Source organism: Macrosteles quadrilineatus, unplaced genomic scaffold, assembly GCF_028750875.1.
Source record: "Macrosteles quadrilineatus isolate MER2022 unplaced genomic scaffold, UCM_ALF_1.0 Scaffold_6__1_contigs__length_79288215, whole genome shotgun sequence".
NCBI classification, from domain to species: Eukaryota; Metazoa; Arthropoda; class Insecta; order Hemiptera; family Cicadellidae; genus Macrosteles; species Macrosteles quadrilineatus.
In genome coordinates, this window is record NW_026542599.1 from 40,691,809 (window position 1) to 40,763,897 (window position 72,089).

Consider the following 72,089-nt stretch of genomic DNA (forward strand, 5'->3'; position numbering starts at 1 on the left):
ATACGGCCACATATTATCACGTATTAATGTCTGAATTAAATTCTTTTGAAATAGTTCTTAAGAACTTTTGAACTTAAACTTCTTATTTACAATTTTAATAATTTGTTTTAAATATTTGAAAAAAAAGTAAACGAAAGTAGTCAGAACAAATGACATATAGATATAGTCCTCATTCTAGAGCATAATATGAATAGGTACTTTTATCATTCTCAAAAGTTAATAGACTTAAACCGTACCAATGTATTACAACTAATAGTGTTGTACAATTTTTAAATAATGTATCGATACAAGATGACGTGTCATTTGTATATTAAAAATGTTTAGAAACTTATTTGTAAAATTTCTTTGCTGTCTTATATTTTACGCTAATGTGGCTCTACGAAACAGATAAAATTTAAATCAAAACAAAAATATTGTTATCAAATGCTCCGATATCTGTCAACAACACCAGATTTACTGATAAGGCCTATTACAATTCCATCAACGATGAAACTGTCAACGCTGCTTCCATTTTATTATTTTCAAAACATTGAACCACATTATTTGAAGTTGATTTAGCTAATAATTGTGGATCGTTATAAGAAAGCTTTATGCAAATTGTATAGTGCATTATTTTCATTGACGTTTTCTAGTGTAATGCTTTACTTTGAAATCTATTTTAGCTAGTGTTATCCTAATGCAAACATCATAAGAAGAAACGTTGACTATATTAATTTTCTACAAATGTTTATAAATATTTATTTTTTAGGACAATATCAAATTTTTCGTGGTATATTTCTCATATCAGTTTTATTCAAACCCACCTTTTTAAGTTTTAATTTTACGATTAAGTACACAAACGCTAAACTTTCAAAATTCACAAATTGTTGAATGAATTTTATATAGTATGAAGTTGTAAATCCACAAATGCTAGACAAGAGTAAAAATATGTATATTTAGTAAAAAGATAAAGTGAACAATAATAATTGAATGAATTAGTAAACAAATAAATATCATCTGTTAAATAAAGATTTATATACAGGTAAGTAGTTAGGCACTACAGTACCCCCTTGCCAGTGGTTGAGCTGTGTAGCTTACTTTATACTTTTATACTTTTTTATGAAATGGCGACCATACTATGTAGGTATTTTAAGCCAAGTATGAATGGAGATGAGTGTAGGATGAGTGGCGCGATCTTGTAGTCTTGTTAGTGACTAAGGCCGACATTCCTTAGACACAGCTGTTAAGCTGATGTATCCAAACCAATAATAGGGGTAGACTTTCTACACCATTATGATCTGCTTGTTGATGTACTACGTCAATGTTTAGTTGACCAGTCAACTTCATTTTTTTCCAAAGGTCAGACTCCTTCAGTTCATTTAGTGAGTAGTGTTAAAACTATTAAGTCTTGTCAACAAACAGTTTTCTCTCAATTACTTCATGAATACCCAAACCTCACAAGACCTTCAGGTAAACCTGATTGTACTTCCAAACATGACACAGAACATCATATCGAGACAACACCAGGACCTCCGGTGTTCAGTAAACCCCGCCGCCTGGCACCGGATAAGTTTAAACTCGCCAAAAAAGAATTTGAATCCATGGTACAACTAGGTATAGCTAGACCCTCTTCTAGTAGCTGGTCTTCTCCCCTTCACATGGTTCCCAAAAAAGGCAATGAGTGGAGGCCATGTGGAGATTACAGGGCTTTGAATGCTAGAACTATCCCTGATCGGTACCCTGTTCCCCATATTCAAGATTTCTCTCACCAACTTCATGGTAAGACAATATTCACCACCTTAGATCTTGTTAAGGCTTATCACCAGATCCCGGTTGCTGCTGAGGACGTCCACAAGACAGCAATTACTACACCTTTTGGCCTGTTCGAATTCCCTTACATGTCATTTGGACTATGCAATGCTGCTCAAACGTTTCAACGCTTTATAGATGGCGTGCTTAGGGGCTTAGACTTCTGCTATGCTTACATCGACGATATCCTAGTAGCTTCAGAGTCAGAAGAACAACACGTATTACACTTAAAACAGCTCTTTGACCGTTTTTCTACTTACGGGATTCTCATTAACCCAAGTAAAGTGTGTTCTAGGAACATCAGTCGTTAGCTTTCTAGGGTATGAAGTGTCTGGAGAAGGTATCAAACCTTTGCCTGAAAAGGTTAAAGTCATCAACACATATCCTAAACCTAAAACAGTTAAGGAACTAAGGAGGTTTATTGGTATGATCAATTTTTATCTAAGGTTTTTGCCTAACACGGCGGAGCATCAAAGCTTACTAAACGAACTACTGAAGGCTAATGTGAAGGGAAATTCCCCTGTCAACTGGACCACAGCAATTAATGAAGCATTTGAGGCTTGCAAGCAAAGCCTTAGTAAAGCTGTGATGCTGTCTCACCCTGTACCAGATGCTCAATTGGCCTTTTTCTCAAAAAAATTAACCCCGGCTGAAAAAAATTACAGCGCCTACGACAGGGAGTTGACAGCAATATATTTATCGGTAAAGTACTTCAAACATATGTTAGAAGGTAGGCAGTTTAACATTTTCACAGATCACAAACCACTCACTTTTGCATTTAATCAAAAACCTGACAAATGCTCTCCCCGCCAATTTCGTCGCTTGGAATACATTGGGCAGTACTCAACAGACATCCGTCACATCTCTGGACTAGGTAATGTGGTAGCTGACACCCTCTCCAGAATTGAGACGATTACCGTTCCATTGGACTATCAGGCATTAGCAGACTCACAGAGCAAAGATGAAGAGTTAATACGTCACATACAGTCTGATTCCAGCCTGAAACTTCTACAGGTACCAATACCAGGAACACAGGTTTTGCTTTACTGTGACATATCTACTCCCATCCCTCGTCCCTTCATCACAAGACCATTTCGACAAACCGTTTTTAACAGTTTACATAATCTCTCCCACCCAGGTATTAAAGCTTCATTGAAACTTGTCAGTCAACGTTTTGTCTGGCCTTCAATGAACTCTGACTGTCGTCGATGGGCCCGTTCTTGTATGGCATACCAAAAGTCCAAGATATCACGTCGGGGTCACCAAATGAAGTTGTAAATCCACAAATGCTAGACAAGAGTAAAAATATGTATATTTAGTAAAAAGATAAAGTGAAAAATAATAATTGAATGAATTAGTAAACAAATAAATATCATCTGTTAAATAAAGATTTATATACAGGTAAGTAGTTAGGCACTACATAGTACTTGGTTAAAATATTTCATGAAATAAGTCACATTAACCAAGAATAACCGATATTAAATGCTACCTCGTGATAGCAATAGTTATAGAGGGAAACATACCTGGTTACATCATGCAGTATAAATCATGCACAAGATTTAGGATCGAGAAATTTATGTTTCAACAGAAATACGGACCTTAAAATTAGTAAATTTCGACAACATATCTTTTACGCTTATTTTCGTGCCGTTAGCAAAGCGAAAGTTTCTAGTCTTTCATTATGAATAAATCTAGACTCAACAATGTACGTAATACCTCAGAGTAATAAAACAAAATTTTGTTTTATCACTCTGAAGTAATACATTTAAAAATTGTTTCAAATCCAAGGCTGTATCCTACACAAGTCTTACTCTTTCCCTAATTCAAAGTTAAAAGATGGCGCAGTTATAATTTCGGAAGTTATAGTTGCGTAATGAATAGACTTATCAACCTTGAGGTTTGATATTGTATGTTGCGTTTTCATTGTTTCTATCCATATATCTGTATCGCATTGTAAAATCCAGAGCTTAAAACCTAGTATATACCTCTTATAAACCTCGTATATGCGCATCCTAATATTTCAAGTTAGAAAATGGTTGAGCATTGTAGACTTATCCGTAATTTACATTAGCTATAAACGTGTTTAAAAAAAGCTAAGCAAAAAGCGCAGGAGTTATAGTCACGTGATTAATGGACTTGTCATGTTTTGGTCTCAACGTTCCGGAACAGGTGGTCACTTAGCCGTGAAACTTGGCGCTGACTTGTCTGAAACACTTACTAACAATTTTCTTTGTTGTAAGTTTATGATAAATAAATATCAGACAAATTGTTAGATCATGGAAAAAGGTATAAATAAATAACAGCATGTGTATACAATAATATTTTGCAAATTGTAGTTATAAGTAATATAAAATTATTTTAAAATACAACTAGTGCGATATCCATTGATGTATACTACCCTGGTATTATACATCAAAAGTGGTCTCAGATATACCAATTGAGCGGAAGGAACACAAAAGTAAAAAGAATTCCAAAATAAACTGTAATATAAATAGTGTATAACATAACAACTTATTACCACTTTTAAGTATCAATACAATACTTTATCATACGAGAACCTAACGTCCGTTTACTGTTTTCTTGTAACTCCCCTATAAAACATTTCTCAATTAGCAAGCCCTTGATAGTTCTTGATCTTACACCCAACAACGCTTGAGAGAAAATTTTGATTTTTCTAGGTCCACTACAGGCTGATCTATAGTAAATACCATCCAGCAACTAGAGGAAGGGTCAACCGTGGGCCCTGAGGCCCAACAGACTCTGCTATCAAAGTGGCCTCCCTTATAAGCGTGGATTTTATCCCCCAAAGGGTGGTCAAAAGTACTCAATACCGGGCCCTGGTACTGAGCTCCTTCCCCAGCACATTATTCTGAGAGAATTCACCTGGGTGTAAAAAAACTTAATCACTTAATTATTTACAACAACAACACAAAATAAATTACAAACAAATAAGAAAAATATGTAGATAGGTCTAATGAATATGTATATTATATTGATCCCTTAATCATGTTTTATGACTAACTGACTTAAATTAACCCTAACAATATATCCACTACATGTTGTTTAGTGAACAACATTGTATTACGGTGAAACATTTTGATGTGTATCCTATAAAAATAAATTTAAGAAGTTTAATACGAGAATGTTTTGACCCAACAACATTCAGCCACAAAACTTCAATGTCCAAAACAGGAATGTAATAAAATGTTTAATATCTGAGAACCACAGAGTCTGGCGTCGTGAATATGTAGAGGTTGGTTAGGTTGTGATGTTTGGATAAACGGATTGTTCAGGATTTGTTTGAGAGAGGGATTGTATTGTATAGATTGTGTTCAGTAGGGGACTATAATGATACCTACACGTACATTTTGTACTGTGAATAAGCGAGAAGATAATAGGATACTAATAGTGACGAAAGAATAATTATAGTGTTGATCGTGAGAAGAAGAAATTGAATTTGATAAGATCGTGTATAGTGATGAGAGGGTATACAATTAATGAAGGATATATTTTATATTTATGTTAGTTTGGACCAATGACTTTGCATACTGAAGTATGCAAAGTTACCCATTGTATGCGGATCTGTAGCTTGTATCTATTTGAACACAATGACCTAGATACACAAACCTCTCATAGTGTTACTATTAGTATATATTTTAGATTTTGTCCGTACAGTTTAAAAGATGTTAAAGATTGTTATGGAAGAAACAGTTTGAAACGGTTTGAAATTGTTTGTGCATGTGGGTGCTAACTATATTTCATAGCAGCATACGTAGTAGCATAGTAGGTCTTTTGGTTTATTCCATCAATATTTTACTCCCAAATATACTTTTAAATCCATATATTACTGTTTAATCTGCTTCTACATAGTTAACATTTACAAATTTAAAGTTACCATTGAGGGCCGAACGAAAGAATAGAGTTGAAACCAAACAACTGTTAGTTTGGCTACCAAAGTTGCAAGTTTTGCAACATTTTGTATCAAAACTCGTCGGATCATTTCAATGCGGTCTACTAGAGTGTCCTTTACACAACAAGCAGTTGAAGGGTTTTACTTATACAGAACAATTTAGTCCAATCGTCAGTAGAGAGTCAATTACAGAGGATTATGAGGATCTAGAGCTCTTACAAATGTGAGGCAACGCTAAATATGTTTTGTTGCGGGATTGAAGCGATCAAGTGGCAACTAAAAAAAAAATTATTTGCTCAAATTTTGAAAGTTTTTTCCATTGCAATGTTTACTGGTAAATAGTACCAGGATTTACTATTCTTAACCTAATGACTGTCGGAAATTTTATTACATATAGACATAATTTTTACATAGTAAAATATTGAATGTCACCATACATTTTACGGTGCAAGAATTTAAATATAGAGAAAGTTTTCATCGCCTTAGAAACTCGTATTTAACAAAAATAAGCTACAGCTTGAAGTGGGCTAATAAACCATAAATTCATCACCTAGATAAATATAGTATAATATTATAGGTGTGTTATAGACCCCACTTTAGAACCGTACATAGGCTCACCACTACTTCAGTAATTACTAGATACAAAGACAAACAACACATTATTCTCTAAAATATAATACTTTAGCGTTTTTATACCAACATTATTTTTGCTTCAATCCGCATTTAATACAACATATTTACAATAAATCGCCCAATATCTCCCTCTGGCTGTAATTGATGCCAGGACTAACAAGAGTGTCCAGTGACCAGCTGTTATTGCAGCGGTCATTTCTCACACGGGCAAATGACCAGTCATGTGACTTATGAGACATATGACCATCAACCATCCTTTTCTGGCTTTTGTGAGCTACTTGCAGCTTGTATGAAGTTTATTAAAGTACTCTTTGCAAATAGATATACATATATTGTAAAATAAACACCAGTTCTTTGACTTGAAAACACAAAATTTTTTACTGGACCAAGAAAATGATATTCGTATATTTTTACTGTATTTAATGTGAATATTATTACTCCTTATAAAGAAATAATTTATCTCATACTTTTTCAAGCTAAAACACCTTATGGTCTTTATATCTTTACTTTTGATAAAAACCTGACTAAATAAGAACGCACATAAATCACAATGCACTCTTTACTTCCAACACAGTCAAATACTTCCACCGTTGTCAGTAACCGCAAACAGGTTGACCAGCACAACTTGGACCTAGTTTACGCTAAGTAAAACTTGTTTCATTAAAGTTAATATTTATTTGATAAAGTAAGAAGCGAATACATTATTGAACCTAAATTAACAGCTACGTAGTGCGTTCCAACGTACGGTTAGTTGTCTAAATCTTCCATCGGACTTCCTGTTTCCTTGCATATAAAAGACTGTAAATGTAGTACATACTAAGATTAAAATTGTTTTGATCAAATCAAAAGTAATGAAATGAAAGATTATTTATTTTACCAGGCAAAGTTAGGGCTACATGGCCCTTTCTTACACTTAACCTGTGAAAATAAATACAAATGCAATTAAATTTCTTAATCTAATAGGTGCTGTATTAAAATAAGGGAGTAAGATATGTACAGGTGATTAAGATATGTATAAGAGACACAGAATAAAATTAACTATCCATGGCAGTAAACGATATTATAATATGATTACTAACCAAGACGTTTAACCCTTTTCATGTTACTTAATGATAGGCGTAGAGGATCGTGACATTATTTATATAGTAATTGGTAGGATGTGATAATCCGGGTATTATCGGCAACCAAAGTCCCGCTTCCTAAAATTAGACCAGCTCTCTGTCCCGATAATAAGACAGATGACAATTAGTGACATATCGATTTCAAGCAAGTGTACCTCAAAAGTCAGCTCCAAGTTTCACGGCTAAGTGACCACCTGTTCGGGAACGTCAAGGCCAAAACATGACAAGTCCATTAATCACGTGACTACAACTCCCACCATTAACTGTGTCATCAATTTAACTTTGACTTAGAGAACAAGTAAAAATCAAGAAAGTTGTAGCCATGTTTTCCACCTTTTTAGTCAAAAAAATTTCAGTGTAGTTATTAAAGACCATGCAAATATAATAATAATGTTTAAATATTATATTATACAAATTTTTGTAATATATAATATTATATAATTTTCACAAGTTAGTATAATTATAACCAATACACCTTACCTTTAGTATAGGTATTTACTTTGAAACCCAGTTGTTCTTTTTTAATGGTGACAATGCTTTAGAACAGCCTCAGGTGTACCTGAGCATTGTTAAAATCAACATTATCATTTTAATTTATGTATCATATTTTATATTTTAGGGTACAATTTAAAATCTTATATTTGTCTTTGTATAAAATCTTTGTGTTTGTGTTACAACATTCACTATTTACTATTTTACACGGTTATTTTGGCAACACCTACATTTTTATACGTTGAGTTAACAGTTCGTTGCCCTCCTACCATTTACAGTTAATATTATTTGAATAAATAATAATGCTAATGGCCAATCGGTTCACTCCACTTCCCCAGCCCAACAGTCCAAGCCAAACCTCCTCCACAGTCTATAGTCCTAGCCCTCGCCTCGTACCTTAGTTATAGTCCAGCTTCCATCCTGAGTTTGGTCGTTAGCCGTTTGTAGTCAACTATTTTAATTATTTAACTTCCTAATACCCGTACAGTGTAAGACCATCATGTGTAAGACCATCGAAGTAAGTGATGCAACAATTGGAGTTGTATTATTTATTTTTATGTGTAATACATGGTTAAAAACTATGGCTTGATGAGATCCATCAAGAAAGTATAGGCTTGTTTCAATAGCAAAGAGAATTACTGACAATCAAACAGATGTGGCCATATTATAATTTTGACTCAAAGTAAAATATTTATTTTATTTTGCCATTGTCCGTTGTGATTTTTTAACAAGGCTAAGAGAAAGTCATATGGATGTAAAAGGGACTACAGTATTGATAATTAAGCTGAAAGGGGTTGCATCTTTTTAGAATTTAATATTTAAACCCCTAACAACTTATCGAAAATTACATTCTTCTGTATAACGTTGTAGATCTATTTAAATTATAGAAAAATTCAATATAATAATTTTGATAAGGATGATTGGTTTTAAGCATCATACAATATCACATGGAGTTAATAGTTTTAAAAATAGTTTCTAAGAACTCTCAAGACAAGTTCGAATATAGAGTCATCGCACGAGTAACATTAAGTCTTTCCTAAAGTTTTATTCAAAATGATATATCTTACATTCAATTCACTAAAACAGTATAAAATATAGACACACATTTACACTTCGAAACGCATTTAATTAAAGTTAACCTTACAATAGGTTTATTATTTTAGTAAAATACAAACAAACAATATTTTCATCGTTTTGTTTTTAATGATTCATTAGGCAATCCATTCAAAATGAAGACACATAAATGTAATTTAGTGTATAAAAATGTGAAGGAGGTGAAATGTTTTCCACGACATGTCTCGTTTCGATATCTCAAGGGAATGTTTGGCGCTGATACAAACTGGATCTTGTTGTATCCTGGGTGTTATGATCCAATAACTATGTCGTGCAGTGGGATTCTTCCATCTACTTTTAATCAACTGTCATTAATTTATGTAATTGTTTATTTACAAAATATGTTAGTAACTTATACGTAAAACTTGAAATACATCGTAATAGAAATACACTTAAATAATTATAAAATAACGTACAGGTGTCAAAAATACCAATTCAACATTATTTAGGAACAAAACATACAATAGGGTTGTATGGCTCAATTTTTTAAGTTTTTTGATTAATTAATTTTATAAAATTTCAAAACACATTTAATCGACTAATGTTTTGAAATAACTTCAGACTATAATTCTGAAGACAGTATTAAGGTGATGAATAATCAACATTGAAAATTGTAAGTAACTAGTATTTTATTGTAGGTTTAAAACCACCAATCAAAAATTGTATTAATCAAAACCTCTTGAAAATTTCAAAAATGCTTTATATAATTTGTTAAAAAGTTAAAAAAATATTGGATTAGCTGGAGTCGTGAACTATATATCAGGACTTTAAAGCACTGCTATCAACAGTACATAGTTGTTGCTTATAAATTACAATGTCAAATCAAACTACTTAATATCTCTAAAATATTAACCTATAATGAACTTTTCGATTTAATTTTTAATAACTTTCCATTTCAAGGCTCACTTCCTATTGTAGATCCAAACAAAAGCAGGTCCGTAGCTGGAACCTATTATTAGCAATAATATTAGCCTGTCGCATGAACGAGACAAAAGCTGGTCCAAACACGGAACGGAACCTGTTATCAGTGACATGCAGCAACAGTTTCTGACACAGCATATGACAGGCTTATATCATTCCAGGGTATAAACCTTTATTCTGATATACGAAAGGGTGAAAAGCAAAAAAAATATCTCCTCATTTAATTTGTCCACATTTTAATTCTCACTAACTAAATTACTTCACCTAGCTTTTTACGACTTAGCTATTAAAAAATGCATTATAAATATAAAATAAAGTCATGTGATATTTTTTCGTCTGGATCTTCATAATTCAATCTAAATACGATTTGTATAAATGACTTAACGGTTAGATATACAAGTAGATCAGTTGGTTAATAACAGGAGTACTTGTGAAGACAGGTTCAATCGTACCACTAATATACAACTAGTTTGCCGAAATGTTATTTTGTTCTGATCTGATGATTTTACCAGGTTCTTTACTACAGTATAACTATCATATGCAGTTGACTTACAATAATATTTGGCTAGAATCAAATTAAGCAATTATTATTAAAGCATTGTTATTTAAGCCCATGTTTTTACAACTAGTGGTAACTACGTAAAACTTCCAAAGACTGAATGAAGGAAGTTTAACCTTACAGAAAAATTTCTTTTTGCATCTCCTGTATCTTATAGAAAACGTTTTTATTACATCTTCTGTATTTTAAAAAATTTCAAAAACAGGTCACTGTATCAATCCAGCTTATATTAATTATATATAATATATACTTACTACGTAGTCTGCAAATAAAATATTAATTCAGGTTTCGTTTTCTAATGTATGGATATAATTTCACAACAACTGAGATAAGTCATAAGTTCAACCATTGGCTTTTGAAATATCGTTAATTTTTAGTTTTTCTAAGGATTGCAATCATTCATCCAACTTTAGATATCATAAAAGGTTATTAATTCGTATTGGCTTTTATAAACAAGCCAATACGAATTAATAACCTTTTATGGTTGTAAACCCAGTTAGGAATCAGTTTGGCTTCTAGGATTTTGTAATAAATGTAGACTATTTAGTTAAAGTTGCTTTAGTATTTTCAACGTCCATTGAATGTTTTCAATGAATCATTGAGAAGGGCTTTGCCTATAAAATGGAATTTAACATTTCTAATATTTACTGAGTGGTTATATTTACGTTACCTTATTGTGTGTATTTCTACTATAAACCTTTATAAACTGCTGGAAAATGCCTTGTAACAATACTCATAACGAATAATTGGGTTAACAAATACCCTTTATTAATGAGTAAAAATAGAATCTTACCCTGTTGTTAATTTAATGGTAAACTACGATTTCTAAGGGTTTGTTAAATTCCTATAAATAGTGAAGAGTGCGTCCCTCCAACGGTTAAACACCATATAGCATGATTGAATTGTATCTGACTTTAAATTAAAATGTTGGCAACACATATGAGAAAAGCTGCTGTCATCCAGAATGATTAAAATTGTTCCTGCATTTTACATACAAAGGAATCTGTGCGTTAGTGCTTTGTTTGTTTAAACTCAATGCAGTACGAAACCTTTACATATTTATTTGTTACATACTTTTCTTTAACTTTTTGTAGTGCTACAGTCATCAAACTATAAAAATTCACCAAAATCCTTACACATTTTTTATAACTATATTCCTATAAAAAAAGCATCGCACTTATACAAGTTGTTTACACTTGTAGTATATTAAATCCAAACTAATATGCATTTTTAACGACGATATCAATAGACACTTTTGTGCTTGCGGATTACAAACTTGAGCTAAGCACTTTCGTTTTGTCTTATCCATCTATGTTGGGTTGATATTGGAGTTATAATCGTGGATGTTTTAATTAATCGATTAATGGACTTGCCATTTTTTTGCCGGAACATGTGGTCACTTAGCCATAAAGATTGGGGCTGACTTCTTAAACTCACTCACTACGATATATCTTGCGGGGAGAATATTTGTAAACAATACTTTTCGTTGGGGAAACTTTCTGTTTTTGCTCTTTCGTAAAGCAATGCAGCCAATTCTTTGCTAAAGCTTAAAATGTAGTCAATCATTTCTCTGAAAACCTTACAAATGCTTTTACCATGTCAAGTTATTTTTTTTTACTCAAATAGATCATATTCGCTCTTTTAGACCGTAGTAGATCTAGTACACCGCAATCGTTTTCCATAGTTGATGGAAAAGATTTAAATTCTACTCGATGAACCAAGTTGTGATTAGCACGCTGGCAATTTCTCTCATTTGGTTGACGATTGCACAGTGTGGATTAAATGGACAAGTAAAAGTAAGTTCAAAATAAATATATCTCGTGTCACAAAAGGTGTGAAACAATTTAATTTACATAATACAAACCAACTACTACACTAATACCATACACTCTTTAAATGATGCATTACCAATTTACATACGAAGTCACCAATTGAGTTAATTACTGTAAAAATTAGTATAAACAAAATCATTAGCGATGTCGGAATATTGTAAGCACTTTTTAATTGGTTTTGTATGATATAAACAACATGACTATGGTAAATGTAGAAACCAGTAGTTGTAAAAAATAATTAGTCGTAATAGGGTTGTCAAATTATTATTACACTGTCAAATCAAATTTAATCTTATAACTTGCTAAGTTATTAATAGTTATTTAATTTAAAAATTATGTTATTTATAACTGGAACTTGTACTATAGTAAATTTACAATACGCAGTACGATAGCCAGAAGCATACAATCGCTAACCAAGACAGTCGATGAACTTGTGACAAACTTTGTTTGGAACATAACTTGACGGTAAGACGGAGCTACTATAACGGGCTGTATCTTCCTAATATACATTATGGGATTGTTTCTATTAATAAATATTACCGAAATAATGTTCAATAACACTTCTAAACGGACTGCCGAATTCTGAGATGTAAAAAATTAGGATTAAAATGTCTATGATATTTTGAACATTATTCTTAGTCCACCCAGGTGTTTGGGCAAACACTAATGAAATACTAAAGTAAATGATGTTTTAGAATTATAAAATGCAAATTCTATTTTAAAATTGATTTTATATTAATCACACAATACTGTTTTCTATATTTTAGTGAGTATTTTAGTGAAACAGCTTCACAACTGTTAAAATAAACATTTGTTTTAGGGTATGGTCAAAATTTATTCACTTTGATAACGTTATCGTAAATTAAATCAATTCTGTGACCACTGATTAATGCTGGTATTCTATATATTGCAGTAATTATGTTACAGCTGAATGTGTCTCGAAAATTAAAATTATTTTGATAAATCAACATACGGAATCCAAATACAAAAATACACAATGGGAAACCACATATCCAAAACAAAACAAGATCAGGTTTGTATCTGCGTTGAACATAACCCTGGAGAATAGACTTGGAGAGACCTGCGAGGGAAACATTTTGTCACCTTATTGATCCGCACATATTTTGAGGAAGTAGATATACTTTTTCTCCTCTTTATTAATTAAAATAATAATTTACAAAACCTTAGGGGTTTTCTAGTATCAAAATTCTATTTACAAATATAAACTATCTTAATTTTCATAACGATGGTACATTTATCTATGAAGATAGAATGTGTTTTTAAATTTTTTTTATTAAAATTTAGCTCTATTTTAAAACTAAAAGATCAAAAGTCACTTTTTCTTGCCAAATTTACTTACTAGGACCCTATTATCTAGCCCGGAATCGTTTTACTGTACAAACTAATTCAGGCTTGGCATAGTGGTTGGATGAATTAGCACACCCCTAAAATTGTTGATAGCGGGATTTGAACCAGTTACCTCAGGGACCGAAGGCCTGCATTATACAACTAGACCGGTTCACTCCGGACTTGACAGATGACAATTAGATATAAAATGAACTTAAACAAGAGATGAGAGATAGAGAAAGCAGGTTATGATTCCTACTACTGGTTGGGTGGTTGGGTAGCTGAGTGGTTATAGTGCCTAATATTTGAAGTTAGAAAATGGTTGAGCATTGTATGCTAATCCGTAATTTGCATTTGTTATAAACGTGTTTAAAAAAAGCCAAGCAAAAAGCGCGGGAGTTGTAGTCACGTGATTAATGGACTTGTCATGTTTTGGTCTCGACGTTCCGGAACAGGTGGTCACTTAGCCGTAAAACTTGGAGTCGACTTGTCTGAAACACTTATTGTAAGTTTTCTTTGTTGAAAGTTTATGATAAATAATTGTAAGACAAATTGTTAGATGATGACAAAAAAGGTATAATACATAACAGCATGTATATACAATAATATTTTGCATATTGTAGTTATAAGTACATTTGAAATACAACTAGTTGTGCGATCTCCAACGATGTATACTCCCTTAGTGTTATACATCAAAAGAAGTCATGTCCACCTATTGAGGAGAAGGAACAAAAAAGTTATAAAAACATTTCTAAATTAAATTTAAAAAATAATAGTCTACTTTAAAAACAATTTATTAAAACGTTTGATGACCAATACAATACTTCATCACACGTCCGATTACTGTTTTCTTGCAACTGCTCATATAAAACATTTCTCAATTACGCTTAAGAGAAAATTTTGATTTTCCCAGGTCCACTACAGCCTGATCTATATTAAATACCATTCAGCACCTAGGGGAAGGGTTAACCGTGGACCCTGAGGAACAACAGACCCTGCTATCAAAGTGGCCTTCCTTGTAAGCGCGGATTTTATCCCCCAAAGGGTGGCCAAAAATACTCAGTACCGGACCCTGGTACTGAGCTCCTTCCCCAGCACCAGATTGTTCTGAGAGAATTCACCTGGGTGTAAAAAACTTAATTTCTTAAACAAATAATTTACAACAACACAAAAATATAATACAAACAAATAAGAAAAATATCTAGATAGGTCTAATGAATATTATATTGATCCCTTAATCATGTTTTATGACTAACTGACTTTAATAAGCCCTAACAGTATATCCACTACATGTTGTTAGTGAACAACATTGTATTACGGTAAAACATTTTTGATGAGTATCCTACAAAAATAAATTTAAGAAGTTTAATACGAGAATGTTTTGACCCAACAGTATTCAGCCACAAAACTCCAACGTCCAAAACAGGAATGTAATAAAATGTTTAATATCTGAGAACCACAGAGTCTGGTGTCGTGAATATGTAGAGGTTGGTTAGGTTGTGATGTTTGGATAAACGAATTGTTCAGGATTTGTTTGAGAGAGAGATTGTATTGTATATAGTGTGTCCAGTTAGGGGACTGTAACGATACCTACATGAACATTTGTACTGTGAAGAAGCGAGAAGATCAAAATAGGATACTAATAGTGACGAAAGAATATAGTGTTGATCGCGAGAAGAAGAAATTGAATTTGATAAGATCATGTATAATGATGATAGGGTATAAAATTAGTGAAGGATATATTTTATATTTATATTAGTTTGTACCATTGACTTTGCATACTGAAGTATGCAAAGTTACCCTTTTTATGCGGATCTGTAGCTTGTATCAATTCGAACACAATGACCTAGATACACAAACATCTCATAGTGTTAATATTAGTATATATTTTAGATTTTGTCTGTACAGTTTAAAAGATGTTAACAATTGTTAAGGAAGAAACAGTTTGAAATGGTTTGGAATTGTTTGTGCATGTGGATGCTAACTATATTTCATAGCAGCATACGCAGTAAGTCATTTGGTTCATTGAAGCTATTTTCATCCTTTAATTCACTTTGAAATACAAACTGTTGATTCCATATACTTTTTACTCCCAAATATACTTTTAAACCCAGAATACTCTTTAATTACGTAGTTAACGTTTGCAAATTTAAAGTTAACATTGAGGGTCGAACGAAAGAATACTGTTTAAAACGAAACTGCTACCAAATTTGAAAGTTTTGCAACATTGTATCAAATCTCGTCGAATCATTTCAATGCGGTCTACTGTAGTGTACTTTACACATCAAGCAGCTGAAGGGTTTTACTTATACAGAACAATTTAGTCCAATCGTCAGTAGAGAGCCAATTACAGAGGATTATGAGGATCTAGAGCTCTTACAGCTGTGAGGCAATGCTAAATATGTTTTGTTACGTGATTGAAGCGATTGGTGTGAGTAACATATTTACAAGTATCGTGTAATTTCAAAGATTATCTGTGGCAACTAAAAAAAAAATTATTTGCTCAAAAATGCTAGTATTTTGAAAGTGTTTTCTTTTGCAATGTTTACTGGTAAATAGTACCAGGGATTAACTATAACTTAACCTAATGATTGTCAGAAATTGTAGTTATAGACATAATTTTCACATAGCAATATATTGAACGTCACCATACATTTTACGGTGCAAGAATTTAAATATAGAGACTAGAAGTTTTTATCGACTTAGAAACTCGTATTTTACAAAAACAAGCTACAGCTTGAATTGGGCTAATAAACCGTCAATTCATCGCCTAGCTAGATATGGTTTAATATTATTGATGCGATATAAACATTAGAACCGTACATAGGCTTACCACTACTTCAGTAATTACACAAAGACAAACAACACAATATTCGCTAAAATATAATACTTTTGCATTTTTATACAAACATTATTTTTATTCCAATCTCCTTTTACTGGAAGTATTTAATTGAACATAAGTAACATATTTACAATAAATCACCTAATATCTCCTTTCTGACTGTGATTGATGCCAGAACTAACAAGAGTGTCCAGTGACCAGCTGTTATTGTAGCGGTCATTTCTCACACGGGAAAATGTCGAGTCATGTGACTTATGAGACATATGACCATCAACCGTCCTTTTCTGGCTTTTGTGGGCTACTTCTGGTTTGTATGAAATTTATCATTATTTATTTATGTATCAAAGTACTCTGTGCAAATAGATATACAATAATATATATATATATATATTTAAAAGTCATAACCTTAACGTTTCTATTAAGGCCATAAAAGTTGAATTTTGTTTCTAAAAACGTTGGATGATGTGTAACGATTATATGCAACATATGTAAAGATTAAAATGTTTCTATTTTGTGTCCTCTTCCCGTTGCAAAGCACGGGTACAACAGCTAGTATATATACAGTATACAATAATATAGTATAATATAGTATACAATAATATATATATATATATTATTGTATACTATATATATATATATTATTGTATATATATTATTGTATACTATATATATATATATTATTGTATACTATATTATACTATATTATTGTATACTGTATATATACTAGCTGTTGTACCCATGCTTTGCAACGGGAAGAGGACACAAAATGGAAACATTTTAATCTTTACATATGTTGCATATAATAGTTACACATCATCCAACGCTTTTAGAAACAAAATTCAACTTTTATGGCCTTAATAGAAACGTTAAGGTTATGACTTTTAAATCTGGTAAGAAGTGGATACCACCATTTTGGTTTTGATTAATTTTAAATCTTGTGTAGGCTGATATGAGAAAACCTGACCAAATCTTCGAATAAAACTTTGACATACATGATTTACCTTCATCTCCCTTAGTTACATATCTTTTAATTTATTATTGACATTTTAAATTTCAATTTCGAAGTTCCAAAAATACTAATTATTAAATTTAAATTAACATCTATCATATTATTAAAGTGATACAATCAAATTTGATGTAAACGGTTAAGGCAATTTACCAAACAAAAATATAGGCATATGGCACATCAAAATGAAGCTTCGAGTGTGTAGATTTGCCGAAAAGTATTGATATGGACGAATTTCCAAAGGGCTCTGCCCCACAGGCGGATTACCAAAGGGCTACGCATGACATGCTTCCAGAGTTTACATGATTTAATTTAATTTAGTTAATGAAACAGCTGGTCAGTACAATGAACTGGTGTTTGTTTATTTACTCGAAAAATATGTTTGTGACGCTTTATGTAGATTTAGGAGGGTTATGTTTGGTTTTAAAGAAAGGTTGTACACGTTTTGTAAAGTATTGCTCAAAGTTTCATTTTGTAATTTATATAGTAAGCTACAAATAAAGAAGCTTAGAGGTGGCTGTGCTAAAGTTGAAGAATGATGGCAAAACATGTCATTAGTGAAGCATCGATATGAAGCAATTGATGCTATTACTACTCTAAGGTATGTTGTCATATTCTTTTGGATCTATTAACATATAAAGTAGGGGTTTGAAAGTAAGTAGGTTTACACTTTTAAATCAGTTTATGTTTTCAAACTAAATCATAGAGTTGCTGTATTTTAAAAACACACATCAGAATTACTTTTATAGCTCTCTAGGTCACATTTTATTCCCGTTGCAAAGCACGGGTATAGCAGCTTGTTTTTATTTATTTCACTCTTCTTTATAATAAATCACAAATCCTTCCATCTTCAGTTTCTTCACTCACAATAAATCTTTAGCAAAACTAAGTCAGCTGTTATAAACTTTAGAAATATTGCTGTGCCTTATCAATACAGTCTTTTGAAATATTAAAGAAACTATATCTATAGGTACTATAAAAAATTTTAAACAAATAATTTAGCATTAAAGACAGCAGACAAAACTAATATGATTATCAAAGCATCAAGGACTAAAAAATGTAATAGCAAATACAGTAGCCTATATGTTTCATTGCATCTCTGATTTTACTCTACAAAAATAGCAACAAACAACTTAATATACAAACCAGTTCTTTTAATCAGTTCCATCGTCCATTGCCTTTACATTTTCTCACTTACCATTAAGTAAACATAGTAACAGATATTTCATTGATTTTAGAAACAAAAGAACACTGTGTACCGCTTAGTTTTATGATACATTCCTTGGTTTAATTTAATCAGTGGTGTAGCAAAACAAGTAATAAATGTATTAAATAAAGTAAATGTGAACTGAAAGCTGTGTCAAGATAAAATAAGGGTATTTTGTATTACCATTTGATAATTAAATATAGTTACACATACACAACAGATTTTAGAAAACAAAAATCAACGACGTACAATTTAGTCATTGATGATATTCTTTAGTTTAATTTAGGCTAGGATTATACTAGGACGCTGGCGTCCGAGAGGCCAGCGTCCGGGACGCTAGCGGGGCATTAAATCAAATGGGGGCGATTATACTATGGATGCTAGCTTCGGATGCTAAAAAAAAGCCACCGGACGCTCGAAGTAACTACGGTAATAATTATTACCGTAGGTGGCATGGTAAGACCAAGGCCCAGGGCCGATTTACTTTTTCATTTTGATGTCCCCAGAGGCCAAAAACACCATCCGTTCATATATGATATAGATCCTTCTATAGATCTAACCACCATCCTTCAATAGATTTAAATATTATATATATGTCTGTAAACGCGATAACTTGAGTAACTTTTGTCCTATTTTGATGAAATTTGGTTTTAAGGTGAAGGGTGGGATAAACTTGAATGAGTTCGCGAACCAGCATGAACAGACAGACCTTGGGAATTGGGTTTTATGGGGTAAAAAAGGGGGTTTGTCATTTTTGACCCATACAACTGAAAAGTTCCCAATTTCTTTCTAGACAATTTTAATGAGTTTAAAAAAAATAATTTAGTATATTTAAGTGTTTTTGTACTGTTATCAGTTATGGAGAAAATTAAAAAAGAGTATATTAAAAATTATCATGTTATTCGTATAGAAAATGTTGTTAAGTGTTGGCATTTGCTTGTGTATGCATATATTTTGATTAAACTTGGCCAATTTGTTTTATACTAAGCTAATACAGTATTTTACCGGGGAGCGAGCTGGCGTAGTGGCTAGAGCGCGGGACTTCGGTCCGTGAGGTCCCGGGTTCGATCCCCGCCAAGTCACCAATGGATTTTATCTAAGTGATAATGCCGCAACCCCTAGGTCTAGCCTGAAGTAATGTGAAAAACAATCCCAGGCTCGTGCCTAGCGTCCTAGGACAAAAAAAAAAAATACAGTATTTTACTAAAAACACACTTTATTAGCCCTCTTAAAGCATCAAACCTTGGTACTCGTTAAACATAATGTTATTTAAATAGATATAAACAAAAAGTGACTAAACATTGAAATAAAATGGCAGTCCGAGAGGCTAGCATCCCAACACAAATCACGTCATTTTTCGGCTCGAGGTGGGACGCTAGCCTCTCGGACGCCAGCATCCCGGACGCCAGCGTCCTAGTATAATCCTAGCCTAGGCATAGTTTTAGCAAAACCCAATAACTAAATATACCGTACCTAAATATACATCTAAAAAAAAATGTGATGTGCAAGTTATGTTAAGTTAATCTACTGTAACACGTCATATTAAGCAGTTCAAATTTATTTAAATTAGGCTCCAAATTCATACAAAACATCTATACATTGTAATTTTCATACTTTTTCCATGAAAACATATCAATAACATTATTTTCATAACTTTAGACGCTTTAAAAAATCCAAAGCAGAGCCGGAGTTGATACAGCAACATTTATAGAAGCTTTTTTTCTACAATCATTGACATAGTTTTAGAATAAATAATCCATGATAAAAGGTTAGATTAAAATAAACCTACTTCATAGTTATGGAAAATATTATATTTAATTTCTTTGTATCAGCTGTCTGAGATTGTGAAATATGCAGTTTAGCAGTTCTTCTTGTTTACATTTAAATGTCAAAGCAAATGTAAACAAACATTGTTAGTGTTCTTATCGCAGCCATGGAGACCAATCAATATTTACTTTTAAAATGTTCACCTCAGAACTTTTAAAGCCAAAGGGGCAAAGCTTACGGTCAGTATCGAAATGTGAATAGTCCTATAATGGTCCTTGGTATGGTAGCTATATTTTTGTACAATTTAAGCCAAGTTGGTTCAGTAGTTTTTGCACCTATTAGTAACACACATACAGACAGACACCATTAGATTTTTATATAATAGTATTGATATTGATATATATATATATATATATATATAATAGATATATAAATTATCAAATAAACACCAGTTCTATAGTAAAGTATATGTATTTACTTTGAAACCCAGTTTTTCTTTTTTAATGGTGACAATGCTTTAGAACAGCCTCAGGTGTACCTGAACATTTTTAAATTCAACATTATCATTGTTATTTATGTATCATATTTTATATTTTAGGGTACAATTTAAAATCTTATATTTGGCTTTGTATAAAATCTTAAAATCTTTATGTTTGTCTTATAACATTCACTATTTACTATTTTACCCGGCTATGCTGGCAACACCTACATTTTTATACGTTGAGCTAACAGTTCCTAGCCCTCCTACCATTTACAGTTAATATTATTGAATAAATAATAATGCTAATGGCCAATCGGTTCACTCCACTTCCCCAGGTCCACCAGTCCAAGCCAAACCTCCTCCACAGTCTATAGTCCTAGCCCTCGCCTCGTACCTTAGTTATAGTCCAGCTTCCATCCTGAGTAACTCCGGACCGTTCGGTCGTTAGCCGTTTATAGTCAACTATTTTAATTATTTAACTTCCTAATACCCGTAAAGTGTAAGACCATCGAAGTAAATGATGCAACAATTAATTGGAGTTGTATTATTTACTTTGATGTGTAATACACCAGGGCAACGTTATTATAATTGTGACGTCTAGTACACACACAACTAAATTAAATACATTTTTAAGCTTCGGACACAAATTTAGAAAAACACTGCATAAAATACTAAATTTTTGGAACTTTATGATTACAAATTCATGTTTATTGGCCAAATCAACTTCAAACGATGTGGGCCAATGTTTGTGAATATTATACAAAGTAACGAGCGTTGACAGTTTTGTCGTTACTAGAATTGTAATAGGCTTTATCAGTAAATCTGTGTTATTGGCAGATATCAAATCGTTTGGTAAAAATATCTTTGAATGTGTTTTGTCTGTTCCGTCAAACCATTTTACTATTGGTTTAAAAATACAGCTACTTATTAATATTAATTTTAATTTACTACAAAATAGTTGAAATAATAATAATTCGTTATAAGATAGTCGCTTTGTCGGGTGACTTTAGGAAAAGGATGCTTTGTATTAGATCCATCAAGAAAGTATAGGCTTGTTTCAATAGCAAAGAGAATAATTGACAATCAAACAGATGTGGCCATATTATAATTTTGACTCAAAGTAATATATTTATTTTATTTTGCCATTGTCCATTGTGATTTTTTAACAAGACTAAGAGAAAGTCACATGGATGTAAAAGGGACTACAGTACCGATAATTAAGCTGAAAGGGGTTGCATCTTTTTTAAATTTAATATTTAAACCCCTAACGACTTATCGAAAATTGCATTCTTCTGTATAACGTGGTAGATCTATTGAAATCTATTTAAATTATAGAAACATTTTATATAATAATTTTGATGAGGATGATTGGTTTTAAGCATTATAAAATATCACATGGATAAATACAAGTTAATAGTTTTTAAAATAGTTTCTAATTACTCTTAAGAGAAGTTCGAATATAGAGTCATCGCACGAGTAACACTAAGTCTTTCCTAAAATGTTATTCAACATTATTTAGCTTACATTTAATTCACTAAAACAGTATAAAATATAGACACACATTTACACTTCAAAACGCAAACAATTATAGTTAACCTTACAATAGGTTTATTATTTTAGTAAAATACAAACAAACAACAATATTTTCATTGTTTTGTTTTTAATGATTCATTAGACAAACCATTCAAAATGAAGACACATAAATGTAATTCAATGTATAAAAATGTGAAGGAGGTGAAATGTTTTCTACGACATCTCGTTTCTACATCTCAAGGGAATGTTTGGCGCTGATACAAACTGGATCTTGTTGTATCCTGGGTGTTATGATCCAATAACTATGTCGTACAGTGGGATTCTTCCATCTACTTTTAATCAACTGTCACTAATTTATGTAATTGTTTATTTACAAAATATGTATACCTGAAACTTGAAATACACCGTAATAGAAATACACATAAATATTTATAAAATAAAGTACAGGTGTCAACAATACCAATTCCACATTATTTTTAGGAACAAAACATATAATAGGGTTGTATGGCTCATTTTTTTTTTCTTTTTTGATTAATTCATTTTATAAAATTTTAAAACACAATCGATCAATGTTTTGCAATAATTTCAGACTATACTTCTGAAGACAGTATGAAAGTGATGACTAATCAACATAGAAAATTTTAAGTAACTAGTATTTTATTGTAGGTTTGAAATCTATCGATAAAAAATTGTATTAATCAAAACCTCTTGAAAATTTCAAAAATGCTTGATATAATTTGTTAAAATGTTACAAAAATATTGGATTAGCTGGAGTCGTGAACTATATATCAGGACTTTAAAGCACTGCTATCAACAATGTACATAGATGGTTGCTTATAAATTACAATGTCAAATCAAACTACTTAATATCTCTAAAATATTAACCTATAATGAACTTTTCTATTTAATTTTTAATAACTGTCCATTTCAACGTTCACTTCCTATTGTAGATCCAAACAAAAGCATGTCCGTAGCTGGAACCTATTATTCGTAATAATATTAGCCTGTCGCATGAACGAGACAAAAGCTGGTCCAAACATGGAACGGAACCTGTTATCAGTGACGTGCAGCAACAGTTTCTGACACGGCATATGACAGGCTTATATCATTCCAGGGTATAAACCTTTAGTCTGACTGAGGAAAGGGTGAAAAGCAAAAAGTTTATCTCATAATTTAATTTGTCCACATTTTAATTGTCACTAACTAAATTACTTCACCTAGCTTTTTACGAAATCTTGATTCAAAAAGAAGCTGTAGAAATATGAAGTAAAAATCCTGTGTTATTTTCCCGTCTGGATCGTCCTAATTCAATCTAATTACAATTTGTATTAATTACTTAACAGCTGGATACAAAAGTAGATCAGTTGATTAATAACAGGAGTACTTGTGAAGACAGGTTTAATCATACCACAAATATACTAAAACTTTTTTTCTGGAATTTTATTTTGTTCTGATCTGATGATTTTACCAATAAATTACTTATCCAGCTTAATAAATAAGATTCTATACTATTACCATTATATACAATTGACTTACAATAATATTTGGCTACAATCATATTTGGCAATTATTATTAAAGCATTGTTATTTAAGCCCATGTTTTAATAACTAGTGGTAACTACGTAAAAGTTCCAAAGACTGAATGAAGGAAGTTTTACCTTACAGAAAAATTTCTTTTTGCAACTCCTGTATCTTATAGAAAACTTTCTTATTGCATCTTCTGTATTTTATACAATTTCGAAAACGGATCACTGTGTCAATCTAACAAAAATTACATACTATGTAATCAACGAATAAAATTTTAATTCAGGTCTCGTTTTCTAATGTATGGATATAATTTCACAACTGAGATAAGTCATAAGTTCAACCATTGGCTTTTGAAATATCGTTAATTTTTAGTTTTCCTAATGTTTGCAATCATTCATACAACTTAAGATAACAAAAACGGTTATTAATTCGTATTGACTTTTATAAATAAGCCAATACGAATTATTAACCTTTTATGGTTGTAAACCCAATTAATTAGGAATCGGCTTGGCTTCTAGGTTTTCGTAATAAAGGTAGACTATTTAGTTAAAGTTGCTTTAGTATTTTCAACGTCCATTGAATGTTTTCAATGAATCATTGAGAAGGGCTTTGCCTATAAAATGGAATTTAACATTCCTAATATTTACTGAGTGGTTACATTTATACGTCACCTTATTGTGTGTCTTTCTACTATAAACCTTTATAAACTGCTGGAAAATGCCTTGTAGCAATACTCAAAACTAATATTTGGGTTATAAATACCCATTAATAATGAGGAGGAATATAATCTTACCTTGTTGTTGATTTAATGGAAAACTACGATTTCTAAGGGTTCGTTAAATTCCTATAAACAGTGAAGAGTGCGTCACTCCAACGGTTAAACACAGTATAGCATGCTTGAATTGTGTCAGACTTAAATTAAAATGTTGGCAACACATATGAGGAAAGCTGATGTCATCCAGAATGATTAAAATTGTTCCTGCATTTTACATACAAAGGAATCCGTGCGTTGGTGTTTTATTTGAATAAACTCAATGTAGAGTGCAACTTTTACATATTTATTTTTTACATACTTTCCTTTAACTGTTTGTAGTGCGACGGTTATCGAACTATTTAAAATTCACCAAAAGCCTTACAAATTGGTTTATAACTATATTCCTATAAAAAAAGCATCGCACTTATACAAGCTATTTTTAACACTTGTGTTATATTACATCCAAACTAATATGTGTTTTTAAAGACAACATCAATAGACTTTTTTGAGCTTCGGGACTACACAAGCCTGACCCAAGCACTTTCATTCGTCTTTTTTATCTATGTTGGGTTGATATTGGAGTTATAATCGTGGGTTTTTTAATTACTGTATTAATGGACTTACCATGTTTTAGCCGGAACGTTGTCACTTAGCCCTAAAGGTTGGTTCTGACTTCTCAAACTCACTCACTACGATACATCTTGCAGAGGCGTATAAACAATACTTTGCGTGGGGGAAATTTTATTTCGGTTTCACTCTTTCGTAAAGCAATGCAGCTAACTCTTTGCTAAAGCTTAATATACAGTCAATCATTTCTCTCAAAAGCTTACAAATGCTTTTACTATGTGAAGTTATTATTTATTTACTCAAAATACATTTTTATTCACTCGTTTTGACCGTTTTTGACCTAGTACACCATAGATATTGTTCACAATTGGTAGAAAAATTTTAATTTGGGTTTGAAAACACAGTAGTTGTGATTAGTACGTTGGCAATCGCTCTCATTTAGGTGACGATTGTTAATCTACCTGCAAAGGCAGGTAGGAATCCTACCTGCAAAGGAATCTTTATGGTAAAGATTAAATGGATAAGAACAAGTAAGCTCAAGGTAAAACATATCTCGTGTTACAATAGGTGTGAAACAATTACTCGTCCTTAACAGAAATTCATCTATTAATTTACATAATACAAACCAACTACTACACTAGAACTATAGACTCTTTACATGATGACCAATTTACATACGAAGTCACCAATTGAGTTAATTACTGTACAAAATTAGTATTAACGAAATCATTAGTGATATCGGAATATTGTAAGCTCTCTTTTATTGCTTTTGTATGATATAAACAACATGGCTATGGCAAAAAAAGAATTAGACGTAATAGGATAATCAAATTATTATTACTGTGAAAAAAAAAATTAAATCTTATAACTAACTGTTTTATTAATAGTTATTTAATTAAAAAATTGTGTTATTTACAACTGGAACTTGTAACAAACTACAGTAAATTTACAATACGCAGTACGATAGCCAGAAGCATATAATCGCTAACTAAGACAGTCGATGAACTTGTGAGAAACTTTGTTCGGAACACAACTTGACGGTAAGACGGAGCTACTGGGATTGAGCGATGCCGGAGTGTATCTTCCTAATATACAATATAGGATCTTGTCTTTTGATAAATATTACCAAATGAGTGTCCAATAAAACTTTTAAAAGGACTGTCACAATGTGAGACGTAAGAAGTTTCAGATTCAATTGTCTATGATAACATCCATTTAATATTTTGAACATAGTTTTCAGTCCACTCAGGTGTTTTGGTAAACACTAATGAAATACAACAGTAAAAAAATTATTAGAATTATAAAATGCAAATGCTATTTTCAAATTGATTTTTTATGAATCACACAATACTGTTTTCTATATTTTAGTGATTATTTTTGTGAAACAGCTAAATAACTGTTAAAATAAGCATCTTTTTTAGGGTACGGTCAAAATTTATTCACTTTGTCAACGTTATCGTATATTAAATCAATTCTTTGACCACTGATTAATGCTGGTTCCATGTATTGCATTAATTATGTTACAGCAGAATGTGTCTCTAAAATTAAAATTCTTTTGATAAATCAACATACGGAATCCAAATACAAAAAATACACAATGGGAAACAACATATCCAAAACAAAACAAGATCAGGTTTGTATCTGCGTTGAACATAACCCTGGAGAATAGACTTGGAGAGACCTGCGAGGGAAACATTTTGTCACCTTATTGATCCGCACATATTTTGAGGAAGTAGATATACTTTTTCTGCTCTTTAATAATTAAAAAATAAACATATAATTTACAAAACCTTAGGGTTTTTCTAGTAACAAAATCCTATTTACGAATATAAACAATCTTATGATAGTTTTTATAGCGATAGTGCATTTCTCAATGAAGATAGAATATGTTATTAAATCTTTTTCTTTAATTAAAATTAAGCTCTATTTTAAACCTAAAAGATCAAAGTTCAGTTTATATTAACACTCTGAAACAGTTGTTTACTAAAAGTAGGATGTACTGTATGATTTTGTTTTCTGAAACCAATTATTATATCAAAGGCCTAAGTAGAGTAGCATTTTAAAGGGGTGTTTGTAGCATATCATGATTGTATTAAGAGTGAAAAACGACCACAACGACAGCCGGTACTGAAGCGTCTTGTTAGGTCTATCATCTATCATAGCAACATGAGGTCTATTGCTGATTGGTTAGGAGGAATACACAGTTGTTTGTAACTTCTAAAAATATAATCATTAGATATAAAAGCTGATCACTAGACCGTCATACTTTTTCTTGCAAAATTTACTTACTAGGACCCTATATCTAGCACGGAATCGTTTTACTGTACATATTACTTCAGGCTTGGCATAGAGGTTGGAGGAATTACACATATCTAAAACTGATGAAAGCAGGATTTAAACCAGTTACCTCAGGGACCGAAGGCCTGCCCTTTACTACTAGTCCGGTTCACTCCGGACAGATGACAAATAGGTATAAAATGAACTTTAGCCAGAGAGGAGAGAGAAAAAAGTAGTTTTTATGATTCCTACAATCCACTTTATCACTCAAGATGGTGTAATAGAAAACTAAAATATCATTTTGGATATAAAAAAAAACTGAATAATGGACTGTAAAGAATATTTTATTATTTACGAGTATCTACAACAAGACAGTGGATACTTCATTGTGTATAGTTTTAAATCACTTCACCTAGGGCAACTGGACAGAATCCAGGAAAACCCTTTTATTTGCATAATGAAAATAAAAGGGTTTGTGGGAGTTTGTGGGGGTTTGGGGGGGGGGTTGTGGAAGTAAATGACTATAACAGTCATTTACTTCCTTAAACCATGTTCCTTTGTAATAAAAATATAGCAATCAAAAGTTAAGTCCTGTAAGGTATAAAAAACCAATTTCGTAATACTTATTACAAGATACGATCCCATATTGTGTATTAGCTAGGTACAGTCCATCATTGCTCAATTCCAGTAGCTACGTCTTACCGTCAAGTTGTGTTCCAAACAAAGTTTGTCACAAGTCCATCAACTGTCTTAGTTAGCAATTGTCTGCTTCTGGCTAACGTATTGTGGCGTGCTGTAATTTTACTATAGTTAAGTATATGTTCTAGCTGTGAATAAAACATATTTAATTAAATATTTATTCATAACTTGTTTTGGATAATTACGTTTGTTATACAAACAGATCACAATCAGTAAAACTTGCGTATATAAAAATAGTATTTAGAGACTATGTAAGAATTGTACGACCAATAGGATCAATGAGAATTGGATAATGTTTAAATAAACTATTAAACTGTCTAAAAGGTAAAAGGTATTAAGGTAAAAGATGTAGTGTGTGGGGATTGTTGAAAACTTTTTGGTAAGTAAATAAATAATTAAATAAAAAAAAAATAATTTATAAATGGAACTGAAGACTAAAATAATGGTGAATTGTCATTTCCCACAACTATAACATTGCATTTTATCGTTAGCGGTTTGTTTATTTTACACTAATGATGTTGCAAATAATCTGGGAGTGGTTCCCTATCAATATATGAACAGTCAAAACGATATTTACAATAAAATTAATATGCGGTTTTGGTAAACAATTGTTTGGTAATCATAATTATCCCTGTCAAAAAAAAACTCTGACTAGTAGGCTGTGTTTATTGTAAATAATTTAAATTTAAACGTATACAGCATATTTATTTTAAATACTGCATTATTTACCAAATAGATTAAATGTTATTATTGAATCTAAGTAGTTAGTAACCGTTAACTAAAAGGCAGGAAACATTTCTGAAAATAAATAATTATTTGATCATAGCATTGTTTATTAAATTTTCTCTAATCCATACTATAAATTTAGTCTGTTTTTAAATGCTTTTGTAAATATGTGCTAATGCATGTAATATCTGTAATATATAATACTTTCAGTAGTTACAATAGGGTTAACAGCGCTTAAAACGACAAACACACAAACTGAAATTAACAGTACGTTAGGTTGCTGGCAAAAGTTAGGTTCAAAACCAGACCATACTTAACAACAAACATTAGTGTTTAAACAAACTACGAACAGTCGTAACTGTATGTACTGAAAATCATGTATGTACAGTAATTATGAACAGCAGAAACTTATTTGGTCGTGAAATTGGTCACTAAGTCGTGACCTTATGAATCTATACATAGAGGTTAGTTAGGACACGTACAAAATAATTTATAAACAGGTTATATTTAATCATACAGTACCTAAAAATTAATTTAATAAACTTAATTTAGCAATCTGACACATACTTTCTCCCATTAGCCTGCCAAAAATTGTTATCAAGCATGAGTAAGATATGAGAATAACTAGGTAGGTAATATAGATAAAATCACAAAAGTTGTATTAACTTTTGAAGCGTAATTTTTACAGGAATGTGGGTTGCACTACTTTTTAAAAATTATTAATACCATAAACCACAAATTTCAATCAGAACCAGGTTTTTTTTAATCCAATTTTCTTTTATCGTGGGAAAATAACATAAGTTAATATAACTTTTGAACCGTACTGTTTACGGGAATTACCATTTTCTACAATTTTTCTAAAATTTTTTTTTAGAATTTAAAGGACTATAGCATACTAAATATTTAACAAAATCGTTTTGACCATTTCTGAGAAAGTACGATTTTCCTTTATTCGTTTTTATGAGAAAATCGCCATTAAAAATCCAAATTTAAAAAAATGAAAAAAACACCTGGAGATACCATAAATTAGTATATAATAAATTAGTTACAAACCAAATGTAATCAAAATCGGACAACAGGTGTGGTCTGTAGCTCAGTACACACACACCCACACGGTAACTCAGGAGTAGATAATTGAGAACTCCAATCATCATCAGACCCAATAGGAGAATCTGATGATTGGAATGTCCAATCGAAAACGATCACCACTTACCATCTTTTTTGTATATTTACCGTCTTGTGGGTAACAGAATAAGCGTAAATATATGTTTTAAGTGATATAAGACGTTTCTTTTATTTGCTTTCCGTAAATTTAATAACACGTACAATGTTGTTTAAGAAGTTCTTTAAATTTGCTTTATATTGGGATAAACATAACAAATAATTTATGATTGGTAGTAAGATTGCTGCACCTGATTAACTTGTTGATGATGTATTCCAAAATTATATCAATGGGTTTTATCCACGGGTAAAATTTAAGGGGGGTAAAATTCCGGCTACCCGTCAAATAGACAACATCATTGTCTCCTCTAACTAGATAATATGTGCTGTTAACCTAACTTTAATTTCCTTGTTATTAGAAAATGTGTGTGAGTTGGAAAGCTCATTAAACATTCTATTGTTTGCAGAGCATTATTATTTTGCAATATATCAAGATATTTTTTGCAGTTGGATGTCCACACAGTATACAGGCATGTCATCGTACTAAACAGTTTTCAATTAGGCTTAAGTGATTAATTAAACAGTTAGGCTAGTGAACTAGCAAAACATAGGCGAGTAGCATGAGCCGCATAGTACACTCTGCACCTGACTTGTGGTGGGGGGAGCCGAGTAGGGCCGGCTCGTTTCCAAGCGCCTAGCGCAGCTTGAGGGCATTCTGAGTCGGCATTCCACTTGTTTTGTTCTATGATTATAACACGCCAAACTGCTGTATATAATAACTTCTTCCGCAGTCATTTTTCTTTTGCCGCACTAATTTTTTGTCACCCTCTAGTATTCCAACCAAACAACAAAAAACAGTGTGATTTTATTAGGCAAGTAATATGTGTACGCTTAACAATAAGTTTTCAACACTTAAAGAAACTACGACTACGATCAGCTGCGTCAGCGTTTCCAATTTCGTTCAACGCTTGAATTTTACCTAACGTTAAAAGGTGTTGTATAGTGTTTAAAAGAGTAATTCGTTACATGCTTTATAGCATAACTAACTGTAGGAAACTGTAGTGGTAACTGTAGGAAGAATATAATGTGCAACACGAGTGCAAACCGCGAACACTTCGCACACCAGTTACAAAAATAACCAATGTCACATACTACATTTTTATCGGATTCAATTTATATTCGGTGTTGTTAAGAATATAGCTTTGAAGAGAGCACAATCTTCATCCAGGATTTTATGTATTACTATCACGGACAGATAATAGTTGAAATTCTTAAGGGGTAAAACCATCATAATGCGTAAACATAATAATTATATTTTTTAAGAAAGAATGGGTCTGTAAAATTATAAAAAATTATAAAATAACTGGAGTATTAATTTATTTTATAACACATAAACATAAACAACATACATAAAAAAGACAAGTAAACAAATAATATTCAACATACGATTTTTGATTCATTATAAGTCATGTTTTTTTATCGGATTGAAAAAAGATGACAAAAATATTATTAGAACAACATTAGTAAAATTTAAGAAATTTTAAATGTAACATCACCAATCTAAGGAAAGTTTTATCCTTAACTAAAAATTAACATTAAACAAACAAAACCTTCAAGGAATGAATGTATGAACCAAATTATGACGAAAAGGAAACCACACGCAATCTTAAAAACTTCGAGCTCAGGATAAAATGAAAGTAGAGGGAACAAGTAATGAATGCATTAGTGGCATGATTAAACCCGTGTTTACATTCTCGGATTAGTTTGCACAAGGTGATTATTTTCCACTTATTATTAAACTGATTTACCTTCAAAAACATTTTTTATCTTCATGCGGGAAGTGATATTTCGTATATTGATTATATGGCCTTTGGTAGAAGTTAATACACCAGACTTTATGATATGCACCAACCCTTATAGTATTATTTGCATTTAAACTAATAAAGAGTTTAATGCATTAAAAATCATAGCCTATCTGTACAGACCATAACACATTAAAAAATAAATATTGAATTTTTATCTAGTTAATTTAACAGGGAATTTTAAAAAACGGAATTTTTGTCCATTGTGTTCCACAAACGTATATTAAATATAAAATTGTTTTTAATTACTTGTGTAATATATATAGCTACCTATTGCTTTGAAACAAAATATTGAGTGAAAAGGGTTAGTTTTTAATATTTAAGTAACCCAAAGGGATTTATTGGAAGACAAATTAAGGTAAAAAAACAAACTTCATGGAGTAAATTACAAAATATTACGAAACTACTAAGTAGTATCCTCTGCAAGTACACACTATAAACATAAGATTACAATTAAATTATTTACTTTAGGTTTCCAGTTCTTTAAATTACAGTAAATTTAGCACATTCAATTTGCTTAAATTTTGTCTGAGATATTGGTAATATACGTAAGATATACAAGTGAAAAAAAAATTAATTTACAAGTTTACCCAAATTGATGTTCTTCACACTATTTTGATACTTATTGTCACGTTCACTCATTTATATCTCTCCGATAACTCGTATATACAGCTAGAAAACCTTAATTAAAAATAAACAATAACCGATCCAAACAAACACCATCAATCAAGTATTGTAAAATAAGCTGTCACTGAAAACCAATATGGATTGGTAAAGGTAGTCAAGTCAGTTATTGGTGTAAAGTTATCAAGCTCATAGTTGTAGTCACAAGCTCTATTAATATCAAGTTCTAAACTAGGTACGCCCGTTGTAACATGGGAGTTATTTAGAGTGTGGAATTTTCATAAACCAACAAATAATACATAATATTTGTTTTGAAATAATAGATTAAAATGAAATAATAGGTTTGTGTGAAATTTATTGTATTTTTAGAGTGTAGTATATACTACAGTGTGAAATGTTTATGGTATATTTTTCTTGGCCTTAGACCAAGGAAATGCTTCTAATCGCTCGAAATCAAATAAAATTAGGAATATCTTATGGAATAACACGCTAGTTCATAAAAAAGAAGTCCTCTATTACTATGTAATCAAATACCCAAGAAGGAAATCACACCCATGGCTCGCATTAATTCAATCTCATTCCCAATTAAAATTTTACCAACTTATATGAGAGCAGTTACACTGACCCATAATATTTCTATTTTCGTCCCCAGTGTTTTTCTTTCTTTTTACATTCAAAAATATTTCTTGCATTTTTTCTTTTTTTATGCGGAAATACTTAGGTTAAAAAATACAAACTGTAACTATCTTTAATAAAATAAGATCCTGCTTTAAAATTTGACCGTTATTAGCAAATCTTTTTAAGTATCTGGTACGTTCCTGATCTTCTGGTAACGATTACCATAGTTATTGTAGTAAGTCATAGGATCAGATTTGATTTATTTAATCACTTTTAGTAACCGGTACACAAAACAATATTTGTTTGGTAAACATTTTTAGTAAACAAGCAAAGAAATTTCATTGGGGTTACAAACCAGACTGTTAAGATCGCCAAGAGCCAATTGGTGTACCCTAAAAATTTGTCAGCGTCTTTATCAAACCAAACAAGCTGTTAAAAAATAAAGTTTGCATTTTCCTTTTTCACAGTGAGTTAAATAGCTGCCTACTTTTAAGCTTGGTGTTTTTTTAGTATATATTTGTTATACAGGACTCGGTTCAAGTGAAAATATATTTATGATACGAAAACAACCATTCATTCAATGAATTCATTCAATTTATTCACTAAAACAACCGTAAATTCTCATGGATATTGAAATAGATACATTCCTTTCAAATTCATACGTAAATAAACGTTTATGTATCAAATCGCTAGTAAAAGATTTTGTCTTATATGTAGTAACAATTTAGCAATGTAAAAACTTGTAAAGGGTAAGTCCTAAGGAAAAAAATTAACAAAGGAAAATCCTACTTGTCTTTCTTTCAAAGTAAAGCTTAAGTCAACTTTATGACACCATTATAATGGTGAGAGTTATAGTCATGTGATGAATAGAACAGTGGTCACTTAGCCAAGAACTTGAAGGTAACTAGTGTGTTACACTTACTGTTTTTTTTCTCTGTAATTTTAAAGGGTGAGATGCTATCTTTAAAAATTCAAAGGATAGTACAGAACTTTTGACTCTACAGAGTTATTTCTTCTGTCTTAAATTACTTTTGTTCTATAAATATGACAATATTTTTATTGACATATTTACCATCGACGTTACTGATGGGTCATATGAAATAAGAGGATTAGGTCTGAACAAATGTGTTTTATGTGCTATCTTTATCTTTAAAGTAGTTGTTTACCTACAAAACCATGGAAATCACTAACTTATAGTCGAATATTTTAAATATATTAAGATTTTTAGCGTTCAACAAAAGAGTTCTTGAATACAGAAATAACAGTTATCTTCACTTAAAATAATGTTTTCCTTACTCCCTTATTTCATGGGTTGACCTACACATAAAAGAGGGCTCTATGACCCCAAATAACAGCAGGATAAAAAAATTAATAAACAAAGTGTCTGTATTTGAACACAGAATTTAAGGGAAGATAACTACTAATAAATACTTACCAGTCGGAGCACCTATGATATTTATTTCGAATTTATAATTCTATTATTTCTAGTTTGTTATCTCAAGACTTTTAAACAACCCTAAAAAACAATAGGTTAGTATTAAAACATTGGATGCAAACAACAAAGAACAAAAAACGCAATAGAATCTTTTAATGAAACGATGAAAGCAAACATGAGGTGAACTGGTGGCGCGCATTCAAATTAAAATTTAACCTTGTGTTAGTTCGCTGGCGGCGGTATTTTGACAAAAACACGTCTCTTTTAATGTTCAAGACTATTTAACAGGATTGATTTTGCTCTGGTAAACATTAGTAGTTCTGATTACGTAGATCCAATTTCGATTAACATAAAGTAGCTAGATACACCGTTAGACTTACATGGAATTGTTTCTTCTTATTTTAGCTGAAAGGTTTAAGAAGTATAATCTAAGGTTGTACCTTATCCAAAGTATTGGAAATACAGTTTATTAAAATTACTATATTGTATTTACATACATCATTCTAAAAGGTACATCGCAGAAAGTTGCACTACAACTTCAATAATGTATTGAAGTTCTAACAATTCAAAATCCTAAATGCTCTATAATGTGATAATATATGGAGATTAATTTTATTGAAACACTGAAACATTTGGTTATGTATGAGTCACTTGAGTCACAACCACAGACAAGAGCCATAACTCCACTGTTATGTCAGTGACAGCGTCCACTCTCTGTTGAAACTACAGATTTGTTTTATGTGTAGCTACATTATGGATACATACACTTATATATTTTTTTGATCCTACAAAAGCTTAAATTAGTTTTTTTTTACATTAGTCAATCCTTTGTAAATCATCAATTATTAAGATTATATAATCTTTTTTACATACCCTTTAACTATTATTTTCTTTTAAGGAGCGTGAGGGAATAATTTTTAAAATACAATTATTACCGGTCAAACTGTACTGTTTGTCTATTAAAATAAGCAACATATTTATAAACCTCTTTAGTTATGGACTCGTCATATAATTAACTGTAGTTATGTATAATTCTTCATAGATATTCTTCGTGATTAGTTTCAAGGCTTTTGTCCTGTCGTGCTTGACCCAGGTTCCGGCGTCTATTAAGTCATTGTAAACGTTCTTCATAATATGAGCATATTACGAGAATCAGTCATAGTTGTGACGCACGCTTTAGTTTTTTACACATGCAATATGTTATTACGTGTATACCTAATGATTATTATTTACCCTTACACAGGATAATATGGTCGATTGAACGTGACAACAGCTGGTGTTGATGTAACGATAACTACACAGTTATGGGCTTTGGCATGGTAAACAGCACTAGCCAGTAGCTTGGGTGAAACTACACCTAACCTTCAGTGAGACATTAGGTACGACAACATGTACAGCACCTAATCATCAACACCTCACAGTAGACAATAGTATTGTGGCAAGTGTAGCATTCTAGTCAATTATTATTTCCTTCTGTATTTAAATTCCGAACTTATTTTTATTGAACAAAATGGCACCCCCTAGAAGAGGTGGCATCCACCCCACGGAAAAGGCAACCCCTGGCACTATGTAGAGTTTCAAATTGAGGACAAGAAAAACCTTCATCCTTATTTTTATGAACATCTGTGCTGTATGATATAAATAAACAGTTTTAAATTTTTAAATCTTCAATGACTGGACTATAATAACCACTATAGTCACTAATTTACCAGTTGATCTTCAGTCTATCCAAAAGTAACTTTAATCTATATTAAAGTTACTTTTGGATTTTTCAAATGGTGATATACATCTTTTGCTGGTCTGAGATTTATCAGTTTGACTTGGATGGATCATTGGCCTTCGCTGTTAATACCATTTCATAGAAATTTTTTCCTATTGTAATGGAGAAAAATCCCAGAAAAAAACTTAGGACAGTTAGTTACGATATTCGATGTTTAGGTCTTTCCACGAATACTAATTATTTTTAATTCTTTCCTACTAAATGACGTACGTTCGTTGTAACATAGGACTTATTTGGACTGTGAATCCTTAATAAAACAAAGGATAATACATATTTGGTTAGAGATAATACATTTCCAAAACAATTTATAATACTCATTGCGAAATGTTTATAGTATATTTTTCAACTTAGCTTTAGACAAAGTAAATGCTTCATTTTTAGACCAAAATATCAAACAGGTCAATTGCAGGCAAATGGCACTTTGAACCGTCTGTATTTTATGTTCCGACATGCTGATACTTGAAATGTTGTACTGAACCACTTTTATTATCATCGGGCTAACGTTTTTTATCGAAGCAAAGTAGAGCAGTCAACTGTTTTTAAGTCATGTGATTGTTTTAACAGAAACCAAAAATAACGTATAAATAATATTAAACTCATCACATTAAATACGTTAACAATAAAGAGCATTACTGTGATGTATAAACGTATATTTATTTACTATGAGTAACAATAACAATTTTAACTATTTAATAATTAACCTGAACTGATGGTAACTGTATTTAATATTTATATTATTATTATTTAAAAATATCCCAATAAAATAACAAAAAACCATCAAACTATGTTTGGTTCTAAGGTCCCAGTTTGTATTTTAAGTTAATACTACGTATAATTCACGTTAATTATTATATCCCACACGTCCAAAGCCGAAATATTTTGGTTTATAATCTTTTAGTTCTGTAGTTTACTTCTAATTACTTCTAACCAAGAGAGCTAACAATATTTTTTTGGCAATGGCAAGTTTGCCAAAAAAGTTAAGTTAAAAAGGCAAAAGTTGCGTTATCAAAGATACTGAATAACCCATATCCTAATTTATTACAATGTTGAAACAAAAAATACGACAGCAAATATCGGAAAGGGACCGAATATTTTCCACTTCGAGATGCGGTGTCAAGCTAAGCAGGTAATTTCCTGTTTGAATGTTTATTGTAGATTTCCTTTTCCGGGTGTAAGAACTTTTTCCTCTTACAGCAGTGTTTTCGCCCAATAGAAGGAAACAACACGTCATTTTATCATTTATCTATCTCTAGCTTTAATTTATATTTTTGTTTGTTTAATTTTAAAAATAAACTAAAAAAATATGTTGTTCAAATAAAACAGTACAAATAACTGAAAATAAATGTAAAATGTTTTCATACATTAATTCTTCATGAAATTCATCAGAACACAGAAAATATTTGAGGTAAATAAAGGAAAAATAAAGTAAATTTTATTCATTGAGTATTATTGTTTTTTATTGATTCTATTCATGGAACCAAATAAGTTGGGTACAACATGACTTCATATCGTAAAAACACTCTTTCTGGATTTAAAAAGCTTTGTATTGTGCTGTTTGCGTTTTGATTTAATTTTTTAGAAATTCTATTTATTTAACAACACAGTCAAGAGAGAGCTTAAGTTAAATGCAAATCAATACAATGCGAGAATTAATTAACTTTACTTTATTCAGCTAGCTTTATTTAGTTAGAGTGCTAAACTGTAACATCCAAAATAGGAAAGTAATCTATACTATTAATACGCTACATGATAATTTGTGAACGATAAGGTTTTTTTTTTAGATTTAACCCCACATATTATATACAAAAATGTTCATGTAGGTGTGTAGATTTTCAAACTGAGCAGCTGAGGAGAGTTAATCCTACCATTGATCAGTTTAAATAAGAAGGTAAGATCTGCAACATCCCTTCTCTTGGCAAGAGGATGAAGATTAGGTGCTGACTGAAGTTCTTCAACTGGGACGTCTCTATACTGGTGACACAAATCTAACATACTATACATCTAACTCACATCATTCTCACAAATCTTCTATGAATTCTCTGTTACCTGCAAACGTAAATAACATGGTAAAGTTTACAGACCACGGACCACGGAGTATAGTGCATGTGAATGAAATTATTATATGAATCGTGTGTGATGAGATATTCTATTTTATAGGATGTATGACCCTATGGCTGTGTATGACTTATGTGTAAGAGGGAGTGTATTGTGGGTATTGAATAGTATATCATGTGTAAATTAAAGTAGTCATGGAAGGTTAGAGTACATGATTATGTATTGTAGGCCTCTAATATGTGTGCACCGGGAGTACTAGCCAATGCACGGGGTATGTGTAAGAAGGAAATTGATTTATTTCAAACAGATAGGACAATTTTTCAATCTATAGACGTATTTATAGTTTAAATTCCAGTGGAAAATCTCACACTTTAATAGCATAAAAATATAAAAGAGTGTATCGGACAAGTCGACTTTAAGTTTCACGGCTAAGTGACCACCTGTTCCGGAACGTTGAAGCCAAAACATGACAAGTCCATTAATCACGTGACTATAACTCCCATTATAACTTCACCATCAATTTAACAGTGACTTAGGTAAAAGTCATGTACTATCTCCTTCACCTTCTGAAATATTTTACAGTCGCTTCTATAGGGGAAAAAATGGTTTATTTGATGAGTCATAATATGAGCATTACTTCGCTTATCATTACAAACAAATTCGTGCAGCACTATTTACATCACCATCTCTTTGAGTTGCGTTATTGAATGTTTAGCCAAGAAACTAGGCATCAAAAAACGATTTTATTCCGTATCTATATGGCCCTATAACAGGAACGAATACATATAGGCTATTTGGGCTTTCTAAGGTTTACTAATTCGAGAATATACAGACAGCCCTTAAATACTAAACAGGTAAATATTTCGTTAAAGTCAAAGGATCCAATTTAATTTGATAATCGTCTTTCGCTACATGTCACAGACCATATTTTTACGGTATAATTAGATAAATATGTATCCACACAAGATAAACCTAAGTGAAATATAATAGCAGATTAAGCTGATGACAAAACTATAATTATACTTGGTCAGTGAAACTTTTCTCATATGTGTTGAAAACATTTCAATTGGAAGTCGGGTGGAATTCATACTGGCTATGAGGTGATTAAAACATTTGCTTCCATCTGGTATGGTTACAAGGTATTCAAGTTTTAACAATTTTTAAGTAAATGTGAAATAGAACTGTATTATAATTAACTGAAAATGAAGTTTCCCATTTCTTGAATGATTTTCAATATGTTTCTAAATAGTTTCAATTTCGAATTCAATTTTGAAATAAACTTGTCCGTGCTAAACTACTCTATGGCTAGTTCGTAACAATATTTTCATGGCTTATCATATTTGAAATCGAACGTTGATCATATACTACCCATATCGCTATGATCGCACATTCCTCTGCGCATTTAAGAGTTTATATTAAATGTAATCTAATTCTGCCATTGAACTAATACATTTCTATTTATATGCCTTTCGTTTACATAATTAAAAAATATGTTGCACAAAGGTACGTTTAATTATCGTACATCCAATCACGTCTAAACTTGTTATTATAGTTAGCTAAACTGTAATAAGTTTCTTCCATAATGATTAGTACGTTTAGTTACCGAACGAATAATACTAGAGTCTATAAAAGTATTGGAGTTAAACCCCAAATAAATGGCTTTTTCCTTCCACTGAATGGAATTTATCACATTGACATACCTTTAACAGTACGCAGAATAGCTCCTTTGCCGCTCTAAAGCGGAAATGGATTATTCCCGCTCGCTAATCTGCTAATTTCAAAGTTGGCGTTTATACACACTAACCCCAGCCTTGGGTCCGGTATGTTAGTTAAGAACTGGTAAGACAATAAAATAACCCCAAAAAGCAAACATACCCGAAGTTAAATTTATATAAATCTAAAAGGTTAATCTGTATATTTTTATAAGTTGGTTATAGTGATAGGAAAAATATTGTGTGTATTACGAGAACAAATAGCCATTGCGTTTTTAATACACAAGCTATTCCGATCTCACATATGAATCATGTATAAGAGTGTGAATGGTTCCTGAAATGGTCTGCTTTGAATAACGTTATCTTTGGGAATAGAAGATCGTTATATTTTACATGAAACTATATTTTGGATTATTTAGCCTATATACAGGGCATTTAGAAAAAAGTCGTATTCAATGCACTAACCAATTTGTATATTTGTGATAGAGTAAAAGGTCTGGTTAAAACTTAATTGTATGATAATATATATTTTATTCTTTTGTCCTTCATTGGATAATCTGCTCAAAGCGAACATTAAATTAATATACATTATCCTTCTCACAAACAGAACACTGATCGTTGCTTTTAAGATAGAAATTGTTTTCCATTTTTTTTTTTTTTACTCTGTTCAAAAACTGCTGGGATTTTCTGTCATACTGCAGTGAAATGGCTGATTTCCTTACAGGCTAACACTGAAATAGCACAGAATAAATCATTAGAAATGTAATGTATTATTAGAAGCATTTATTTGTGTTTAAAATCATATAGCGTATTATGTATTACGATCCATTCAATGCTACTCGAATAACAAACAATAAATGCATGTTTCGTGCAATGACTCACAAACTGGTGACAAATAAAATGGTGGATAATTTATCACCTCTTTATCAAAACATTTGCTGGTTATGTTTGGGTGGACGCCATCTTGAACAAATGCCAGGATGCATAATTAGGCATGCTTGTATGTGAACGTATTATGTTGACTCTATGCACTTATGTATGATATGATTGATTATTACTAGAATTATTTCTGATTGTGTAATTTGTTCATTCATTTCCTATGAATTAAACTCACATGTTGTTTCACTGTTGTATCAAATGTAAGGAATACAGATTTTGTAAAAAGATAGTGAAATATAGTATATATAAAATGTGACCGATTGTTGTTTACTTTATTGAATTTACATGAAATTTGGAAACATCGCATTTCAATTTCATCGTATATTTATCACATGTAACGCAATAGTGCTTTTCCAAACAAAGGAAACTTGAAACGTATCATTAAAAATAAGGTGTAATTGTTCTACATGGTTTTCTTGTTCTGCATTTTCTATAAGAAATGCCTGGCTAACATATACTTAAAAATTAACAAGGAGTTTGTAAATAGTTGTAACACATTGCCAACCTATAACCTTATATCTTATGCACTAGATGTTTTATGTGATACATAGCATCTATAATATTGAATCTATTGTTGAGATGGAATTTTATCAAACGATACCGATATAACGAATGTATCCTTATTTTTCTTCCACAATATTCAAAAGAAAAACAGTTCATCTTTCCTTTAAATACCTAAGTTTTCTTAATTGAGTAGAACAGCTTAATCTAGGCTTAGAATCAACGGGAGAAGTATTAAGAATGGATGAGCACTAAATCGTTCATGTCTTTGTATTATATAGAAGTGCTAAACAATGAACGAAAAATTGTTATTCAGTCCAGTCAAGTCATAGAAGTTGAAGCCACAAACATATGCTTTAACTTACTTGATTTATTGATGAGGGAACTAGTACAGAAATTGTGCATTTTAGTCGAGTTCATAACTTGTATTAGAGGTAAAACACATAATGCAAATAAAGCTTCTACCTTTTAATGATTCTGATCTATAGATTGTTATTAGGTGAATAAATTGATGTAATTTCCAATCAATATATATGTGTTGACTGTAGAGATATATTATGAAGAGAGATTTACCTGCCTCAATCAGGGTACAATTATTACTAAAAGTACCATATTCTTTATAACCAATTTCCATCAACTCTTTTGTTTATTTTTTTCTACCTGACTGTGGATATAAATTCAACTAAAAGACCAGCTGTTGTTAAATTACAATCGACTTTATTAAAACCGCTATACAAGAAGATGTCATTATCGCTGGATCTTTGGAATTAGACTAGAAATCAGTTGAACACTTGGGGGTAAGACCTTAATGAAATTACCTTTTCAGTTGCTATTCATTACTCCACTAGAAAAATTTTAAAAATGTAGTTTTGATAAAAATCTGTTAAAGGAAACCTAAATCGTAAAAATCTGTTGATTAGGATGGGGAAAATGACTTATAGAGATACCCCCTATCTCATCAAGTATGTAGATAGATGTTCAACATAAAGAGCATACTTCACTCAACATCTCACAATATCTCCTTTCTGACTGTGATTGATGTCAGGACTAACAAGAGTGTCCAGTGACCAGCTGTTATTGTAGCGGTCATTTCTCACACGGGAAAATGTCCAGTCATGTGACTTATGAGCTATACGACCTTTCTTTGGTGGCCCTTGTTACTCCTGGTCCACAGACGTTGTATCGCAGTAAAACTCTATTTTATACTTTATATAGTGTAATAAACACCAGTTCTTAGGTTAAAATACCCTATGACGATGTTTTACTTGAACATGCAAATTGTAATTTATGTTTATATGGTTAGGGTTGATAAGCTGATGTTTTACCCAAAGTAAAATCTGTATGAAAGAGTATCCAAAAATTTGATTGGTGTTGTCAGTTTTAATTTTGATAAAGATTTAGTAAAACAAGAGAGTACATAATTCACAATGCAGCAATTTCTTCCCCTTTCCAGTACCCACAACTCTAATAACTGTTTGGGTTATATTTGTTAGGCACTTTGGGGTCCACATTTGTGCTAAGACTCTTTGTTAAAAGGTATTCTGCTTTTCTATGCTATTGTGAAGAGTTGTATTTAAGAGTTTAGTTCCTACACAGTACGTACTAACATAATGACATACTATATCTTTCTTTTAAATATAGATATTACCATGGCAAAGAAACTTTACCTAACGGGACAAGTAAATCCCCAATAATAACGAGGTCTAATATTAATTAAACTATTTTTTTGCAGTTTTCCTTGTGAGAAACAAACTATGGACACAAAATAAAACTTGAAAGGGATAACTAAATTGTTTGACCAAGTAATAATCACGCGAGTAGTTACAGATAAGCTTTTACAACATTCCAAAAGCGCAACATTTTTATCCAAAACGATGTTATCTATTACTTATTTAATACGCAAGTAGGTTTTTTGTGACAATTACTCCTCCGAAACTACTGAACCGATTTACATGTTCTTGGTGTCATTGGAAAGAGCGTAACGTGAAGTTGTGCAGGAAACTTTCTTTTTAGGGAAATAATTAGAGGGTGAGGCCCTGGGGCCCTTTAAAGTTTCGTATTTCTTTATAAGATTAACATGGGAAACAAATATTGTTATGAAACTCCAGCTGTTGTCAGAAATTAAAAGTGAAAACAAGAACATATGTTAATTGTAAACAGTCAATAAGTTTGCTAATTTAACAGTTAGTTTGCCACAAACATTTACTTACTTGGTTGAAATGAAATAGTTACTATTTGAATTTGGGTTGGCGTAATTATTACAATGGGAAAAAACGAGAGAGCCTGGATAAATTGATATACTAAAAAGAAAACTGAATTAACACTGTGCTGCATTTCTTAGTAATCATTGAAAGAGACGATTTGCAAACTATGGAAATATAGGAAAGTCATAGAAAGAAAAAAAGAACCAATTTGGCATTTTTGGAGAATTTTTTGGAATTTTTTCCAAGGGGAAGAAATAGAAATAATTTACGTTAGAAACACTAAAAAACCAAATCAGCTTTTGAAAAATGATAAGATATTTACAAGAAATGTTGATTATATCGATCTGTTATGTACATCTTGAGTATTCCATAATCTTTGAGTCGAATCTTTTATAGTCATATAAAATAACGCCTGTAATACTTAGCAATTGCTCGATTTCGAGCAACAGGAACACTAGTTTGGATTATTTTATGATAACCTTAAGGTAAATTTATACTGTATTCAATATTGAATAAAATAGGAATTTTCCTCAACTTAAATTATTGCTATGTTGATTTTTGTAGCAAAGTTATTTACTATTTATGTTTTTTAATTATTTCCAGTTAAAACCAAATTGAACATTTACTGTTGTTTTGGGATAATCTCATATCGATATATTAATACTTTATACACTTATATATTATAAGTGCTTAAGTATTATAAGTACTTTATACGATATATTATACTTTATACTTTAATACATTATCATAAAAAATTGAAAAGACATAAGTTTTTCAAAACCATTTCTTGTGATTGTAAATATTGATATGTGGATATGCATGTTTTTTTATTTACAGAAATGTATATAAATGATAGATATTATTTTTATGACCTAGTTCTATTTCAGGCTATAAAAGGTACGAGGATGCAGTAAAATATTAAAAACTAACATGGCAATTTTAAACTGCATAGTTACGTAATGTCAAGTGCATAAATCAAATAGGTACACAACAAACCACAAAGTCCAGACCCAGGGTTACGTTCTTTCTCGTTGTGTATTAAAATATAAAACAAAATGCTATAACATAACCTATAAAGTACAAGCAAGAGTTAGTTGTTTTAACAGAGAGTGGACGCTGTCACTGACACAACTGTCGAGTTATGGCTCTTGCTGTGGTTGTGACTCAAGTGACTCATACATAATCATAAACATTAGACTATAAACGAAAAAGGTTTAAGGTAATTCGCATTTATGACCTGAGTATTTGTTTTTGAAAACACAGAAAAGCACGTAAGTAATTATATTTTTGATAATCTTGATTCTATATAAATGTTTGGATTAATAATTAAACACAAGTAGATAATTAATAAATCACACCACAATAACAATTCATCCAACTAAGGTAATCTACTATTTACGTTTCGGCATTATAACATACATGTATACTAATTTAGCAGGAAATAAATTTTCGAAAAACCTCCATAAGTGCCTGAAAAAAACAGTACAGGTTTCAACTGATGGAAGTGTTTTGTTGCTTAAAATGTCTCAAAAGAAACAAAATTTAGTAAGTGATAAGGCTCGGACAAAAAAAAATTGTGTACATAAGGCTTTAAAAGGCCTCCATATTACCACGGCACGGCGTTATGACATGGTTATAACATATTGGTGATTGGCGAGACTTTATCACGGGCTGTCAGGAAAGACTGTTCTCTCCAATTACTAGACCAGTTGACTTGACGTACCCTTAACACCCTTGGTTTATACAATGATCGTCATAATAAAGCTAATTTGTATAATTTGTTGATTAAAGGTATTGAATTAAGCCCCTATCCTATATGGAGTAACTTCAGAACAAAATGACGTCTTCAAATAACTTTATGTTTATTAAGAGCCTCTATAGCTCTACAGCATAAAAGGCTGTTTCGAACAGAATACCAATACTGAAGTAAATATGAACCCACGCATCGCCATTATTACACAAGTATTTGACTGTCCATATTTACTTATCACCAATACGAATAGCAGTTGAGTACATATTTGTCTTGCAAGTTTCATGCTTGGAATATTTGCAAATTACGGAATTCCTAAAGAGATTTTCCTTTATTTCAATGCGTCTCTAAGAGTCCAACGTACATCAACAAAGTTTAACGAAATTTCGATATTTCATTGCTCGTAGATTGTATTGCCTCTAAATTACATTACACATTAATACGATTACATAAATATAAAAAAATATTGTTTATTACTTTTGCAGTGTTAAATACTAATTGATAGTAATATAAACTTCTATCGCTGCACCTATCATCAGGATTTCAACTTTATTGACACTATATCACGAAACAGCTTCACTGCACGGTCACCACTTCAGCCTCAGTCTGCATTTTATGGTTTGCCCGGCTGCCACTTGATGTTTGCACTTAACAGTTGTTACCTACTAGTTTAAGTGTTTTTATCTGGTTTGTACATTTTATTGCTCCATTGTACTTATATAGCGATAATTATGTTTAGGTTATAAAATACACTACTCTCTGCCACTATAACTTTATGTTTCCCAAATAACTTTGGTAGGATTAGGAAATTATATACTTTATATGTTTTAATAGTATATATATTTTGTTAGCCTAAGATGTCTTTTTAATACACTTATAATTTACCTAGTTTACTTATTACTTGGAATAAAAATAAGTGCATAGTTATATTTTCTCTAAGTGTTTGAATAATTTCACATGAAAACAAAACCTTTACACAACATGACATTTTTGTGATGAAAAGTAGTGTTTTGAAGTTATTATTTTTAGTTGTGGATAACGAACCATTTCAGGAAGAACGTGTGAACGATTACTTCGTTGGCAGAGAAGTAGTACAGAATACCATCGCATTTCCCAGATTTTTTGACACAGCCGGGAATATTTTTAACTTATATTTCTCTGTTAAATGGTTTGTATTACTAGTCGTTTAGCACGGGCCAACTCAATTAAGCTCATTTGTAAGAAATCAGAAACCCGAGATAAAAAAACTACACACTGAGTGCACGTACTTGCTTCAAAAACAAATAAATTAAAATTCTGTTGCATGAATCTGGTGATACGAGTAACAGTACGCTCGTGTGAGTTGGTTGGTTGGTATTTGTCTTAAGTATTCCTTTATCCCTATTTTTATTAAACATTTTACAGAGTTATAAGTTAGTTCAACATAAAACTATACTAATTGGCTTTAAATATCTGCACTTTGGTTCAATAAACAACACCAATAAAGAGTTGTAAATAAATCGTCAATACCTAGCCTGGTTTCGAACCTTGGGACGGAAAAGGTGCTGTACTTTGGGGCATTTCGAAATAAAATTACTTTATAACAAACTTTTCGTTTTTACACGTCAATTAACATTAAATAGTTTGCAACTGAAACTTTAAAAGATTAAGAGCAAAAGACTTTTGATAATTTAAACAAATTGTTGTAAGCAGCACGCTTTGACGAGAAACTGTTTGGACAAAATCTTGAGCGAGGTGAATTATCCCGGCTGATGGAGTCAATTTAACAGGGATTAGAGCCACTCGGATACTTTACAGGATAAAGTAGGGTTAAAGTTGGCGAGACGCCATTCACTAACTATTGTTTGCTGCGAGGGAAATAATTGTTTTATAAAGTTTAGTTAAGTTTTATCAACTCTTTGTTTCTAAAATTTGTATATGGTTTTCACACTACAACAATAGGTTATGTGTGTAATCACATTTAAAGAGTAATACCATAGATAAAACATAGTCCCTTTATGGTTTATCTATGGTAATACCTATAGGCCTACCGGAAATTTATTTACTTCAGGTTCTTTGTTAGTGTGTAGAAGTTATTGTCTTACATTGTCTCAAAAGTAATCAAATTCGTACTGTGTTTGTTAGATGAGGTAACAAACAACTCAATACCAACAAAGGCTCAACTGACAGGCCATTAATGTAGCAGTAGAGGACAAAGGGTTACACAAACTACTAATTATCTTACGCAATTCTTCACACAATCACAGAATATGTATCTTATATCCTTCTCGCTTGAAAGAGATAAAAATCCAGGATGCCTCATAAACATGAAAATGCCTTAAACGATAAAATAAGTACTTTTAACAGTGTTATTTTTGCATTCATCTTCAGGAAAAATTAAGCCCAAAATAAAGATTAGTAGTAAGATATTACGTTTCATTAGAGGTTTAGTTCGAAATTTATCGTTTGTTTGAAAGCTTGGAGTACTCTTTTTGTCTTTAAATCATTAATTAAATATGAATTAACTAGCCTACATTTATTACTGAGCCTAGCTTAATAAATAGCTTAGTGTGACACAAGCTGCAGGTTAACATATAAAGCCTTCTATAGTAGACGATTCGAAATCGTGTAAAAAATATAAACCTGCCTGGTATAGAGTCCCTACGCAATTTCTTTTTCTTTATATTTTAGGGTTAATTCACATAAAAAAATAACAATAATGATTGCATAACTACAGATTAAGTGAAATAACTGTTTATCAGTCATTATTTCAAACACTCACTGCAATTATTTTAACATACTTTATGTAGTATGTTTTGCCATACAATATTAAAGATATCACCTTAACAATTACTAAGTTCAACCAAGCTTAGGGTATAGGTTTAGTTATTGAAACTTACGTTTTAGATCAAATTGCACAACTATAAACTATTTACATATAATAAATCATCGGTCTTTTGGTGTGTCAAGTAACTTAAAACTAGTGTAAATAATGTCTGCAATCTTTGACTTGATTTAGTTACACTTTAAAGAGTATTGTTAAACAGCTGATCACTATCACGAAACAGATACACTGCACGGTCACCACTTCAGCCTCAGTCTGCATTTTATGGTTCGCCCGACCACTTGATGTTTGCACTTAACAGTTGTTACCAAATACAAGTTTAACTGTTTTAGCCGGTTTGGACGTGTTATTGCTCATTAGTAATGTTTAAAGTGTTAATTATGCTTTCGCTGTAAATTATGTAATCTTTAGCAAAACAAACTTAGTATCCATCTATGTTTTAAAGCCCCTGACCATGCAAAATTTTCCATCGGGTCTGTTCGTGTAGTAGTATTCTAGGTTCCTTGGTTTTATACTGTCCACACCTAACGACCACACCCAATAATTATAGCCTAACATAACTTAAGGGTAATTAGGTTAGAACGATTTTTTTATTAAAACCAATTAAAATCTTATTTGTAAGTCGATTTATCTAATGGTCGGTATAATACAGATATACCGTATTCTAAGCTATAGTATCTCTTACAAAACCTATTTAGCAAAAAATTCGATAATTCGTTTAGTTTATTTATAGCTTTCGAATTCAAACAAATGATTAAAATTCCGACAGTATGTTTCCAATGAATTTTGGTTTTAATTTTCCACCAGTCAATATTTGTTCTGATCCGTCTTTTGCAATGTTACTAATACAATTAAGTAAATACAAAATAGCAAATAGTGACCAAAAATATGATCCAAAACTATTTGTATCGTTTCAGTATCAACTCCTTCTTAGAATTTCAAATGTTTGTGTTTGTATCATGGGTTGGTTTTTTCATTTAATTTAATAAGATTATCCACTTTTTCAAAGATTATTTCTAATTGTACATTAAACTTGGTAGGTGAAAAACACTATGAAGCTAAAAAAAACTTTTGTTATAAGAATCTTTACTTGTTTTATTAAAAGGTTACGTTATGGTGATATTGAAGGAATATAATTTCTCATAATTATTTTGTAAGACGGTTTTATAAAATTCTTTTTTTTAGCTTTTTTCTCACTGTCACCACGGTCACAATACTTTCGCGGTTTGGTGGGAAGTTCCCCAACTACTTTTTTGTATTTAATGTATGCTGACTAAACTGTTTTTGAGCTACTGTTTGAAAGGTAAAGGCCAAGTTGAGGGGCTTATTTTTCCTCCCCATAAAACCAACTAAATATTGTAAGTGGAGTATAGTGAAACGTATCTACAAAAATATATACGAATATATTTACTCAACAAACTAAATTTAAATACCACAAACTTTAATAACATATGATTGGTGCAAAGCGAATAAGTTTAATACTAATAAGTTTGTTGAAGCAGCACGCTTTGACGAGAAACTGTTTGGACAAAATCTTGAGCGAGGTGAATTATCCCGGCTGATGGAGTCAATTTAACAGGGATTAGAGTCGCTCGGATACTTGACAGGATAAAATAGGGTTAAAGTTGGCAAGACGCCATTCACTAACTATTGTTTGCTTACGGGAAAATAATTGTTTAATGTTTATTCTTACAAGTTAAATAATTTTAAACAGAGCTCTTACTTCATGATTTTTTATTCATTAATACTGTAATTTTAGGAAATAGGAAGAAAAGCATGTATACAACTTGTATACTGTAATAAATAAAAAATATAACGTGTTATTACGTGAGTTGCATTAGGCCTATATGTAAAGGCTAATATTTAAAGGTTGGTCCAAAAGATTTGTATCCGTATAGGGACGTCCAAATAAATACCTCCCAAACAATAAATATTTATTTGTGTAACTAGTGTTCGATGTGGCACTTTGCACTCACGTTACACATTATATTTTTTTAGATACTCTAAAGAATTTAAATCATTAGTCCCTCATACACTATACAACACGTTTTATGGTTAGGTTACATCCAAGCGTTTAAATAAAGAGAAACGCTGCACTAGCTGATCGTAGTACATAAATTATACAATTCTCGTAGTGAAGTTATATAAATCTTCAAGTGTTTCCAACTTATTTTCAAGTATACGCGTATTACGTGCCTAATAATAGTACTCTGTTTTGTGCTGTTTAGTTAGACTACTGGAGTGCGGCAAAAAGGAATAGTGTGGCAAAATTCGATAGAGTGTGCGCAAGCATACAAATGTCGTTTTCTAATTCAAATTCCCTTATTTTGTTACTAAAAACTAACATTTCATGGATCTTAAATTTGTTTTAAAGGTTACCTTGTGAACACCTTGAGAGTTCAGCCAAATAATGTTATTATGATTTAATAATAACAGATTTAAAAACAATCCCTTATAAATTAAGATATATTATGTTGATTGTTTATTTTATTCAAAAAAAGAAACGTATTCCTTCTTTACAAAAATCCTAGACACCTTTTAAAGTACATAATTAACCATAAACTCTAAACTAGGGACATAAAGAACTTACAGTATTTAGAAATGCAATTATAGCTATATACCTCAGTTTATATTATCTTTTGTGTTGAAGAAATATTATAAGAACCAAACATATTTGGAAAACAGAATGAGTTTTAGGATGAACACCCCTATGAAGTCTGTGAACTTTAAAACACACTAGGCATCCGAGTATTTATGATGCATTTTTTTATTATTTTTTATTTACATGCTTTAATACAGTATGCACAATTTTACATTGATGCAGTTTATGCACTTATAATAATTTCTTCAGTGGGTTTCTTCTTGTCTATTCACTTCAATTTAACTTACACTTTCATGCCATGCAATAACAACACACACACAATAAAATTTTCAATAACTATAACAACAATATATAAAGGACAATAAAAACAATATATAAACAATATATCTTTTATCATATTGGACGTCAAACTTCTACTTGCGTGTCACGATGTAACATTTTACATTTTTTTGGTTACTTGCATTAAATTCTTAAAATACTGTAAAAATAATATTCAAAAACTCGCCTATCCCCTATCACCTAAAAGATAATCGAAACTAATTATTTGCAGATATAACCATTATTACAATAAATTTAGTAATACAACTTTAATGATTTGAATTTACTGCAGGCCTATTTGAGATTGTATCAAATTTAATAATTGTATTATTACAAACCAAATGTTGTAGGTTTTGCCAATAGGTGTATATATGAATACCTATATGAAACCTACCCTATATATAACCCTATATATACCTATATGAATTGAGGGATATATGAATACCCTAATCCCCCCCCAACCACAAAAGAATTTGGTAGGTATTGCAGAGGAATATATTGTCTTCCTGTGATTACGTTTATTAAAGTAAACTGCAGAATCCGTAGTAACCCTATGTGTTTAGTTAAACAGATTTTTTTATGAAGTTATAAATATCTAAATCAAACTGTTCAGTACTTAATTGATTTTTGAAAAGATTACAGTTGATTTCTCGTAATAGTAAAGGTGTTTTAATGCCTTTTCTGTAATAAAATTTTCGGAATTTTTTCAGAAAAAATATCCAGAACAGTTTGTTGCCGTTTCATTTATAGAAGTTTTCTGATATTTCTTGTAAAATGATAGATATAATCAAAATAATTAAATTTGTTATATTTATTTTGCTTTACAAATAAAATAATAACAAAGCATACATAAAGAAACATCCCCAGAAACTTTTTTAAAACAGATAAATTATGGACTGAATATAAAAACTCAACCATTTTTAAATTCGTCTTCTAAATTGTTATTTTACCCAGTGATCAGTATGAATCAGTATGATCAGTATACACGGGTATGAGGTTCTATTCGTATGAAATACATATAAAGTCAACACGTATTGCAAGATGTGGTGCGTCAAAGTAGACTAATGAAATATACAGTGAGCATCTGCACAAGAATATGTCTGGATATAAATCCATTACAATACCAGATGTTTGTATTGTAATGTAGGGGTATTCAGAGCTATAATTTCTTTCCGTCAGTTTGAATGACACTGCAGTGGATTTGAGATGAATATTATTTACTTACTTAGCACTCTCTGCAGGTTTGTAAACGCTTTAACATTAATTTAGGATATTTGTAAAAATAAATATTTTTTTATTTAGATTTTCTATATTTTACGGATAATTTATTATATTTACCTTTACAAAAGATCACTTATACCTTAGGGCTGTAGGAAAATTTGTTCTAGGCTACCGTGGCTAATACAAAATATGTTATACTTGATATATTTCTACTCCCGGTCATATTGCAGGTACATGATTAGAAGAAAATTAGTGTCAGGGAGACCTTTGTCATACCAAAATCATTTTGATGTGTAAGATTTAAAGATGTAATAGTAAATATTTTTTTTGAGAACATGGTTCAATTTATTTCTATGAAGAAACTCACAACAACAAAATATGGAAATAGATGTATTTTATCATTTGGTTTCGTGGTTACTACATAATTAATCTTACGTCGCGTAGTCTCAAGAATGATCAAGTTTGTCCTATGATTGTCAGACGATGTAACAGACGCTACTCAATACCAACAAAGACTCAGCTGACAGGCCATTAATGTATCAGTAGGGGACAAAGGGTTACACAAACTACTCATTGTCTCTCAAACGAACCCAGAAGAGATTTATTTTTTTTTGCCAGCTGATATTGAATGTAAATTATCACATGACCACCTCTTTTTGTTTATTTTTATTAATTGATATTGTCAAAATTAATGTGATTTATTGATTGTTGTATTAGAAAATAACTAAACAGAGTGTAAACGATACTTGCAAAATGAGTAGAAAATTTAATTAACTTTTTATCAAAATCAGTTAACAATTGCTTTATTAGTAAGGTCTTTGGATCCTTATAATCCCCAGGAATGGAATCTCTCCTGACAGTTTGACTAAAATCGTCTGAGTAATCCTTTATTTTTACGTTGTGTTTAATACTTAAAAAAATTCAAATTACAATTATATTTTTAAATACAAGATTGTGGAAACAATTATAGTTCTGTTGCTTTTGTTGGATTAACAAAATTATGTAAACAAATTATTGATTTTATATATTTTTTCGTTTTCTTTTAACCATAAAAAAGAACAAAGTTAACGACATTGTTTTTAAAATAACGATTTGCTCATGGCACGTTGAGAGAATGAGTTAATCAAACATTAAAGATTAGTATTTTAAGTCAAGTAGTAAATAAACTGTACCTGATGAAATAAATGCACACGTCGTGTAAATCCACTGCAGCATACAATCCTATCACACATTCACTGCACTGCGATAAGGTGATGGAAAAAGCTTGATTTAAACATAGTGTCTGAAATTTTTGTGTACATATTATTATGCCAAAACATTTTTGTTAGTTTTGGAATTAATAACAAATTCCTTGTTTTTAAATACAAATAAATTAAATTAGTAAGTATTTTTAAATTGGACTTTTCCACCCTGTATTGTGTTTAAAACTACACTAAGTTTCTGGAGGTGGTTCAATTCCTCCAGTTATCAAGAGGAAAATTATAATTCTACATTAATTCCCAGAATAATAGAATGATAGTATACTAGTATATATGAATAGCCTATACATATATGTACATATTTATCCGTGACTGGAATATTAATTATATAGAACGAATAGTTAACATGTTCTGTTCTTTATTCTATCATCAAAGACTGAAAGAAGTAGACTGATACGTTATCCTACCATTACTTTTTATTTGTAACTAAACTTAACTTCTTTGTAGAAACCTGAATAAACAAAATGAAATTATATACCATTAAATAAACATATTATGTATACAATTAATTGACAAATTTAAATTACAAGTAATATTCGTTTTTTACATCACATAAAAAGTTATGCATCTACATTTCTGCTTATAAATCAACATTACATATACATGTTTTAACAGTAGAGTAAAACAAATCTTGAAGCGAAACTATTATATATATAAACTTAATTTCACTGGGATTTATGATCAACTTAAAAATAGCAACGGCTGGAAGGGTTTTACTGTTTATTGATTTTGAAATGTGTGATGAATTTTAAAATATAAATAAAATCACTTTTATTCATTTATTGAAATCAAGCCTCTTCATAGGTGCCATTATTATGATAATCCACTCATTTTTGCCTAAAGGAATTCTAACAAGCGAGCATTGCATTATTACGATTGATTGTAGCAACTCAGACCAGTGATTCCACGATCATTTCAACAATTGAAGCTTGAGTAAAATGTAACAGTGTACGAAAACCACAGGGTATAGACATAGTAAAGATTTGCCATTTTTACCTTTATGTGTCCATGTAATACGTAAACACACAACACTTAAGCATGCCTTGTTATGCATCCTGGCATTTGTTCAAAATGGCGTCCATCCAAACATAACCAGCAAATGTTGAGGAAGAGGCGATAAACTAAATAAACAAATTTATTGGTCAGTAATTATATTGTCTAGCCAATCTTTTACCATTGATTTTCATTCATTGATTTACACATTTTGTGTAAGTTGAATAAAAGGATGCTTTCTATGCAAGTCTAACAACATTTTACTTAACAAATACTGTAGGACTAAACACAGCAGTTGTGTGAATATGTTTTAATATATGTTTTAATAATATCCCCTTTATTGTAGCTACTATCACTATTATTTGTAAAAGGCAGTTTTTAATATGCGTGTTAAATACTAATACTTATATAACCAAAGCAATTGTAAAATATTAGTTCATTAAGCCGTTACAGTATGCACGAATTAGGTCATCAATTTAATTTAACAACATAAATACAAACAAACGATGGAACATGAAATAAAAGAAAGTATCGTTAGTAAATTTTTTGAGGTAAAAAATTTGCATAAATGAAATATTAGAGAAAAATCTCATTTAAAACGAAGCACAAATAATTAAAACGTAAGCATGATATTTAAATAGCTGATATCATACATAGCATACTTATACTGTAGAATATTGTTCTAATTCCTGTGATAATTACAATGTACTAGAAACTAAAAAAATCTATTGTATAATCAAAACAGTTATTGAACATGTTTGCTGGTACAGACGACAATAATGAAACAAATAATCGTACAAATTTACCGTCATATTATGATCGTAAATATTTAAAATTAAATAAGAAAATAAATCCAGCAAAAACTTCAGAATATTCGTCACGTTTTCGTTACGACTAACATATTGTTTTGATGGTTTATTGACTTTAATATTGTTCTTTTGAATACTACCAGCCTGGAGCGTTTAACTAACTATTGAAAAAACTAAGTATAGTAGTAATATAACTAATAACAGTATTAAATCTCAAACATATTACAAGTATACAACCGCCTTCAGCCAAGCGCATAATTGTTTTTCTCATGATATAAATTTAGACGGATTAAAGGAACTTTAAAGCTTTGCAAAGATATACGTTGCCAGGTTTTGAGACTGCAGTGCATTAGGTTTAGGTTTGAAACTGTATTCATTTTTTAAGGCAACGTCCATAAAAAATCATGCAATGTTTATCTGAACATTTTTCAGTGTTACTAAGAATAGCTGGTATTCTTGATTATTGTTTATCCCAAATTTTATTTAGTATACACCATTGTTAAATATTCTTTTGATCCAACCATTGTTTAATTGTATCAAATCTTTTTGTAAGTAAGGATAATAAGCCAATATTTATAAATTACCTACTCACATATTGATAAAATGAACTGCTTCTTTTACTCAACATTTTATAAAACCCTATTGTTTGTTTTTACATGTAGCATCCTTAAAACTAGAAATTCTAAAAAAAAATGTGTATCTTAATAAAATGACTTGTAGAACGCCTGTTCTCTTACATTTTGTATAAAACAATTTCATGTACATAAATGAATCACTTTGAATAAAGTAGGTTATTAATAAAGATTATAAATTTACTGTGCTGTTTGTGTATGGGAATTTCCTTTTGTAAAAAGTTCCTAGAATGTTTTAGAGCTTCAAAATTGTAAGTTTTCGTTAAAAATTACAACATGAACATTTCATGGATTTTTTATACCAATAGGGATGTGGATTTTTAATTGTTTAAGAACCTAAGATAATGTATATATATTTTTTAAGTTTACCTCGTAATGTAGCCTATTTTGTGTCCAAGATATTTCAAAACAATCTTAAAGTGTTGAAGTGCTCGCTTAGTACTTACAAATACTTCATATTTCTACCTTAATACCTACTGGGAGCGTGCTTCATACATTTACCTTTATAACTGATGTAGCGTCATCCATGTACGTTTTTAGTACCATGATCCGCTAATGTATTAACATTAAATTTTAAAAAGAATAAATATAAAACCATAATTAACATTCTTGAGGTTTCACCTCGCAAAGTTAATATTTTTACTCATAAGCTGAGAAATTGTTTGCGTATTTCACATCACAGTATATTTTAATACTTTACACAATACAATATGTGATAGGGAAAATTGCGACAGGAAAATGTTACAGTAATCCTACCCTGTTGATCTCAGGAACTAATATAAATAGGAAATAGTAGCTTTACAGAACTGTTTTGTATATATTATGTCTAAAATTCCAATAAAATAGAACGAACACTGGTAAACAAACAAAAGCATATATTATTATGTTTTTTTTTATTTGATTCAAACTTAAAAACCACTATTCAAACAAAATTTGGTTGTACAAAACTGGTTAAATATAATTAAATAGCTTATAGTTTAATAAGTGTAAAAATATGTTTCACTTAAATATCCTATCAGCTTTTATAGTCTATAGTGGTTAACAGCGGATATTTCAGTTGTAATTAAATGTAGCTCAATATGGGTCGTATAAACTGTTTGTGGAGCAACTAGGAGGGGGATGAGAGGGGCTTAAACAGCTGTTTAGAGCAGACGACAGTCAGCTGTGTAGAAACAAATGTCAATTGACGTTTCCACGGAAAGTCACATTAAATGAAAACAATGAAATGTGTTTGTTTAACACGTTGCCTACCAGCCGTCGTACTCCTCTGTATGGTTTTGTGAGACTTGGTAGTGAATTTGTTAAACGGTTTTAGGTTACCATTACGGTGAGATGCTAACTCTTAACAGAATTTATAGTGAAAGAATAAACCAAAGCTGTCAAATAAATTTAAATACAACGAATGATATAGTATAGAATTTAAATGTATTCTTCTACTAAAATTTGGGTTGAAATTGAAATTGTTCTGGTAATATCCCATGATACTGAAGCTTATCATATAAGCCTAAATGTTTCCCTCTCTATAAAATGTATTCAATGGCTGCATCTTATTATATTGTTGGTTAAGCATTGCAGAAGAATATTTTATACGATAAAAGCATAGTACGTTAAAAATACTACTTTTTAAAACAACAATTGATTTTCTGTTCTAAAATACATGCTAATAAAACGAAAGGAAAGAAATATTAATTAATTATGAAAATTCCTTATTCAAAGAATTTGTTTCCATTTTCTTAAATATATAAGGATAATACTTCAAATAATTCAAAGTAATATGATGGAAAAGAAATCTTGTATATTTACCTAGTAATAAGTGGTAAGTTAACTATCAACAAAGCGGAATATAATTTTCAACAGGTTTAGTTAGAAGTGAAGTAATGATCTTTTGTTCTATTAAAAAAGAAATTGTATCAGAGTGAAATTCGCTTTAAAATGAACAAAGCATGATACCAACTACGCAAGACAATTATTAATCATTCTTTCGTATTCAATTCTCTTCTGCGTATATCAAATTTCCTATAATTTACATTTACACTTTATTTTTGGTGGAATTCCGATTATATATAATAGTTTAAATTCTTAGCATAGATTCTTTTGTCTACAAAATCTAACTTTGATTTTAGACGTACTGTACTTGTTACAAAGATCAAAGAATTATTCCAATAGCAGCAGCTAACAATTAATTATCATTAAATAGAGTAAACTTTAAACTAATTCAGATTTAGTTGGGTTGAATTTATAATTAAGTCAGGTAGATTTATAGTTCGTTGTCTAAGTGTAAAACCTAAAATGGTTAAGGCGTTTAAAAACATAAATAAATAAAACATCAAAGTAAAATAACAATGTATAAGGAAAACTTCTGGTAAAAAAACGTATTTCAAAGTTTCTTCATTTGATGAAAAAATAACGAATATTCTCATGAAAAATCTTTTTTCTATAATTTTTACTCTGCAGTTCCCACTTTAAACAATCTTTATATTTTAAATAATATCCATTAATTAATAAACAAAATTTTTGGTACTGAGAAATCGAGATAACTATTAAACCTACAACATACAAGCCGGTTGATATTATAGTTCCCAATGGTAAGATTATTCAAAACAGTCTATGTTACCAAGCATTCGCACTCTTATAAATGATTCAAGAGGGAAACTTGAAGAGTTCTTTTTATTTATTTCATATCCTTAAGAAACTTCCGCTGACACTAAACCATGTGGGCTTAGGCATAATCATTGTATTATATGACATTGTATTTTCTTGTTTTAGTTTAATATATTATTTCCGTTTATCAGTTTATACTTTCATACTAACTTGTGTTAAAACTGCATTAGGGAAACGAAGAAGGACATGGTTCTTTTGATGTTTTATTGTTCAAACAAGAATAAATCAAGATTTTATTCATACAAAAATAGTCAATAAATGTAATTGAAGATTAAAGAGGCACTCATATCAAGTTACGATATATGTAAAAAATTATTATTACGATTTCAAAAAAGTTTAAATTGCCATTACTTTAAATATTATAAACTTCTTCCAAAATACTGAGCGAAATACTGTTAAACCTGTTGGCATACTAATAGGTATATTAATTTAATGCAATATTTAATTAATCTCCTAACAACTTTCTAATAAATATAAGACCAATCGGTTCTAATACTTAGCAAAGGAAGTATTTCAAACAATTTTTAAGTTTCAAAACTAATTTTACAAGAAAGATTAGGAAAAGCAAATAGATCGGTAGGCCTGAGTATTCATTTCATAAGTTGACGGTGATTCTGTCTTCTTCATTGCCTTTAATGCTATAATAAATATTCGGTTTTTTTTACTTTCCATTTAATAACATTCTTTATTTAAATTTAACATTTAATTAGTAATTAATTTCATTACAGTATATTGTAGGACATTTACTGAAAAGATGATAGTTAACTATTCCCAGTTTGACAATTGAATGTACATAGACGTTATTTAATAATGGACGTTAATAATGTAACGTTATTTTACAATTGGTCAAAATATACTAATAATTTAATACTAATAGTATTGGACAAGTTTATTTTAAAGTGTCGATTTTCAAACAACTACAGTATTGATAGATTACTTTTAATCATAAAATTTAATACTTACACTTTTTTAAAGTAAGAACAGTACCCAAAAGATTAACGAATCATTATCATATTATCAAGACATGTTAAAGCCATAAGTCCATTATAATTATGAGTTGTGTTAATTGATAATAATAATAACAACTACGTACGGACAAGGTTATTTTAAGAGAACTACTCTTCAAACATTGGTAGCAATGTGTACTTTATCGGTGAATATGGATTTTTTACCCATATTCACCAGTAAATTACACGTTACTACCAATGTTAGAAGATTAAGATATCTTCATTCGTATTTTAAGCCTTAGATTATTACTGTACTAATAAGATTTTTCATATGTCTACAAATTGAATTTCTATAACATTTGTATGAAAAAATATAAACAGCACTTTACGCTAAATATTGGTATTTAGTAATATTGTTTCTCTTAATATCAAAGGAGTTTATCATATTTATACATTTATCTGTTTGTTAAGTGTATATGGTATTTAGCTTAGCTGTCGAGAATAATAATTTAAACTAAGAGTATGACTCATATCTTCAGTACATATTTATACTTTCTGTTAAATATTTTCAGACAAAAACTGAAACTGTTAGAAGTGAAAGTGGTTCTGTTTTAGACATACTTTGTAATTAGTTCTGCTTATTAGACCAAGGTATAAATTCCAAATACAGATTGACAATTTTATAACGTATGATTATATAAAGTTTAAAACACTGAACATGTATTTAGTGCACTGCATTATTTTTTCCAAAATGTCTTACAAAATTCAATTACCTTATAAAAAGTACAGTGTTGTCCTCAAAGTGAAATCCTCAATGTTCAAAGTGAAAAAGCATCTGTTCGTAATGAAATGAAATATTAACATTGAAATGACAAAGGCCTATTTACATCAAAGTACACTATTTTCTTGACATGAATGATTATAAAGAGTAAACTGTGACAGAAACAGTAAATATATTCTCTCTACGTCATAGTAATTTATTTGCATTATTCTTCCTTTCCTCTTACATTCATTCAGACTCGTAATTTGTTTTTAACTACTTCTATATTACCTTAATTTACTTAGTAATCCTCAAAGAAATATTTGTCATTCACAAAACAAGTTTCCGCCTCTTGATGTGTATAGTAGGTCATATTACGCAATATATGTGGATAATATCCACCACAATATTTTTATTTGAAAATTCGATTTGTTTAACTATTCCATTATGCACGTAAAAATTATTTTTTAAACACATATAACGGAATAACATGTTTATTGCTATATGTTTCACTAATAGTATGTCCTGTTTATCTTTGTAAAATTAAATAGTACCAATAGATACTTAGTTGACGCGACACAATCATCTGATTTATTGAAACCATCAACTTGTCTGGTATACAGCTGAGATGCATTAATTCAAGACGAAGAAATTATGTCTCGGGATATCTTTTTGTGACATATTCAGCAGTGGAAACATAAATATTGTGTTACAAACAATAAAAATACTATCTTATTGCTTTAAAATGAATAGCTATCAAGATTTATACTTTATTCAAAAAAATTTAATTTACTCATCTCTAATTGGTAAAATTTGTTTTTAAATGATAAGTGATATCAGAAATGTAATGCTCGCTAAATTATAGATTTATTATTTGTTGTTCTTAAAAAGTTAGTAATCTACTAATAATTCTTACCCATTGCGTCATTTAGAATTATTCTAAATGCTTAATAATATAAATAAATAACAAATATAAATAATATATAATAATTAAATAAATAATATAAATAACTAAATAAATAAAAATAAATGTAAAAGTAATTTAAACCGGAAAATCATTTTGCAAATGGTTTATAATAGCTTAACAAGCTGTAAGATCAATGGTTAAATATTAGTTGGTTTTTTGTTTTTATGTTCTAAAGCTGAATCCATAAATGATTGACAAATTATTGTTGTAGTTCATTTGGAGCTCGGGCCACCTCTAACACTTTGAGAGCTAATTACGTCGTAGCTTAAGACCCATAAAAAATAAAAAATAAAAACAATATTATCCTTTTGTCACCAGTTAAACAATTTGGTAAAAACATTATGTCCTTAAAACACAGCAGAAAAATGTAAAAATAGAGTTGGTTGCTATTATCTTCGTATGTAAACATTGTGACAAATTTTACATCTAAATAACCACGAAGGCTGAGCTTTGGTTGTACTTTTCTGAAATTCGTCATAAATGCATAATACAATAAATTTAAATAATTTTCTACGGTCTCATATCTAATCAAATATGATCGTCTATTTGTCATTATTTTAACAATAAGTCAACTAATAGTATCAAGATTTATGTATAAAGTTAATGTAAAATAACCTGGATATAATATTAGTTATGCTGTCAATTACTATCAATATTTTTTCAACATATAAGAAAATCTCTCCTGGTGCATGTATCAAGTTATTTGTACTAAAAAGGTTCGGGTGTTCAAGATGAAAGGAGGGCAGGAGGTTCTAATATTGAGCACTGCAAGTTATGGACTGACATTTGACCTCTCACTGGCACAGTTTTCAGTCTACATAATATATTCTATACACATAATATAGTCTATTTGTTATAATTAATGACAGATTAATAAAGTATGATTCTTGATAGATATTCATTTTAAAGTAATAAGATAGTATTGTTATTGTTTGTAACACAATATTTAAGTTTCCACTGCTGAATATGTCACAAAAAGATGTCCCGAGACATAATTTCTTCGTCTTGAATTAATGCATCTCAGCTGTGTACCATGATTCGCGGACCAAGGAGCGCACAATACCTGCTCTAATGGGAGGTCATAAATAAAATCCGTAGGGGTAGGACCAAGGAGCGCAGAGGCACCTTGCGCGCCTCGGTCCTACCCATGCAAGGAACTAATCCCCTAATTATACGGATTAAAAGAGACAATGGCTGGGTCAACCCTGCAAGTAAATCCCATTAGTCGTGCCTCATTGAATACACTACTTTAAAATGAAAATGTAAGGAGTAATTTTGAAACTATAAATATGTTAACAGAGACAATGCAAGATACTGTATTATGCATTCGAAGTAGTTATCTTAAAAACAGTTGGTTTTTGTCCTACGTTAATCAGCCCATTTTCAATGCAGACAAACTGCATATTTTTCTAAGTTCAGTTTAATAAAAATTAAATATTTACCACTAAATAGTACGGAACTAAATTTGCATTATTCTATTATAATTAAAATCATATTAGATTATTCGAGACAGCTAAACTTTCTCTCTGCGTTTCAGAACTATCAAATGTTTACATTATTTTGTTTTGCAGGTATAGTTTATACAATTTTGAAATAGCTTTGAAGGCATGACGACTATTAATTGCTTGATTCTACGTGATTTGTTTTGATCATCGACCCGTGATTCAACCTTCGTCTCCGTCCTGTGGAAACACCTGACATTTTCTCTCGTGATAGAGGTTAGGATATTGAATGACTTGTTAATATTACCGGACGTTCGTACTATTTAGGAGCAACGCATACCATTCTTGAAACTAATTCTTAAGAACAACATTATATTATTGTTGCGAGCTTAGCAGGTTCTTTACAAATAAAACTTGGCGATTTTATAATAACTATTTATTTACACTAAATATTATCTATTTACAAATTTTACAATTGCCTAACACCTAACTAACCCTATCTAACCCTAGCTAAAGCCTATTCTAATTTACAATGTTTCTACTTACAGCTAGCCTTTACAGGAATTATCACTACTTCTGTCACAACACTGTCACTGCACTGTCACTAGTGTCACTACACTGTCCTACACCGTTACTACACTGTCACTCTCACTAGCACTAGCACTGGTCACCGACGGGCGCTTGCTGCGAGATTCTCGGAAGGCTTAACTCAACTCAACTGCCGTGTGCCGGAAGACGGTCCCTTATATAAGTTTACCGTGAAACATTCTGGAGACTACTGGTAGACTAGACAAAGGTGTGTACAGATCGCCGTGGAAGCTTCTGGTAGATTTCAAAACCCCTATTGACGTAGTCCGTTGACATGGGTCTATTGTCTATCACTGGCGCGTTCGGAGAACCCGTGTAAACAAACAATCCTTTTGAGACGACGCCTGGCTATTGTTGCGCGGGGCTCCTGACTTGTAACATTATGTTGTGCATTTCCAGATTAGGTGGGTGAGCCTACTGCTGAAAGTTATATTTGCCAAATGACAATGTGCCTGGGCTAAATTTACTTCAAAAAGTAGTGTTGTTTACATAGGCTTTGTTTAAATTTAAAAATACTTTTTAATGGTTTAAGCATCGTTTAAGTAGATTTTATAGCCTCCGGATTACCAATGAATATAAACATAATTACTCTATTTTAATGCTAAATTCAAATAACAATAACCGGCACATACTCTAAAAGGAATTCTAAAAAAAAGAGTAAACTACAAAAAATAAAACTTGTCTTTATTCAAGTAGTGTTACCAGTTACAAAGTAAATTATCTATTATAAAAAAATAAACTTTTGAGTCTAGAATCAAATAAGAGATAATAAGTAATGAGTAACTTACAATCAGTGACGTGGGTTTTTTTTTAATTTCTTGCTGTACATCTAATAAGGTGGCCAATTTTACAAATTCGTTACCGGTGCAGATTCCTAAAGAAAGTTCTATTCTCGGTTAATGTTAACGGTGCAATTGGTACATTTTCTAACTAATGTCACAGATTCGTGGGTAAAAATACTTCATTGGGGCAAATAAATCCTAATCAGAGTGCACCATTAGTCAGCATCCACAATGTAATATACTGTGATTTTTCTTTAAATTAACAATAACTGTTTCATCTAAATAAGGCTAACTGATTATTTCAGGGCAAAATAATCAAACTTATTTATCCAGCGAGAACAAAGTTATTTTTGAAAAACATCAAACCGTGGGCCTACAGTTTAAACATTTTTTAGGCCTATACAAACATTAGTAACAATGAATTATGTTGTTTGACGTTGTGACATGTTGCTATTTAGACATTGTGATGACTATGTTATATTATACATCATTTGTGTCATTTAACAAACGTTTTACATGGTGACAACATAAACGCCAAATATAGATGATAATTCGAAAACTAAAAGAAAGTACTGTAATACAAATTGAGTTTAAATTAGGAAGATGATTTGGAATTGCAATAACTTTAAAATTATATGGAATTTGATTCATGCTACCATATAAAGTGTTGGCTAAGTAACTTTAAAAAATTGTTCCTTTGTAAAATCTTGTTTTTGTAATATTATGTTATCACTGTTGGCATTAAAAAGTAAAGCTTACCTCCTAAGAAATGTGAAATGAATTGAGAATGGCCCGTATTGTATTTTTGGAAAAAAATATATGGGATTCGAAATAGTACAAAATTGTCCACATAAAAAGTCATCATTTTTACACAAATACAATATACATAGTAAAATTCTGACTCCGATCCTTGCTCTCGAGTCTGAGAAACTGCAAAGTATATCAACTATATACTGTATTGGTACGTATGTTTTGTATTACCTTTTCTTTTTATCAATCAATGGAAAAATAAAGTACTTCAATGGACATGCGCATTTTACATATCATAAAGAAGAGATGGTTTCTGTCTGTTGAATTTACCTATAAAACTAAGATGAAAAATTCAGGTTGTTTTTATCAATGGTGGGTACACGTTGAAAGCATTTAATTGTATTCATGGTTTTAAATTAGCTAAGGATTTTACAAACCATTCCTGCATAAAAATTAGTATATTTCATAGCGAGGGGTCCCATTGCAAATTTGCACATTTTAATAGGGTTCAACACCTTTTCTAAGGTAAAACTAACGGTGCTATACCCCTTTCTTTTCAAAGATTATGTTTGTTTAAAGCAGTTATTAAAAGTGAATAAACTTACTAATTACAATAATTTCCATTCATTGATCTTAGATCCACACCATGAAGACTAAAGTCACCTACCTTAATCAAGTCGCAATTATTAAAAAGTAGCCTATTTAAAATCCATTTTTATAAAATAAAACAAATCTAAATGTGGTTTAACATTCAACTGAAGGATCAGCTTTTATATTGCAATTTAAATTCGAAAGTGAAAGTGTACGGCCTGGTAATTTGTTGATACATTAGTTTGGTAATAAGTTGCACTAGAAAAATATACCTGAATCAATGGTGTAGTCAGTGAGGTGCGACTAATGGGATTTACTCACAGGGTCGACTCAAGCATTGTCTTGTTCAACCCTCGCAAGTAGGGGATTAGTTCCTTGCACGGGTAGGACCAAGGAGCGCAAGCACCTCTGCGCTCCTTGGTCCTACCCCGACGAATTCTTCGGCCGAGGGGTTGACAGTTTTACGACTTGCGCTCCTCTGTCCGTTTCCCGTGTACCATGCAAGGTGCTGGCTTCAATAAATCAGATGATTGTGTCGCGTCAATCAAGTATCTATTGGTTCTATTTGATTGTATTAAGCTAAACAGGACATACTATTAGTGAAAAATATATTAATAAACATGTTATTCAGTTATATGTGTCTAAAAAATAATTTTTACGTGGTGCATCAATGTATACTAATGTAATATACAAAGAGCAGGTGCACAAGAATATGCCTGAGTATTAAACCACAATACACTGCAAGAAGCATAATAATGCATGCTATAATATATTTTCTATTTAAACGCCAATGCGGCGGGGTTTAGGAGAATAATAATACACAGTTTGTAATAATATTTTATCAAAAACCTTGCAAATAGGCATACACTTTTGTATATAATATGATTAACTTATGGTTGTCAGGTTTGTGAAGACTGGTGTCATAAAATATTTGACCACACTCTATAATAATTAAACAAACCAAACAAAACCAACTTTGGTTTTGTGATGGACCGTTATTTACTTAGTCTGCCCCGCCGCATTATATATAAGAGCATGTACAATAATTTTGTCTCTTATATTTACAGCGATATCGACATACACACAATTATGATAACACATCGATAAAAATGTCATAGTTTTTTTACAAAGCAGATATTTAATTAAAGTTTGATTGTAAAGCTAAAAAAAACTTCACTGAACTTTCTACAGCTAAGTCAGTACAACATATTGGTTTCCTAAAGATACGTATGAGTCCTCGTAGCGTAGAGAAGTTAATTTGAATATTAAACAGCGGATATTGCAGCTGTAAGTAAATGTAGCTCAATGTGGTTCGTATAAACAGTTTGGAGGGAGATCTGAGGAGATGGAACAGCTGTTTAAAGCAGACTACAGTCAGCTGTAAAGTAACAAATGATGGACGTGTCCATAGAAAATCATGGTTGAAAAAAATATTTGATTTGTTTAAACAACAGCTGTAATTAACCACTAACTATAAGTGATTAATTTATTTCTTATCAATCACACTAGCTATTGTGGATTAATTGGTAGATAATCAATAATTATCTTTAAATAACTAAACACAGACTTAATTTAAATAATATAAATTTACGGAAAGACAGAGAATAATGACACGAGCTGGCATTGCCATCACGAAAAAGTAATGCAGCCTGGTATGAGTACAGCTGTTGTATTATGTTTATTGATGCATATTTTATGTTAAGTTGAACTTTTAATGGTTACCATAACAATTATTCAGAAATAACAAGCTTACGTCATATTAAAATGTCACAATTAAATTATAGATATTTAGCTTGTTATTCTATAGCCAGTTAAATTGTTTCGGTATTACCTTTGACTATTAATACAACAACTGTATCCAATAGTCAATGTTATTACGCATATATGTTAATTCTGAAACAAAGTGTGGAGCTTTGAGTGTAATTAAATGTATGCTACTGTATGGCAAGCCTGGTATTCACCTGTATAGCATGGTATTCACATACTTTTAGGATATCATAACCAAAAGGCCTATCCACACTACTTGCAATACCACGCATATAATACCGCTGATCATTTAAGCTGTTCATGCATGAATCCGCTCTACAAATTGTAGATAGTAGCTGTACTTTACCTACATTGATTGATCTACATGAAAGGTACACTAAACAGTTAAATTATTTAATTATTTTTATTACTTTAGGGGTAACTAAAGCGTTAAAATATACAGGGGAAACGTGCACATACAGTAAAATATTTTTTTTTTTAGTTTGTAGGCCTACTCAATGAAAAGGGAATTTAACGCCAAACAATGAAATGCATAAGCTGAGTTTAAAATAAACAAGCCGCACTAAACGTAGTGTGTATAGCTTAGGTAAAAACTAGTCTACATTTTCTTAATTATATTTGAGTGTACACATTTTAAGTATTTATATAGGTTATTTAGTCGAAGAATATCATTTATTCAACTTGAATTGAGTGATGATCAACCTTAAACATCAAATATGACGTATTTGTGAAATATTTAATAATAAACGAATTTATCAACTTTTGATTTGCTCAACAATTATACTTCAAAATTAAATTAAATTAAAGAGAGCAATATGTTTTAGAGAGAATTTTCTGATAAAATTAATAAACCACTACACCACGCTAGATACAGTGTTTATTATTCATTCTTGGCCATCCAACCTCTGGCTACCTGGGGGTCGCGTGCAACATTTTACAAATTCTTCTCAATGAAATTCCAGTTTTATGATATTTTGAATTCTGGGAAGATAGAAATCTTCTCGTGTATGAAAAGAAATCCTCTATTTTACTTTACTCGTTTAAAAACTAATTATGGTCATTATAGCGTTTTATGATACTGAAATGGAGTTGTACTGGGTGTCCAATGTTGTCTGTTCGCAACATTGAACGGAGCAAGCATATATTAATCCAATAATTTTGGGAGATGTAACCATGAATGAATTGATTGTTCCCAATGGGTTGGGATCACATAATGGGATGTCTATTTGCAGTATTCTAAGTCAATGCTAAATCCAGTTACACGTGAATGAGATGTCTACTTGCAGTACCGGTACCCAAAGTCAATGGGATGTCTACTTGCAGTACCGGTACCCAAAGTCAATGGGATGTCTACTTGCAGTACCGGTACCCAAAGTCAATGGGATGTCTACTTGCAGTACCGGTACCCAAAGTCAATGAGATGTCTACTTGCAGTACCGTTACCCAAAGTCAATGAGATGTCTACTTGCAGTACCGATACCCAAAGTCAATGGGATGTCTACTTGCAGTACCGGTACCCAAAGTCAATGGGATGTCTACTTGCAGTACCGGTACCCAAAGTCAATGTGATGTCTACTTGCAGTACCGGTACCCAAAGTCAATGGGATGTCTACTTGCAGTACCGGTACCCAAAGTCAATGGGATGTCTACTTGCAGTACCGGTACCCAAAGTCAATGGGATGTCTACTTGCAGTACCGGTACCCAAAGTCAATGGGATGTCTACTTGCAGTACCGGTACCCAAAGTCAATGAGATGTCTACTTGCAGTACCGATACCCAAAGTCAATGAGATGTCTACTTGCAGTACCGGTACCCAGAGTCAATGGGATTCCTACTTGCAGTACCGGTACCCAAAGTCAATGGGATGTCTACTTGCAGTACCGGTACCCAAAGTCAATGAGATGTCTACTTGCAGTACCGATACCCAAAGTCAATGAGATGTCTACTTGCAGTACCGGTACCCAAAGTCAATGAGAAGTCTACTTGCAGTACCGATACCCAAAGTCAATGAGATGTCTACTTGCAGTACCGGTACCCAATGTCAATGGGATGTCTACTTGCAGTACCGATACCCAAAGTCAATGAGATGTCTACTTGCAGTACCGTTACCCAAAGTCAATGAGATGTCTACTTGCAGTACCGATACCCAAAGTCAATGAGATGTCTACTTGCAGTACCGTTACCCAAAGTCAATGAGATGTCTACTTGCAGTACCGTTACCCAAAGACAATGAGATGTCTACTTGCAGTACCGATACCCAAAGCCAGTGGGATGTCTACTTGCAGTACCCAAAATCAATGGCACATCTCGTTCACGTCAATGCAATATTTACTTTCAGTATCCAAAATCAATGCTACATTTCTTTAACGTAAAATGGTAAAACTGCAAGATGTCTATTTGCAGTATCCAAAGTCAATTATACATCTAGTTCACGTGAATGGGATGTCTACATGCAGTATTCAAAATCAAGCCAAATATAGTTCATTTAAATGAGATGTTTACTTACATTATCCAAAGTCAATGGCAAAGCTGGTTCGCGTATATGGGAATTGCTGCTTGCAGTTTCCAAAGTCATGGTACATGTTTTACCTGTATAGAGAAATATGTGTGATGGTAATCTTCTGACTGTATTTTATTGATACAGTTGGTTGGATAATGGTGTTTTTATGGCATGAAGTAGTGAATGAAAACTATAGATTTATAAGATAAATCTCAGTAATCGAAAAATTTGTAATTCATATTAATATATTAATAACATAGAGTTAAAAACAAAATGTAATTGTGTATTATCTAAAAGAATTAATTATATGAGTACCAAACATAATTTACTTTGAATTGGCTTTGTTTTAACTTATATTTAAACATTTAAATATTTGGCTTGTACACTATTTTAGTACATAAAAAAAAAACATTTAACCCAAATTAATTGGATTCATAATACAATGTTAATAGTTAACTCCATTTGGAATATTAAGTGGGAAAGTGGTTAAATAATTCTCAATTATTATAAAATAAACAGTTTTTATATTTCATTTAGTATATAGATCTATAAATTAACTTATTTCAAAAACTCCAGCTGAACCTATACTTTGGGAACCCAGCAGGAATATTTTCATGGATTAATGAAGGTATGTTGTTAACATGTCAAATTATACCTAGTTGATTTGATTCATGTTTATGGAAATTTAGATACAACACGTAAATGTGAACCTTAAAGTGAACCACAAAGTTATATGCAAGTTAATGAAGGTACATTTTATGTAAATGTGTACAAATATGTATATTGAACCTCAGACTAGAAAAACTATGCGTTTTTTTTTAATTATTCAATTTGGTAAATAAAGAATTTTTATTTAATTTTTCAAGATAAATCCTCCTAATAAAACGTTAACATTTTACATCTATATAAAAAAGGTGTAGCTAAATGATCAATTGTGATAATAGTTTTCCTTGATTATTTAAGAACATTTGTAGACCAAAGTAACAGAAAGAAATATTTGGATTCACGGAGTATAAGTAGTTTGATGCTATTTTCCCAGAGATAACATTATTCAAAACAGTCCATTTTGCCAACCGTTCACACTCTAATAAATGATTCAAGAGGAAAACTTGGAGTTGTCTCTTTATTTATTACATTTCTTTAAGATACTTCCATTCAGACTGGTGTATTTGGCTACAGAAAATGATGTAGAAGTGTTTCATGTTTATTTAAATGATTTTATTATATACGTTTTGTTTTATTAACTGAATCTGCAACTAAATGTACAAAATCTGAGTGGTTATGTTTGAACTGTTTATGTTTTGCGTTTGAACAGGGATGGATGTCAATAAGAAGAAGTTAATACATGTAATAATTATGTAAGGAAAATGTTATTTAACATTATCAAGGATTTAACAAATTTTAGATCAGAATACATTTTAAGGGATCTCGTTTCATTACATCAAATACTCTTGCATAAACTAAAATATTTTTAACTGTTTAGCGTACTAAAATATTTTTTTTTTTATTCAATTCACATTTTTATCTTTATTGGCTTACTAAGTTGACAGAAGATGAGAACAATTGGCTTTGAAACTTAATAAAGGAAGTATTTTGGAACAATTTTCAAGTTGAAAAACTAATTTCATGAGAAAGATTGAGAAAATCAGATAGATGAGTAGGCTGAAAGTATTCATTTAATAAGTCTAGGGATATTTCACCATTCTCATTTCATTTCCTACTGGAATAAATCATTTTGGATATAGTGATGATCTAACATGTTTATGGATAGGAATTCAATTATTTGAGTATTTTATACAGTATGTTCTCTTTCAGCAACTTTAAAAACATGTTTAAGTAATATTTACGATCTTATCACTTATACTCTTATTCAATTAACTACTATTGTATTCAGTACTATTGTGCTGACTCAGGTTCTTTATCAAAAGTAGGA